Here is a 72,089-nt window from a genome sequence, read left to right as displayed (position 1 = left end):
TTGCTTCGGCAGTCAAACCCATTGTGTGAGCCTCACTTGATTGGTTATAGTGTGTGCTATGTGAATATTTGTTTGAAATACATGGGTTGTTCTATTTGTATGCTTGTATGCTTGCTTCTTTCCTGGATAGGATTAGCTTGCAGTTGCGCAAGTAGGTAGAAACCTGAACATAGGGTAATGATGCATGACAACACTAGGCTCGAGTACAGCTCCCTGGTAGTGTGTCTTCCCGTGGTTTCTGGCTAGATTTTCTTTCCCTTGAGGGGGAACTACATCGCCCTGATCCTCGTTCCAGACGAGGTATGTAGGCAGGAGGTCGTGCGAGACCTCTCCGGGCACTTTTTTTTCTTTTTTGTGTGCGTTTGCCCTCTTGTGTGTGTTTTGGTGCGGATGCTGACGTAAGTCCAGAGATTGGCATTCAGGCTCCACGTTTACCGTTCCCTGTGTGTGTGTGATGTTTAGCAACCTCTTCTTTTCTTAAAACGTGGATCCCGTCGAGTACGACGGACGTGAGGGGTGCTAATACCTTCCCCTTGCGTAACCGACTCCCTTACCCTTTCTCTTTGGTCGCGAGACCACGTCTTTTCCAGGTTTCTCTGAGCGTTTCCTTTCCCTATCTTGGGATAAATAACGCGCAGTGGCGGCTCTGTGTTGTGTTTTTATTTCAGCCCGCCAGTTGTTTTTCGCGGATGCGACAAGCGCCTACGGCGTAGTCACTTGCGTCACACATTATTTCGAATGGTTCATTCCAATCCGGAGCCTGCATTATGGGCGTGGAGATCAATGCTTGTTTAAGCGTTTGAAATGCTTCTAAACATTTATTGTCGAAGATGAATTCGGCATCTTTCATTAATAGTCCGGTTAAAGGTTTAGTTATTTTAGAGAAATCTTTAATGAATCGTCGGTAAAAACCGGCATGTCCTAAGAAGCTTCGTACTTCTCTCACAGTTTTCGGAGGTTGAAGGTTTTCGATTACTTCTATTTTGGCTTTGTCTACTTCAATTCCTCTATTTGATATGATGTATCCTAAAACAATTCCTTCTTGTACCATAAAGTGACATTTTTCCCAATTAAGTACTAGGTTTACTTTTACACATCGTTCTAGAACTCTTTCTAGGTTTTCAAGACATTCTTCAAAGCTTTGTCCGCATACGGAAAAATCATCCATAAATACTTCCATGATGTTTTCGAGAAAATCGGCGAATATTGCCATCATGCACCTTTGGAAGGTTGCAGGAGCATTGCACAAGCCGAACGGCATTCGTCGATAAGCGAAGGTATCAAAAGGACATGTGAATGTTGTCTTTTCTTGGTCATCAGGATGAATTGGTATTTGAAAGAAGCCTGAGTACCCGTCTAGATAGAAGAAATGAGAATGTTTTGCTAATCGTTCTAACATCTGGTCAATGAATGGTAAAGGGAAATGATCTTTTCGGGTTGCTTTGTTTAGTTTCCTATAGTCAATGCAAATTCTCCATCCCGATTCGATTCGTTTGGTTATAGTTTCTCCTTTTTCATTTTCAATAATTGTTATACCTCCTTTCTTTGGTACTACGTGTACAGGACTAACCCATTTGCTATCAGATATAGGATATATGATACCCGCCTCTAATAACTTTGTTACTTCCTTTTTCACTACCTCACTCAGGATCGGGTTTAGTCTCCTCTGATGTTCCCTAGAGGTTTTACAGTCTTCTTCTAGCATGATGCGGTGCATACAAATAAAAGGACTTATTCCTTTAAGATCGGTGATGTTGTATCCTAGTGCGGTTGGATATTTTCTTAAGATATGTAGGAGTTTTTCGGTTTCGAGTTTTCCTAGCTCTGCATTAACTGTTACCGGTCGTTCAAGTTCTAAGTCTAGGAATTCATATCTCAGATTTTTGGGAAGTGTTTTCAGGTCGAGGTTTGGTTTCTTAAGGCATTGCGTAGGATCCGATGTCATTGCTAAACATTGGTTAAGTCTGTCTTCTACACGATAGTCAGACAATTTGTCATTTTCTAACTCTGTTTCTTTTATGCGTTCATCGATGATATCCATGAAGTAACATGTGTCATCTATTGCAGGTGCTTTCAAAAATTGGGAAAGAATGAACTCAATTTTCTCTTCTCCTACTTCGAAAGTGAGTCGTCCTCATTTTACGTCTATGATCGCACCGGCGGTTGCTAAGAATGGTCTTCCCAATATAATGGGTGTAACTTCATCTTCTCTTATGTCCATAATTATAAAATCGGTTGGAATGTAGAATTGACCTATGCGCACGGGAACGTTTTCAAGAATTCCTACAGGATATCTAACGGAACGATCTGCTAATTGCACAAACATTTTAGTTGGTCTTAATTCTCCCATTTCCAGTTTCTTGCATATGGATAAAGGCATAACACTGATACCGGCTCCTAAATCGCATAGAGCTTTGTCTATGACAAATTTTCCTATGTGACAGGGTATAGAGAAACTACCAGGATCTTTAAGTTTAGGAGGCATATTCTGGATTATAGCGCTGCATTCAGCAGTGAGTGTAACGGTTTCGCTCTCTTAAAGTTTCCTTTTATTAGAAAGAATTTCTTTTAAGAACTTAGCATATGAGGGCATCTGCGTAATAGCTTCTGTAAAAGGAATTGTGACGTTTAATTGTTTCAGTAAGTCAACAAATTTTTTAAATTGGCCTGCATCTTTGGTTTTAATAAGCCTTTAAGGGTAAGGGATAAGTGGTTTATAAGGTGGTGGAGGTACATAAGGTTCTTTCTTTTCTACGGTTTCCTTATTACTCTCTTCCTTTTCCTTAGGTTTATTTTCTTCCTCAGTTGACTTTTTAGAGTTTTGGTTTTCAATTCTTGGATCAGACGGTCCTTCTACCTCTGTTCCACTTCTCAATATGATTGCATGAGCGTGGCTTTTTGGATTAGGTTGGGGTTGTCCAGGAAATGTACCAGTTGGGGCAGTAGTAGGCGCTTGTTGTTGAGCTACTTGTGATATTTGTATTTCCAGCATTTTGTTATGGGTAGCCAGGGCATCTACTTTACTTGCTAGTTGTTTAATTTGTTCGCTAGTGTGTACATTCTGGTTTAAGAAATCTTTATTGGTTTGCTGTTGAGAAGCTATGAAGTTCTCCATCATGATTTCCAAGTTGGATTTTCTAGGAACATTATTGTTAGGTGTAGATGGGGTCGGCTTTTGATATCCAGGAGGTATAGCTGGGGCTTGACTGGGAGCTTGTCCTGGTGCGTATAAAGCATTATTGCTCTTATATGAAAAATTAGGATGGTTCTTCCAGTTTGAGTTATAGGTATGCGAGTAGGGATTTCCTTGAGCATAATTCACTTGCTCTGCTTGGATTCCTGTTAGGAGTTGACAATCTGCAGGAGTGTGACCTTGGATTCCACATACTTCGCAATTTTGAGCTGCGACAACCACGGTGGCTGGAGGTGATACATTTAAACTTTCAATTTTCTGGGCCAGAGCATCCACTTTTGCATTAACATGATCAAGGCTACTTATCTCGTACATGCCACTTTTCGTTTGAGGTTTTTCTACCATTGTTCGGTCGCTTCCCCACTGATAATGGTTTTGGGCCATGCTCTCGATAAGTTGATAAGCATCGGCATAAGGTTTATCCATAAGTGCACCACCTGCGGCGGCGTCTATTGTTAACCTTGTGTTGTATAAGAGACCATTATAGAAGGTATGAATTACTAACCAGTCCTCTAAACCATGGTGTGGACAAAGTCTCATCATGTCTTTGTATCTTTCCCATGCTTCGAAAAGAGACTCGTTATCTTTCTGTTTAAATCCATTTATCTGGGCTCTCAACATAGCTGTTTTGCTTGGAGGAAAATATCGGGCAAGAAAGACTTTCTTCAACTCATTCCATGTGGTGACTGAGTTGGAAGGAAGAGACTGAAGCCATCTTCTAGCTTTATCTCTTAACGAGAAGGGAAAAGACGAAGTCGAATCGCCTCTGAAGTGACACCATTAGCTTTAACAGTATCAGCGTATTGGACAAATACGGATAAATGAAGGTTTGGATCCTCGGTAGGATTTCCAGAGAATTGATTATGTTGCACTGCTTGTAACAGCGAAGGTTTAAGTTCAAAGTTGTTTGCTTCGATTGCGGGTGGAGCAATACTCGAATGCGGCTCATCTTGCGATGGAGCGGCGTAATCTCGAAGAGCACGAGCTGGTTCTGCCATCTCGGGTATCGGCGAAGGAAGAAGATTTTTGAGGTCGGGCACTTCGATAGGAGGGAGATTGTTTGCAGCACGATATTCCTGAATTCGTCGTAAGACTCGGAGATATAGTTCAATGTCGTTGATTCGTAAGTAAAACGGCTCGCCTTGTGAGCGAGTGTGTGGCATACAAATCAACGAAAAAAAGAAATAAAAATTGCCTTAGTCTCTACAGCGTAACAGAAGGGTTACGATATCGACTAAATAAAAGTCCCCGGCAACGGCGCCAAAAACTTGATCGCGACTTTATAAGTCTATTGGGGTACTAACTGCAAGTGCACAGTTCTATCGCGTAGTTTTAAAAGATATCGATCCCACAGGGACTTATGAATCGATATACCGTTTTTCTAAGGTTACTTCATAAAGCTAAGGCGGATGATACTTTGATGATTAGGGGGAAAAGTAAAACTAAAATTGGATCTAATTTAAATATCAATTAAGCGGATATCGATATGTAGTTCGTCGTAATTAGGGAATCAAATCTTCGTTGGTTTCTTAGTTTTAAAATAAATCTTTTCAGTAGACACTATTGATTAAAAGTCTTATCTCAAACTCTCGCTCTGTTGAATAGACTATGACTTTATATTAACGTAGCTGTCACTTATTAGTTAAGTCCAAAATCACTTTTTGAAAACAACAGAATCTATAGAAACTCTTTTCATTAAAATAATAACCGTTTAAACACCCTCGTCTCAAACTCTCGCTCTATTGACTTAGATTATATAATTAAACTTAAATGCTTAACTCTCGTCCTCACATTTAACCTTTAAAAATACTTTTTGAAAAAAATTAGAATTTAATTAACTCTAAAAATTGCTTTCGCCCTGATTTAGAATTAATGTCCAATTTACACTGTCCAGTTAAAAACTCAAACCGTCGTTCTATTGATTTTAACTTCTTTATGTCTTTTACTCTCGTACAAAAACCTTGGTATTAACTCTGTAAATTGAGACCATAAAAAGAGTGACTTTATTTTTAAATACAATTATACCAACTTAGTTTTGATTCCTTCATTCTGCTTACTTTACATACCGATATCTAAATTAATTAGCCGAACATGCTAAACAGGTCTGAACAATTATCATGCTTAAATAAAGCCATATCAGGCAAACAATATAAATAAACAGCAATGCAGAGCATATATAAATTAAAACAATAAATTAAAGAACCTGAATAATTAATAGGAATCTCGAACACTCCACCACAGACTGGTTGGATTTGTTCTTGCAATCTTCAATCGGACAGGAAAATAAAAGCAAAGGAATAAAATACTATGATCTAACGTAAGGTTAGATCCAGTAAAAGATACACAATAATTTCCGGTGTAGAAACTATTGTGTGAAAAATTAATTAAGTGCTCTGAAAGTTGACTGGAAAAGAAAAGGAAATAAAAATTGCTAATAATAGAAAGTTGTAGAAAATTAGTGCTATAAATGCTTGCACGGCAGAAAGGGAAGCGAGACCGAGCGAGACTTTTAGGGTTGGATCTTTGGTCCTATTTATATTAGTCCCCTTTTGTAACCGTTTCCAAAAGTGCCTTCCGTAAGTAACTTGCACGCTTCAACGAGTCAAGCGGAGGAATAGGCTTCAACGTGCCTCTGTTACGCGTTAAAAGCCAAAAATATAGGAGTGGGGTGTGACGTTCGTCACACCATGTGTTACGCTCGTAACACAAAGTAGCAGGGCGTGACGCTCGTCACACCTTGTGTGGCGGTCGTCACGGCTTCAGCGCTCCTGGCTTGTAATTGTGGGTTGGACTTTAGTGGAATTTGCTTTCATCCTCTTTTTCACCCCCCTTTTCTTCCTTTTTCACTTATGCTTCAAATAAGTTACCTGAGACAAATAGAAGGGAAAATACCAAGTAATATCGAATAAAATGAAATAAATCGAAACAAATAATAATATAATTTAATTAAATCGGGTCCAAAAATGTGATATTATTTCATGTTATCAAGTGTCACGGTCATATTTTGTAAAAAATGCTTATTAAGCATGAAAACTTCCCCCTTTCTTAACTCTTTAGGAACAACTTAAAATTGTTACTTTAGTATCTCACTTTTTGTTACACTTTTTTCGATTTATTTTCATTTTTTAATGTTAAACTAATGATTAGACTTTGTATGAAAAAAACTTGACAGATAGTTCCTAGGAAAAATAGGATTTATACCTGGTTGCAGTTGTTTGTATGGTATGATTTGTTCAAATACAATGTTCATTTAATATAATACATGTCGTGTTTACAGGGATTTGGAGTTAGTGTTGCTTATTATGGTCGAAAGCATGTTGTGGAGTTATGACATTTAACTTCTCCATGCAGGTTATCGTTTATCTCGATTGCACCCTTTCTTCTTAAATTGAGTGTGCAAAATAAGTGTGTTAATTTACTTCTTTTGGCACCACATAAATTTATGGGTTTTGTTTTCTACTTGGAATTTGCAAGCCATGCTCTTAATGAATAAATTTTATCATGAAAAGTTGGTTGCCCTGATAGATCATTAGATTGATATCTTACGAGTTGTCTTTTGTGTGATAAGAATACAATGTTACTAAGTTTCAAAATGTTGATTAATTTGCTAAAGTCACATATTGACTTCCATATGTCACTGCCATAAATAATGTCATACCAACCATCAACAACTAGTGATGTTGTGGTTGACTTGATGAGAAAATACTCCATTGCAAGTCCCACATTGTTTTAATTGCAATTAGTTTTAGTGTTTATATAAGTTCATCTAACATATACTTGACAATTGAGTATTAGGTTATTGGCCCAATGAGATGGGTTTAGGCCCAAAATTTTAACTTCACAATTTTGATTATTTAATATTTAATTTTTTGATAAAAATAATTAATTAATTAATGAAAATGAAAATGATTAATTATTAATTATTAATTAATTCTCTAAAAAAAGTAATAAATTATTGAAAATATTTTTTTTCCTAATAATCAATGACATGTATGCAAAACTAGAGGGGGACCAACAAAATCACAAGTGATGTAAAGTTGAGGGACCAAAAAGCTGATTTTTGAAACGGGGGATTAAAAGTTAAAAGATAACAAATTAGGGGGACCAAAAGATAATAATATACCTGATACTGATGTTGAAGAGATCCAAATCCAGAGAAACACCATGACCAGCAAAGGGAAAACAAAGTGCATCAAAGAAAAGGAAAACAAATTAAGCATCTTAATACGAATAACAACGACGCCAATATGAGGGATACCTCTTCTAAATCCAGCCATCAAAGTAACATGGGAAACAACAATCACGCCTTCAATGCAAGAGATATTAGGTTCAATAGGGAGCATAAACTTGACCAAAACACCAATCAGGAGAGAGAGAGAGAGAGAGAGAGAGAGGAGAGATAGGACCTAGGGAAGATAATACTCTAATTATTAGACAAACCATTAACCACAACAAAACAAAATCGGAAGATGAGATACGACAAACTAATACTCGATTACCTCCAAAAATTGGATGACTGAAAGGAAACTCCGATGCATGCCACAAAGATGAAGGTTATTGAGAGTGACTATTCGTAACTCAAATGGAAGAACCATCATGCAAAGCTCCTTGAGGATTTGAGGTAATCACAATCCTTTCGCAGCTGAAGCTTCGGCCTTAAAAACAGTTATGGAAGTAACGATCAAGCTAAATCTCAAGCATATGGAGTTTGAAACTAATAACAATATTCTTATGAAGATGATGAAAGATGAACATATTACCCCTTGGAACCAAATCAGAATGACGGTGAATGAGATGAAGAAGTTGAAGTGATATTTTGATGACATTAACTTCAGACACGCAAGAAGAGAAACAAACATAACAACTCATACGTTGGCTAGAGTTTCAATCCCTAAAAGAAAAAAAAATACAAACCCAGGTTATCTGGATTGTAACTATGGGCCTAGAGCCCAAATGTAATCCTCAATTTTTTTAATGAGTCCATTCTTTTAAAAAGAACAATAATCATTAGACAAAGATTACATTAAATATTAAAAATATAATATTGATTTTTTTTAAATAACCAAGTTTTTCAATTAAAATTCTAAAATAACCATTATTTGAAAATATTTACCAAAATAACCACTTTTCCAAAAATATTTAACATAGGCGCCAGATGGATTAGCGCCTCCAATGAAAATATTATTCATTGGCGCCACATGCACTGACGCATGCATGGCCATGGCGCCACTAGGAGTGATGCGTGCATGTGTAGGCGCCACATGCGATGGCATAGTCCACTCTATGTATGCACCAATGCATGTGGATACTACTCCACCACTCATAAATACACAACATCACCCTCCCATAATTTTTCACACATCTTCTTACTATCTCATTCCATTTCCCTTCATTCTCCTTCCATTTTTCTTTAAAAAATGTCTTCATATTCATATATGTGTCCTTATACTCACAAGAGAAATGTCAATTTAATTTTTTCAGTAGTGCAACCTCCGATGAAGATCCGACTTTGGAATGTAGATACGTTCGAACATCTGAACAGGACCTTCAATCATTGGTTAGATGGAGAAATTGCAGATGGTGAAAGGATCAGAAGAATTCAATGGCTTGATACGATGTTCAACCAAGATGGAGAAGTTCGTTTTGGGGTCAATGTTAAAACTGACAGAGACGTTCACATGATGATGTATACTTCTCACAAAATTGTTTTGATGGTTGTAATCACATAGTTATGTTGTTTATGTGTTGTATTTGTTTGTGATGCTATTTTATTTGTTGTAGTTTCTTGTGTTGTTTTTTAGTTATTGTATTTGTTCTACTTATCATATGAAATGAATATTTTTAATATAAGGCAAAAGAGTTACAATTAAAATTATGTTGTTGTGCTTGGTCCAACATTGGGACAGTTTGTACGATTATGACTGGGTTAGCGACATGAACTACATAATATAACCATTTTGTTCGTCGTATCCATTTTGGTTTGAATACGAGTGCTGTTTAGGCAACCCTTTTTATTTCTTCGCATTATTTCATTGTGCCAGATTGTAACACTGAACTCCATTTGGAACGTCTGATCTCAAACAGCGCCTCTAGCCTAAAATAGGTTGCTTGCACTAAAGCGATTATCAGTAGGTTTTAGATGCCTTTGAAGACAGAGTTTATTGATTCCAGAGGATTCGTTGTCATGTGGCCCCATTATTGACATTTGTTGTATGCCCTAGTCCACTTCTCCAATGAAATATTGTCGATCCACCTTACTGCATATGCATTTGATAATTTGATGTCTTCGTGGTAGTGTTTGAAAGAAGGTTATGTTAATGCATACCATGTATTGACAACCTTCTTCCGCAATGTTTTGTCTTTGATCTTGTAAGACCCCAATTTTGTCCCTAAGATCCCTCATGGCCCATAACATCTCATATCATGGCCTCAAGGATCATTGCATACCCTAGCTTCCCTCCTAGTGGGTGGGATACCTTGTGAGTGTGGTTCTTGATCACCAAGCATGTATTGCATTTCTATAAGCATTGCTTTTCATATGTCCACTAACCAAAAGTACAAAAATATTGTCATCTAACCTTGTTGCTTGCAGATGAAGCAATTATCAGTCATACAGTCAAATTAGACATTGAGCAATAGATGGTGACCATTCTTGAAGAATTTGGACACCATGATCATTCATCAAGAGTTCATATAACTTGTGATGTCATTTGGAACCAAGATCCCATGTGAAAGAGGCTTGGAATTCATCAGAACTTGGCCCAGTCAAGAAAAGTCAACTGTGGTCAACTGTGCATTTAATCAGGGATTGGAAGGTGTGAGATGGTTAGAAAGACCTCATTCATGTCCATACAAGTCCCATTTGACATTTCAAAGACCAAGGTTGAAGGATTTGAAGTCAGACAGAAAGTTTCCAAAAATGGCAGGTGACCTGTAATTTCAGCTGCCCAAAATGGAAAGTTTTTCCCCTCAAAATAACTTCATGATACAAGCTTCAAATCAAATTTTGTCCAACATGAAAGTTGAAGATCTTGTTCTCACCATTCCAAAAAGTCCAAGAACTTGAAAATCCCATGTATGGTTGTCAAGTTATGGTCCAGTGAATTTCAAAAAAGACCCGTAATCAGGAGGGCATAACTTCCACATGGATTGTCCAAATTGCAAGTTCTTTATATGCACGAACTCCATTTAACCTGTACTTTCATGGTGCATAATTGGATTTCTTCAAAAGTGGTCAATGCAAAAGGTCAAATTTCAACTGGACTGTTAAATGAACCAGGGGCAAAATCGTCCAACTTGTGAAATAATTGGAATTTTTGAGTGGGGATTTTTGCAACACCTCACAAATGGCATTTGAAACTTGTGGGAATATTCATAACATGCTAAGGCTTCATGGTTTGGAAATTAGCTTTTGAAATGAACTTGAAAAAATGGACAAATTACCACCACATAGTGAAATTGAGAAGTATGAAGAATTTGGACATGAGACTAATTCCATCAGCTTCCAAATGAGTTTTGTGACTTGTTCAAAAGGATAAATTACTGCTGCAATGCTTCTAAGCATCCAAGGGCATAAAGGCCAAACCATGCATAAACTCATTTTTTACTAATCACCATTTTTTGCTAATTATGATTAAAGTTGGATTAGGAGCATCATATATAAACATAATGGTAACAGAAACTGGGGGACTAATCACAATTCACAAATCCAACAGAAAAATCTCAAGAAATTCTTCCATTTTCTCTCACTTTTTACACATAGCATATTGACATTTTCCAATCTTTCACCAACAATCCTTCAAGATTCGTGCTAGTTCTTGGTGAATTCATCATCTGTAGTTGTTTTTGAAGTTCTGTTTTCAGGTATTGGATCAAGAAGCGCGCACGATTCCAACTGTCCAAGCTTGCTCCATTAATGGTGAATCGCGATTTGGTGCGGTAGAAGCAACCTCCATCGAACCTGAGCATCGTATCCAATTTCTTGCAGCTCCTAGTCCATCTGTTTTTGGTCGAGAGGCGCAAAGAGCACGCGAATTATCACTGCCATAGCAAGGTACTCAAAATTCGAGTCTCATGATTCCTTCGATTATCCTATGCGTGTTGTAGTTTGTTAGATGTAGTTTATCATGCTAGGCTCGGTTTGTGAAACGGTGAACTGTAGGTTGAGAAATCTGAACCCAAAGCTTTGAATGAGAAACTTTATTCGATCGATCCGTGAGCTGTGTTAGGAGTTAGGTGGAATTAGTTACATAGTTGAGATGTACACGGTGAGGCGATTCCAACGGATATTAGTTTGTGCAATTTGGTGATGAAATGATTGAACTCGAGTTTGGACATGGAGGAGATTACCGCGCGAAGAAGGAGACGATTTCTAGAATTTTTCTTCGTTGATCCATGCGCTGGCCTGGCTGTTTCGAAATCCTGTTTCCCGCGCGCCTGGACGAATCAGGCGGCGCCAACACATTAAAACAAAGTGACACCGTTTTGGCTTGGCTAGAAGAATTACCGTTTTGCCATTTCGTCCAATTAATTAATTAAATCTATATTAAACCTAAATAAATATTCAATAATTATTTCAAAACTTCAAAAAAATCATAGATTAATCAATATTCATCCAAATAATTTGGGACTTTTTTTGATGATCTCCATTTTTAATCTACTTTTTTTTAGGCATAGAAATTTAAGTTGTGCCTGGTAGAAAATTTAATTGACATAGGGATGTTCATCATGTGTGTGAATTTTATGTGTTTTACCATTTCTATCACCAAATAATCATACATGCTCCAAATGAATTGAAATTTTATATGATGATTCTTGATACACTCCTGGAGATTTTGACATATGATTTATGATTTTTGGACCTCTGGTTTGCTAGATGTGATTAATTCTTTTTGAGTGTGACAATATGTGTCACACTTTGATATGCTGAGTTTATGAATTATTTTTCCATGCTTCCATTAGGCCTATGGTTCTGATTTTTTGCATGAGATACCTTTGACATGTTAACTTTCAACATGAATTTTTGTGGATTTTAATAATCCATTTTCTAATTGATTAGGATTTTTGTCTACTGCTTAGCATTTTTAGGGCTTTGCTTGTGTAATATTTTTATATATGTTGCCAAATGCTCATCCCTAACCCTATGAATACGAAACTTGGTGGAGTGGTTTCTAACATGTGTAGCTTTCATTTGGCTTTGGTCCTACTCATTTCCCATTTAATATCACTGTTTACCATTTGATTGAAGTTGGTGTACATTTTGTGACTTGATTTGGTTGTGTTTTTGCATGCCTTAACATGTTGATTTAATTCCCATAGTTCCACTAGTCCAAATGGCATAAAAATTGACATGTAGCTTGTTGAATGTCCTCTGTTTAGGATATAATTTTTGTGGAATTTTCTATGCTGTTTTGATATTTTTTTGGATGTAATCATTCTGGTTGTCCATATGTGATTCAACATTGCTTACTTTGCCTTAATTTGTGCATAAATTGAAATTAGTGCATAGTTTGGATATGAGACCAATTGGGATCCCTTTGTAATTGAAATATCTTGGTTTTAAGCATGATTTACTTGCTGTTTTAGGATTTTTCCATCCTTTGGACCCTAGGCTTGGCCTAGTGGTCTTGTTACTTATGTTTGAGCTTGACTTTGACTTTTCAGGTTAAAAAGCTAATGCCTTAAGGAGGTTGATGCATAATTGAGTTGAAATCATTTGACCAATTGTTTATTTTGCAGGGATTGGTTCACTTGACCTTTGTGCTATGCACATGTTACACATTATTGTTTGATTGTTGATTGATTCTTATTGTTGTTGTTTTGTTTATGTTGGGATGTTGATCATTTTTGACTGATTCCAGGTACCCTTAGTTGCTCAGTTCTCTTAAGAACTTGCATTGCTTTGCTTATAAGCAATTGGCATTGAGGTATAGAACCTTCTTCTTCATGTAGTCTGGAGATCTGGCCTGTTATTTGGCCGGGAAAACTGTCTGAAGTCCTCCTTAAGAGGCATTGTTTGTGTTTGTTTATGTTTGTCCCAAGCAGGAAAAGTCCTCATTTGAGGCAATTGGTGGATATAAGAGATATGTAGCCTATCTCCCACTATTCTGTGAGTCTTCTCCTTGCTCCCATTACATGGTTGTAGCATTGAGATCCAAACCCAAGATCTATCGAGTCTAATCGGGGAAAGAGTTCCATCTTTCTGAACTCCCCCACATTCTTATATTTACATGCTCTCTCGGACTTGAGATAGAAGCAATGAGGCACACCCCTCATATCCTCTCATCTGCTTCACCTTAGCCCCTCAATGGCAAGGTTAAGAGCGACACTTACCTCTTACAGTGGACTTTCATAGTCAAACCCTTTTGCTTGAGCCTCATTGAATGGTTATAGAGTGTGCTACTTGAATTTATGTGATTGATTACTTGATTCATTTATACATGGTTACTTGGTTTGCCATTGTGCATTTACTGTCATTGAATTGCCATGGTGCATTTATCATCTTTGTTTGCCATTAGTGCATGATCATTTCTTTTGTCATTGTGACATTGATATTTTCCCATTGAGGACAATTGTAAGTCCATATTGATTGGCTTTTGTTCCTATGACATGGAAGAGATAGAGTGTAAGACCTCACTGGTCACTCATATCTTCTTTGCTCTTTGTTTGAGCATTGTTGTTGTATGTGAGGATTCATTGTAAGTCCCTGTGATGTGGCATTTGTATTCCTAGGATCATACTGTGGAGGTTAACATAAGTCCAGATAGATTGGCAGTTGACTTCCCTGTTTTGGTTTTTTTGTTTTATTCTGATGGAGATTAGTGTAAGTCCATAGAGTGGCTTCTGATATCCTTACTTGTTTTTAGGAGACGGGTATAAGACCATTGAGTGGCATCCAGTATTCGCTTTTATTTACTTTCATCTGTTACCACATTTGTTGCTCATTTGTAGCCCATTCCTAAGGACCCACTTGGATCATCTCCTATATGATTTCAAGAGGTGGACCCTCCTAAGAAGTTTTACATTCATTCTTCCATCATCCATTCATCCCATTGTGTCCTACCTTTTCACACATGTTTAAAAACTTGAAATAAGTGTTGTGCAAACATTCTCACTCTTTCCAAATTAGAAACTTGGACCTTAAGTCCATGATTTTCCAAACTCCATTTTTGTAAATACTTCATTTTGAATTGACTTTAATCATACTTTGACCACACTTTGTAAATAATCCAAACCAAATAACTTCACCCATTCAAATGATTTTGTGGCTTTGTCCATGTTTGTTAAGTTTTCATACATTAGCTATAGGTTTGATTTACCCTAGTTGGTTGATATTAATCTCACCTATTTGTCCTTAGTTGATTGAATTGTAAGTCTTCCTTGCTTATTATAGGGTTAACCCCTCTCTAGCAAGTTGAAGTTTTTCTCAAATGGTGGACTTGTTGTTTCTTAAGGTTGAGTTTTCTCCCGTGGGTAACGTAAGACCTTTGAGCTTGTGTTTTAAAATTGAATCCACTAACTTTTGGAAGTTTTTAGCCGAACTACGGCGTTTTGATCCTTACCTTTGATGGAAGGTACGTAGGCAACGGGTTCATCCGTTCGAACATAAAAATAATTAACATGTATATTCTTTTCTCATCATTCCACTCATGTTTGCACAATATGTCAAAAACAAATATTTTTTCTTATACAACAAGTGTGAAAAAGGTTCCCTAGGAGTACCTAGGACGTGATGGGTGCCTAACACCTTCCCATTGCGTAATTTACCCCTTACCCCGATCTCTGATCTTTTCATTAGTTTTCTACGTGTAAAACTTCTTAGGTTTTTGTTCGCTTTTTAACCAGTCCTTAGGATAAATAAAAGTGTGGTGGCGACTCTATGTTTATTGTATACTTTGCTTATGGTTTAATCAATAAATCATATAGCGACGAATACACCGCTACAGAAAAGTGGCGACTCTGCTGGGGATAAATTCCTTGGTGGTATTGCCTACTTTTCACCTTTGTGTGATATATTATTATGTGTTATTTGACATATTTTTGTACAATTTGGGATAACTGTATTGATTGTAATGTTTGAATTGCTTGATATACAATTGCTGTTTGCTTTGGTGATCTCTGTGAGATGAGTTCTATACCCGAACTCGAGTGCACTCTAGGATAGGAGAATGGCATAGTCTTGTTGACTGGTGTGGAGTAGTCCTTAGCCAGTTGACTTGCGAGTCCATTCACTTGGTGGAGGTCATGTTGGATTAATAATGTCACACAAGTTATTTGTGGTTAGGCATTATTCTTTCAATCATGTGCCTTAGAAGCCAAGGACCTTAGTTTACCAAACCCATCTTGGCCTATTTTTAGGACGTAGTGCGGAGGTCGTTCAGATGTAAGTTCTGATGCGATTGTCACGCGATACTACACTCATAAGAGTTTCTCTTGAGAATATTTTTGGAATACGAGTATTCGTTCCTCCGATAATATTCGAAAGATGGAACGATGATTATGGGAACCTCTGATAGAACATGTCTGGCAGGTTTAAACCCTAGTACACTCCCTTTGGGTGGTTCTTAACCGAGACTCCATGCTCGTGACTCTCAACAAACCCGTGATTCGTGGTTGAGTCGTTCAAACATCGTTAATATCAATGGATCCCGGATCAGGTGTAAAACCTAAAATCCACCAAAGCGGCTGGTTGATATTAAGGATGTTTGAGCTGGTTCATGTACCGTTAATATCAATGGAACTTGGGTGTCGATAAGGTGAAAACCTAAATCCACCAAAATGGATGATTGATATTAGGGATACAATGAGCTTTCCCACGACCTTTGTTTGGTGTGCCTTGCTTGATCCTTGAGTGTGATTGTTGCATTCATGCATTCACGCATTCATCTGCACTTCATGTCATCAGAAAAAGAAAATTTTCAAGGAACTCAAAGGAGTTTATTTGCAAAAAATTTCAAAACATGAAAAAACCGGGAAAATTTTTTCACCTGATATATCTGATGAGATATTCTCATATATGATCAAAATGCTTAATATTTCAAAGTTTGCAAGTAAAACCCTCGAGTTCCTTTGAAATAAAAAACAAGCATATGCACAAACACTTCATGCATCATTTGCATAAGCGGGCGTTTTGTTCCGGTCTCCCGTCCTGTGGTCTGACCCTGCGATCTTCATTTATTTTGGAGACGCACTTCCCGGTACTACACCAGAGCCGATTCTGCCAGATTTATGGACCGTCCTGAGCAAGAGAATTGTGAACTCAGAGGAGATATTTGCCAGACTAAGTGTTGTTGATGGATTTATTCCTGGTTAACCAATCCCGGGCTGGCATTGGCTACTGTTCTGGGGCATATAATGAGCAAGGTTTGTTCAAGAGTGGAGGATTCATCCATGATGATTAGCCTGAAGAGGAAGCTGCTGCTATCTTGGAAGAGGATGCAGAAGATCTGAACAATTTCGTCATTCCTGGTGGTGTCTGCCACAATTGGGTCGCTGTGGATGTTCCTACAGTTATCCATAGATCAGAGTAATAATTGTTCACTTTGTTTAAAACCCTTCTCCCATGCCAAAAGGAGAAGTGATGACATTATTGGCTCATATATACAATGATGTTTTCATTCAATTAATGCATTGTTAAACATTTGTTTTCCCATTTGTTTTCACTTTTTGCTTTTTTGCATGAAATCAGTGATCACAAAGAACCTATGAAAAACAAGAAAACAACTTTTCATCTGCATAAATGATTTGCTTGTTTAAAATACAAAAGCTTTTCATTATCCAAAATCATTATGCAGGGATTTCTAAACCCATTGAACATAATGATCCAACGCCATCTCCCAAATTTGAATTCCTTGTATTCGAGGCAGAGGAAGATGATGTTGAAGGGGATTCCTGATGAGAGTACCCGACTTCTTGAGCACAAAAGAAGCTCATTCAGCTGTATCATGAGAATCAGCAAAACAGTCAAACTGGGGCATTACAAATGTAATGTAAAAAAAAAAAAAAAAAAAAAAAAAAAAAGAGGAGAAGAGGGTGAAAAATCAAAATGCAATGAAAAATCAGGAAAATTTTTTCAAATAGAAAAAATAGAAGAATTATACCCTCAAGTCCCTAGTTGACTGATGCTGAATAGGTTCAGAGTCGTTATGACCAGTTGAATCTGATCGAAGAGAGATTAACTGCCATGTGTCATGGTCAGCTATATCAGCAGAGAATGAAGAAAGCATTCGATAAGAAGGTCAAGCCTCGTGTGTTTCGAGAAGGTGACCTTGTGCTCAAGAAAGTTTTGTCTTTCGTGCCCGATTCCAGGGGCAAGTGGACTCCAAACTACGAGGGTCCATATGTTGTTAAGAGAGCCTTTTCAGGCGGAGCTTTGATGCTTACAACAATGGATGGGGAGGATTTCACTCGCCCTGTGAATTCAGATGCAGTTAAGAAATACTTTGCCTAAAAAAAAAGTATATGCAAATGAAAAAACAGAATAACTCGCTAAGTTGAAAACCCGAAAGGGCGGCTTAGGCAAAAATGAGCATCTCGGTGGAGAACCTGAAAGGGTAATCCAGGCAAAAGTTAGAGACTTGATAAAAAAGCATATTTGCATCCCGCTAGATTGAGTACCTCACCCTGGGGCAATCTAGGCAAAAAGTAGGGATCAGGCAAGTAACTGCATCCTGACAAGACTTTCTGTTTCACCAGCCGTCTTTTCGTCAGAGGATTCTCGATTCATCGTCAACTGAAGCTTCGAATACATCGAGATTCAAATTGGTAGAGAAAGGATCATTATGTTCAATGTAGCCCTCTTCCAATATATATCACTGATTTCAAATTTGTACAGATCTATGGAGTCTTGCCCTTTGCAGGCTACCATTCCATCAAATAAATTTGAGCTTTTATCCGATTATTTGCACTCTTATTTGTTTCAATTCAACAAATGTTTTGCATGTTTTAATTGATAAAAATATCATTGTTTTAAAAAACAGAATTTTTCAAAGATTATTGTTTTAAACAAAGTGAACATTCACTATGATAAAAGGATACTCAAAGAATTTCTCAGTGCTCTCCCAAGGGTGGCATGGCTTCCAACAGGTAAGACATTTGTTCGTACTCCTGGGTTGGTTTGTATCCTTCTTCTCCAGATTTGGTTGTTGGGGTTGTTCCCCAAGCAGAGATTTGGTTGTTGGGGTTGTTCCCTAAGCAGAGCTTCTGTGGATTTTGACTCCCCGAAGCGGAGTGGTGTATTGAAGACTCAGTCTGTTCTCCAGCAGTAGTCTCTCCCCGGCTTGATTGCTCAGCTGTTCAGAAAATTTGTGGTTAGTGGGTTGATATCCCCGTATCCCGTGTTTCTCCCCAAGTGAGTTGCCAGCATAATTGCAAGCCGAGTTGTTGGCGGGGTTGTCCCCCAAGCAGAGTGTTGTTGAAGACTCAGTGTTCTCCAGCCGCAGTTTTCCCTCAGCATGGATGATTTCCTTGTGGAAGATTCGGCGGTTGATGGTTTGTCACCTTGGTGCCTCGTCACTTTCTCCAGTGGGTCGCTATCCCGAGACTTTATTTGTCTCCCAGTCACGAGTAGAGCAGTTATTGATATCCCCATCGAAGTCGCGAGCAGAGTTGTTGTCACTCCTCCCCAGCGCAGTCGCGAGCGGAGTGTTTACTTTCGCTCCATCATAATGGTTGATCTCCTCAGCAGAGCAGGATTTATTTTCCTACTCCGTGGTTGATTGGGTTGATATCCCTGTATTTTCATCCAACTTTCTCCAGCATTTGTCTGCAGAGCGGTTGTTGTGGCAGTATTGCCTGTTGAACCTCCTTCAATCCCCGGTATGGTCGGTTGATAGCTCCGTCATCCAGAGATTATATTGATTTCCTGATTACTCTTCGATCCTCAGTAGAGCGGATTTTGTTGCAGAATCTGCCGATGTGATCCATCAGATGTGTGTTCGCCCCGAGTAGAGTGGTTTGTTGCAGAATCTACTTATTTGGTGCTTTCCTTCCTCAGTGGGTTGTTCCCCAAGAGAGTAATTGATGATATCCCCAGTAGAGTTGCTTGTGCAACCAAACTCTATCCGGGTGACCTTTCCTCCCTCAGTGGGTTGTTCCCCAATGGAGTTATGTTGGATCCGTTTCCATAGCAGTGTTTGCTAGGATCCCCTGCAGGACTTTGAGATTCTCTTGTGCCCCAACAGATTTGTCTTTGTGGCTCTTTGCCTGTTGTGACTTTCTGTGCCCTAGTTGGGGTGATCGCTGATCCATCACTCAGAGATTTGGTATTCTCCAGATATCTCTGATTCTTTTGCTTCTGCTTCCCAGCAGTACCCGCAGATCTTTGCTTTATGGCATGTAGATCTCCAGCAGAATTGGCTTTCCATTTGGTTTTCCCCTGGAAGTGTAATACCGGACGTTTGATTCCTGGACCTGTTGTGTTAGATATGTCTGTTTTGTCAGCATTCATCAAACATAAATCACGCATATTCATGCATACTCATAAAACATTCAGATATTCATGTTGCATTTTTGCCATATATCCTTTGTTTGTTGTTCCCTGCTAGGGTGATATAGATCGTTATAGATCTTCCTAAGCAGATGGCGGGTGTTAAATCTCTCCATATAGAGTCAGCCCGTAAGCAGAAAGTGTCTGTCTTTCCTTCTGCGGTTCCCCACTAAGATATACCCTCGTGGATGACGGTTTCTTCCGTTTCCTCCCAACACATATATTGGGATGGAGGTTCCTATTTGAGTTATATCCTCATTAGGACGCGTCTTGATTCAGTCCGTCTTTTCGGATCTTTCCCGAATTAACATTTGTCGTCTGTTCATTGTGCTTCCCTGTGGTGATTTTTATCCCCAGCGGAGTTTCGGGCCTCTACCCTTATACCGGTAGTTGTAAGTCCTATTGTTCCTTTCCTCTTGGCGGAACTTGTGGTTATATACCTTTCATTCCTCCGCAGGAGTCGATTTCGGGCCTCTACCCTTATACCGGTAGTTGTAAGTCCTATTGTTCCTTTCCTCTTGGCGGAATTTGTGGTTATATACCTTTCATTCCTCCGCAAGAGTCGATTTTGGCCTCTACCCCTTATACCGGTAGTTGTAAGTCCTATTCTCCTGGCTTTCTTGGCAGAACTCGTGGTTATATACCTTTTGGTCCCCAGCCAGAGTTGTTGGTTTTCTACCTGGTAATCGGTAGTCGTAAGTCCTAATTTTCTTACTCTCCAGCAGAGTTTGCGGTCTGTTATACACCTCATTTTTGGTTTCTCGTGCGGATTCATGATTTATTCTATCCCCACGCAGAGTTTTTGGTTTTCTACCCCGTATTCGGTAGATGTAAACCCTAATTTGTGGTTATTCCCACCATGGTATGGCTTCTACCCCGTATTCGGTAGTTGTGAGTCCTATCTCTTTTCCCCTAGCAGTGGTAACCTTTGTGGTTCGGTCTGGCTGATGGTGGATCTTCTGTTGTTGTGGCTTTATCCCTAACAGAGTTCTGTTCCCGGTGGTGATTTGTATCCCCAGTGGAGTTTGTGGTCTTCTACCCCGTATTCGGTAGTTGTAAATCCTTTGTCGCTGTGATTTGTCTTTCCAGCGGAGTTGTATCTTATGATACATGTGGATAATTGCCGGTTGCTAGCAATTTTATCCTCAGCTGAGTCTCTGGTTCTTACCCAGTAGTCGGTATTGTTAAACCTCTTGTTCTCTCAGCCCGATTTTGGTCTTCTGCCCCGTATTCGGTAGATGTAAACCCTAATCCCCTTTGTGGTTATCTTCATTCAATATTCGATGTTGATATTCCTCCCTGCTTCGGGTTAGTTGCTCTTGAGTAAGCACTTGTATTCCCAGCAGTCTTCTGGATCATTGCTGGATGCTTGCAATGTTATCCTTCTGAAGTCGCTAGTGGGTCGTTTCACCGTTTGCTAGTGATTTGTTCCCCGGATTATTGATTGATTCTCAATACATCCCCAGCCAGTCCCTGCGGATAATTGCCGGATGCTTGCAATTTACCCCCCAGCGGATCGTCTTTCATTTACCCGTTTGCTTGGCAATGATTGTTGCTTCCCTTGATTGGTCATCTTTATATACCTAAGGTTGGTATCCCGATGCCTTTCTTTTCGGTCGATTTATCCTTTATTAACCCAGTAACCGGTTGTGGATAATCTTCCATGCGAGTGTATTATTCACGTTCTGACGGTAATGAATAATATATCTCATGCACTCTTCAGTTGAAGCCTTTGTGTTTCCCTAGTCGAGTAAGATTCGTTGTTTCCCTTTGCGGAGTCGAATATTTCTTTGTTTTGGATAATTGCCGGATGCTTGCAATTTATCCTTTGAGTCGTCTTTCGTTTACCCGGATGCTTGGTATCGATTATCTCTCTTTTTGGTTAGTCACCTATTATATACTTCGGTATCTCTGGTGTCTTGTCCTTTCGAGTATATTATTCACGGTCTGCCGGTAATGAATAATATGTCTCATGCGCTCTTTAGTTGGAATCCTTTGTTGACTTTCCCAACTGAGCAAGATTCGTATTCTTTGTAGGATCGAATATCCATCCTTTAACCAGTTTGTGTTTCGGATGTGTGTTTTGGCATATATACCAATCCACGTTTTCGGTAGATCACCTATTATATGCTTCGGTATCTCTGGTGTTTCTTACCATGCGAGTTTATTATCTACGTTCTGACGGTAATAGATAAAATGTCTCATGCGAGTATTCCTATCCACGGTCTGCCGGTAATGGATATTACATCTCATGTACTCTTTGGGTTTGTGTCCCCATTTGAGTAAGATTCGTTTTCCCTTAGTGGATTCGAACGTCCATCCTTTAAGTCGATTTGCTTTTTCAAGCCCTCCTTTCGGATGATGAGTGTTTTGGCATATATACCAATTCACGTTTTCGGTAGATCACCTATTATATACTTCGGTGTCCCTGGCGTTCCTTCCTTTCTACTCCCTATTATGACCTTGGTCCCCTGTGGAGTCAGATTTCCCTGAGTTTATATACCTTTTTCAGGTCTTTCTCAGACGATTGGTTGATTGATATCTCTCACCCTTATACCGGTCTTAGATATTCATTCCTCCCGATTTGTTACCCTTATACCGGTAACATCTCATCCTTTGGGTTTCCCTGGAAAGTCTTTTCTAGATTTCCCCAGCGGAGGTGTGTTTCTATTTTTGTGTTGCTGTATTGGTGTTCTTCCCAGTACATGCATTTCGAGAGTCAGCTTGAGTCTTTCCAACGAGGGTGTTTTCCTTTGGAATCGCTTCTTTCCCCGGTTTGAGTCCTTTACTTCCCCGGTGAGGTCTCCAGTCTGATTTCTGTTATCCTAATCAGAGTCGTGTTTTGTTCACGCTATGTCAGTTTTGTTTCCCAACTCGAAGTCGTGTCCTGCTCACGCGTTCTTTTCCTTTATTATCCCCACAAGAGTCCTGTTAGAGTCTCTGTATCTGGTGAGTATATTACTCCGATGGATCGTCTTTTCTTCTGTGTGAATCATATTCCCCACAGGATTTGCTTTTGCATGCATACATCTGCATCATGAGGTCTCTTAGGGACCAAAATTCGTCTCATTACTATTATTTAAGCCCATTCTACCGCGTCGAGATGAAGATTTCTAAACTTCACTTCTCCGGCTAGAATGACCTTAAATAGGGGCATCTGTAAGACCCCAATTTTGTCCCTAAGATCCCTCATGGCCCATAACATCTCATATCATGGCCTCAAGGATCATTGCATACCCTAACTTCCCTCCTAGTGGGTGGGATACCTTGTGAGTGTGGTTCTTGATCACCAAGCATGTATTGCATTTGTATAAGCATTGCTTTTCATATGTCCACTAACCAAAAGTACAAAAATATTGTCATCTAACCTTGTTGCTTGCAGATGAAGCAATTATCAGTCATACAGTCAAATTAGACATTGAGCAATAGATGGTGACCATTCTTGAAGAATTTGGACACCATGATCATTCATCAAGAGTTCATATAACTTGTGATGTCATTTGGAACCAAGATCCCATGTGAAAGAGGCTTGGAATTCATCAGAACTTGGCCCAGTCAAGAAAAGTCAACTGTGGTCAACTGTGCATTTAATCAGGGATTGGAAGGTGTGAGATGGTTAGAAAGACCTCATTCATGTCCATACAAGTCCCATTTGACATTTCAAAGACCAAGGTTGAAGGATTTGAAGTCAGACAGAAAGTTTCCAAAAATGGCAGGTGACCTGTAATTTCAGCTGCCCAAAATGGAAAGTTTTTCCCCTCAAAATAACTTCATGATACAAGCTTCAAATCAAATTTTGTCCAACATGAAAGTTGAAGATCTTGTTCTCACTATTCCAAAAAGTCCAAGAACTTGAAAATCCCATGTATGGTTGTCAAGTTATGGTCCAGTGAATTTCAAAAAAGACCCGTAATCAGGAGGGCATAACTTCCACATGGATTGTCCAAATTGCAAGTTCTTTATATGCACGAACTCCATTTAACCTGTACTTTCATGGTGCATAATTGGATTTCTTCAAAAGTGGTCAATGCAAAAGGTCAAATTTCAACTGGACTGTTAAATGAACCAGGGGCAAAATCGTCCAACTTGTGAAATAATTGGAATTTTTGAGTGGGGATTTTTGCAACACCTCACAAATGGCATTTGAAACTTGTGGGAATATTCATAACATGCTAAGGCTTCATGGTTTGGAAATTAGCTTTTGAAATGAACTTGAAAAAATGGACAAATTACCACCACATAGTGAAATTGAGAAGTATGAAGAATTTGGACATGAGACTAATTCCATCAGCTTCCAAATGAGTTTTGTGACTTGTTCAAAAGGATAAATTACTGCTGCAATGCTTCTAAGCATCCAAGGGCATAAAGGCCAAACCATGCATAAACTCATTTTTTACTAATCACCATTTTTTGCTAATTATGATTAAAGTTGGATTAGGAGCATCATATATAAACATAATGGTAACAGAAACTGGGGGACTAATCACAATTCACAAATCCAACAGAAAAATCTCAAGAAATTCTTCCATTTTCTCTCACTTTTTACACATAGCATATTGACATTTTCCAATCTTTCACCAACAATCCTTCAAGATTCGTGCTAGTTCTTGGTGAATTCATCATCTGTAGTTGTTTTTGAAGTTCTGTTTTCAGGTATTGGATCAAGAAGCGCGCACGATTCCAACTGTCCAAGCTTGCTCCATTAATGGTGAATCGCGATTTGGTGCGGTAGAAGCAACCTCCATCGAACCTGAGCATCGTATCCAATTTCTTGCAGCTCCTAGTCCATCTGTTTTTGGTCGAGAGGCGCAAAGAGCACGCGAATTATCACTGCCATAGCAAGGTACTCAAAATTCGAGTCTCATGATTCCTTCGATTATCCTATGCGTGTTGTAGTTTGTTAAATGTAGTTTATCATGCTAGGCTCGGTTTGTGAAACGGTGAACTATAGGTTGAGAAATCTGAACCCGAAGCTTTGAATGAGAAACTTTATTCGATCGATCCGTGAGCTGTGTTAGGAGTTAGGTGGAATTAGTTACATAGTTGAGATGTACACGGTGAGGCGATTCCAACGGATATTAGTTTGTGCAATTTGGTGATGAAATGATTGAACTCGAGTTTGGACATGGAGGAGATTACCGCGCGAAGAAGGAGACGATTTCTGGAATTTTTCTTCGTTGATCCATGCGCTGGCCTGGCTGTTTCGAAATCCTGTTTCCCGCGCGCCTGGACGAATCAGGCGGCGCCAACACATTAAAACAAAGTGACACCGTTTTGGCTTGGCTAGAAGAATTACCGTTTTGCCATTTCGTCCAATTAATTAATTAAATCTATATTAAACCTAAATAAATATTCAATAATTATTTCAAAACTTCAAAAAAATCATAGATTAATCAATATTCATCCAAATAATTTGGGACTTTTTTTGATGATCTCCATTTTTAATCTACTTTTTTTTAGGCATAGAAATTTAAGTTGTGCCTGGTAGAAAATTTAATTGACATAGGGATGTTCATCATGTGTGTGAATTTTATGTGTTTTACCATTTCTATCACCAAATAATCATACATGCTCCAAATGAATTGAAATTTTATATGATGATTCTTGATACACTCCTGGAGATTTTGACATATGATTTATGATTTTTGGACCTCTGGTTTGCTAGATGTGATTAATTCTTTTTGAGTGTGACAATATGTGTCACACTTTGATATGCTGAGTTTATGAATTATTTTTCCATGCTTCCATTAGGCCTATGGTTCTGATTTTTTGCATGAGATACCTTTGACATGTTAACTTTCAACATGAATTTTTGTGGATTTTAATAATCCATTTTCTAATTGATTAGGATTTTTGTCTACTGCTTAGCATTTTTAGGGCTTTGCTTGTGTAATATTTTTATATATGTTGCCAAATGCTCATCCCTAACCCTATGAATACGAAACTTGGTGGAGTGGTTTCTAACATGTGTAGCTTTCATTTGGCTTTGGTCCTACTCATTTCCCATTTAATATCACTGTTTACCATTTGATTGAAGTTGGTGTACATTTTGTGACTTGATTTGGTTGTGTTTTTGCATGCCTTAACATGTTGATTTAATTCCCATAGTTCCACTAGTCCAAATGGCATAAAAATTGACATGTAGCTTGTTGAATGTCCTCTGTTTAGGATATAATTTTTGTGGAATTTTCTATGCTGTTTTGATATTTTTTTTGGATGTAATCATTCTGGTTGTCCATATGTGATTCAACATTGCTTACTTTGCCTTAATTTGTGCATAAATTGAAATTAGTGCATAGTTTGGATATGAGACCAATTGGGATCCCTTTGTAATTGAAATATCTTGGTTTTAAGCATGATTTACTTGCTGTTTTAGGATTTTTCCATCCTTTGGACCCTAGGCTTGGCCTAGTGGTCTTGTTACTTATGTTTGAGCTTGACTTTGACTTTTCAGGTTAAAAAGCTAATGCCTTAAGGAGGTTGATGCATAATTGAGTTGAAATCATTTGACCAATTGTTTATTTTGCAGGGATTGGTTCACTTGACCTTTGTGCTATGCACATGTTGCACATTATTGTTTGATTGTTGATTGATTCTTATTGTTGTTGTTTTGTTTATGTTGGGATGCTGATCATTTTTGACTGATTCCAGGTACCCTTAGTTGCTCAGTTCTCTTAAGAACTTGCATTGCTTTGCTTATAAGCAATTGGCATTGAGGTATAGAACCTTCTTCTTCATGTAGTCTGGAGATCCGGCCTGTTATTTGGCCGGGAAAACTGTCTGAAGTCCTCCTTAAGAGGCATTGTTTGTGTTTGTTTATGTTTGTCCCAAGCAGGAAAAGTCCTCATTTGAGGCAATTGGTGGATATAAGAGATATGTAGCCTATCTCCCACTATTCTGTGAGTCTTCTCCTTGCTCCCATTACATGGTTGTAGCATTGAGATCCAAACCCAAGATCTATCGAGTCTAATCGGGGAAAGAGTTCCATCTTTCTGAACTCCCCCACATTCTTATATTTACATGCTCTCTCGGACTTGAGATAGAAGCAATGAGGCACACCCCTCATATCCTCTCATCTGCTTCACCTTAGCCCCTCAATGGCAAGGTTAAGAGCGACACTTACCTCTTACAGTGGACTTTCATAGTCAAACCCTTTTGCTTGAGCCTCATTGAATGGTTATAGAGTGTGCTACTTGAATTTATGTGATTGATTACTTGATTCATTTATACATGGTTACTTGGTTTGCCATTGTGCATTTACTGTCATTGAATTGCCATGGTGCATTTATCATCTTTGTTTGCCATTAGTGCATGATCATTTCTTTTGTCATTGTGACATTGATATTTTCCCATTGAGGACAATTGTAAGTCCATATTGATTGGCTTTTGTTCCTATGACATGGAAGAGATAGAGTGTAAGACCTCACTGGTCACTCATATCTTCTTTGCTCTTTGTTTGAGCATTGTTGTTGTATGTGAGGATTCATTGTAAGTCCCTGTGATGTGGCATTTGTATTCCTAGGATCATACTGTGGAGGTTAACATAAGTCCAGATAGATTGGCAGTTGACTTCCCTGTTTTGGTTTTTTTGTTTTATTCTGATGGAGATTAGTGTAAGTCCATAGAGTGGCTTCTGATATCCTTACTTGTTTTTAGGAGACGGGTATAAGACCATTGAGTGGCATCCAGTATCCGCTTTTATTTACTTTCATCTGTTACCACATTTGTTGCTCATTTGTAGCCCATTCCTAAGGACCCACTTGGATCATCTCCTATATGATTTCAAGAGGTGGACCCTCCTAAGAAGTTTTACATTCATTCTTCCATCATCCATTCATCCCATTGTGTCCTACCTTTTCACACATGTTTAAAAACTTGAAATAAGTGTTGTGCAAACATTCTCACTCTTTCCAAATTAGAAACTTGGACCTTAAGTCCATGATTTTCCAAACTCCATTTTTGTAAATACTTCATTTTGAATTGACTTTAATCATACTTTGACCACACTTTGTAAATAATCCAAACCAAATAACTTCACCCATTCAAATGATTTTGTGGCTTTGTCCATGTTTGTTAAGTTTTCATACATTAGCTATAGGTTTGATTTACCCTAGTTGGTTGATATTAATCTCACCTATTTGTCCTTAGTTGATTGAATTGTAAGTCTTCCTTGCTTATTATAGGGTTAACCCCTCTCTAGCAAGTTGAAGCTTTTCTCACATGATGGACTTGTTGTTTCTTAAGGTTGAGTTTTCTCCCGTGGGTAACGTAAGACCTTTGAGCTTGTGTTTTAAAATTGAATCCACTAACTTTTGGAAGTTTTTAGCCGAACTACGGCGTTTTGATCCTTACCTTTGATGGAATGTACGTAGGCAACGGGTTCATCCGTTCGAACATAAAAATAATTAACATGTATATTCTTTTCTCATCATTCCACTCATGTTTGCACAATATGTCAAAAACAAATATTTTTTCTTATACAACAAGTGTGAAAAAGGTTCCCTAGGAGTACCTAGGACGTGATGGGTGCCTAACACCTTCCCATTGCGTAATTTACCCCTTACCCCGATCTCTGATCTTTTCATTAGTTTTCTACGTGTAAAACTTCTTAGGTTTTTGTTCGCTTTTTAACCCGTCCTTAGGATAAATAAAAGTGCGGTGGCGACTCTATGTTTATTGTATACTTTGCTTATGGTTTAATCAATAAATCATATAGCGACGAATACACCGCTACAGATCTCCCGCATAAAATTTTGAGCGATATGTCTAATGCAGTAGACATGCGTCGAAGGAGGATCATGTCAGCCATTATGAATGTTTTTATAGGCACTCACAATTGATGCGTGTCTGTCTGAGATCAAACATAAGTTAGGCTGATGAGCAACGTGCTAAGATTTTTTAGAAAAAAACTCCATTCCCCAGTAGTTTCCCTTTCACTAGTGCAAAGGTATTGGAAAAATGTTGATATTGTCATCTTGTGCCACTGCCATCAGTAGCATTCCTTTATATTTCCCTTACAATCATGTGTCGCATTACGCGAAAAACCGGCGGGAAAACAAGAACAACAGAGCCGCCACCGTGCGTTATTTATCCCAAAAGAGGGAAAGGAAACGCTCAGAGTAAACCTGGAAAAGACATGGTCTCGCGACCAAAGAGAATGGGATCGGGAGTCGGTTATGCGAAGGGAAGGTATTAGCACCCCTACGCATCCGTCGTACTCGACGGGATCCACGCACAATAGGAAGGAAAAAAGGTTGCTAAGAATACTGCTCTCACACACACACTGGCTGAAAGAGACACAAGAAAACAAACGAGACTGAAACTGACTCGGCAGGATATCGCATCCTGGGCCTACTTAGTCTATCAGGCATAGACATCAGAGTCGAAGTAGTTCGGACCGGGGAAACGACACATGCTCGCTAGGATATCGCATCCTATGCATACGTATCTCCTTGGACGAAGGAGAATCAGAGCATTCGTAGCTCGGCTGACACGCACACAAACAGACACGGGCAAAGGCAAACGTGGAGCCTGAACGCCAATCACTGGACTTACATCAGCATCCGAACCAAAACACACCCAGGAAACCAACTGCCAATCGCTGGACTTACGTCGGACTCCAACCAGAAAAGGAGAAACAACTCACACAAACAAAACAAAAGGGCGCCCGGAGAGATCAGCTCATCTCCTGCCTACGTACCTCATCTGGTATGAGGATCAGGGCGACGTAGTTCCCCTACGGAGGGACACAGGACTAGCCTAACCAGATAACAGAGGGAGACACAACACTAGGGAGACTACGACTCGAGCCTAGATGTTGTCATGCAAAATCATCCCTAAGTTAAGGTTTCTAGCTAACTTGCACAGGAAGCAAGCCTATCTTAAACATGACTTGCATAGGAAGCAAGCCACACCTAACCTAACTTGCACAGGAAGCAAGCTAAAGCAAACCTGTCTTGCACAAGAAGCAAGTCTAAACTACCTAACTTGCACAGGAAGCAACTCAAACAAACACACAAGCACAAGTAGCACACACTATATGCAAACAATGGGCTCAATCAAGGTTAGGTTTTAGTCGAGGGGTCATATCAACCTCAACAAACAAACCACTGGAACTGGGTAGTGTTAGCTCTTAACCCTGCCATTGAGGGGCTAAGGTGAAGCTGATTAAAGGTGAGTGAAGATGAGACTTCACAGCTCTTATCCCTGGCCTGGGAGAGCTTAAGACAAGAATGTGTGGGTTCAGAAAGGGGGAACCCTTCTACACATTTGAAACTGACTCAACTGTACAATTGTACAAGATCTTGGGTTTGTATCTGCAATGCACCAACACAGTGGTGTGAGCAAAGCAGATGACACACAGAATAGCAGGGGATAGGTTGCATATCCCTTGGGTTCTGCCAATTGCCTCTTCACTTAGGAGGTCTTTGACTCTATACAAGGACAAATTGTAAACAATCACAAACATTGCCTCTTAAGGAGGACTTCAGACAGTTGCCTGACCAAGTAACAGGCCAGGTCTTCCAGACTACATGAAGATAAGAAAATATACCTCAATGCAAATTGCTCTTAAGCAAAGCAAAGCAAAGTTCACAAGGAACTATAAGCAACTAAAGGTACCTGAAACCAGTCAGACAACATCAATATACAAGTCAAAGTTAAAGCAAAATGAGATAAGGATCAACAGTCCACAGTCAGTTAAATGTGCAATGTACAAGGCTCAAGCATATGAGCCAAGCAAGCTACAAAACAAACAAGTTAGTCATGATAATCAAATCAAACTCATTCAACTTGTATAAGTTTCTTTGGGCAATTGCTTCTTATCCTGAAAAAATGAACTCAAACATGAGCAACAGGACCACTAGGACAAGCCTAGGGTCAAAAGGGGATGATAAAGTCAAAACAGCAAGTGACAAGTGTCCAAAATCAAATTCAAACAATCAAGAAACAAACTCAATTGGTTTCACAATCATATCATTCATCATCATGATTTCATAAGCAAAATAGGTCAAGGCATGGCATATGGAAGCTCATAGAAGTCAACAGCAAGACTCAACTCAAAACTAATCATAAACAATTCCAAAAATCATCAAATAAATCATGATCAAACATAATCCATATCATGGTAAGCACACAAAATTTCAGCTCAATTGGATCATGGGAAGTAGGGAAATGAAAATCAGAAAGGCAGGGCAAGTTCAAACATGCTCAAAGAAGTCAACCAAACATGCATCAACTTCAATAAATCATAAATCAGTGATAGCAAATGAGAAATGAATGGGACTAAAACCATGATAAACCTTAAGATGTCTACTAATCACATGTCAAATTTCATGTCCATCCAATAATGTATGAGAATTTCACAAAACAAATGGCATCATGTGTCACAAAAGTCAACATTTTGGTCAAACAGGGGAGAAAATTCCAAACAATTAGGAAATACCATCAAAAATTCCATAAAAAATCACATGTAAGCTAGACATCCCTAAGTATGTTCATGCAAAAAGTCAGACCAAATTGAGTTCAATAGGCTAGGTAAATAAAATCATGAAATTGGACATCAATGGTGTGACACAAATTGTCACACCCTAATTCAAAAAATCATAACTCACAAACCAGCAATGATAAATTCACAAACTATATACCAAAATCACCATGAATGTGTCTAGTTTAAGCACAAAAAATTTGGAAGTCATTGGATAAAGCATCATCATTTCACAATCGATTTGGCAAAGTGTACAAAAAATGAGCACATGTCTCAAGCCCTAGCACAATTAAAAATCCATTCATCCAAAAATTCTGGAAAAAATATGATAAATAACTAGAGATCATGATGAACAATTTGCAAAAAGTCTCATTAATTTTGGATTAACAATGAAAGCTCTATGATTTTTGGAAGTTTGTGGAACAAAATGAAATAATAATTGAAGAAATAATGGATTAAATAATTAAATGAAACCGGCAATGGCATTTTTGAAAATATGGTGAACTAATAGTGGAACGCTGCGTTTGGGAAAGAAAAAGGAAATGTTCTGATTGGCCAAGGCAATGGAATAGTATAAAACACATGCAGCACGTGAAACAAATTCTGGGCAACAATGAAATTAGGGTTTGTGTTACTACGGTGCATCATCATCTTCCTCAAGAAATCGTGGAAAAATTATTTGCCCAGAAATGTAAATTAAATACATCATTCGAATCATCTAAGAACCCTCATCAACATTCTACCATCCAAATTCATGAAATCGAGTTAATCAACAAGAAATCATGCAAAACAATAATGACCACCAAACTTAAAAATCAGATTTCTCATTCATCACTCAACCATTTTCAGTAATTCAAAGTTCATTGCAACCATGGTAAAGAGACCTATCTAAAGCATAGCATGGTTTGGAAAAATGAGAGATTCGAAAATTTACCAAGATTGGAGCACAGTGAAGGTTCAAGTGTTGTTTGGTTGTTTTGGCTCGAAACAGATGTGCAACAAGGTTCCAAAAGATGAATGGAGGAAGGCTTTAAGCTCAGCCATGTTGATTCCAGCTCAAAACATGATCTGCCATGGATGACCTCTTCAATGGAACAGTTGTGCAAATGCTTTACAGTTGGGAAACCAGCCTTGAAATGAGCTCAGATTGGTTGGAATATCATGAAGCAAAACAATCCAGCTCGGGCTCCTTGCAGTTTTTTGCAGAAAATTCAAAAGGAAGGAAATGGAGTGTTTGAGAGAAATGAGTTTTCTGTTTTTGGAATGAGGCTGCTAGGGCTTTTTCAGAGTGGAATTGATGTATTTGTATGCTGTTTAGTGTTGGTTAAGTGTGGTTAGTGGGATGTTAAACATAATTTGCAAAAATGACATGTTTTGCAAATTTGCTAAAAACCAACTAAGTTTGTGTGGGGTGTAAGAGGCTGCACGAAATTGGGCCTTGAACATGTTCCAAATGAGTTTTCTGAACATTCTCAATTGGCAAAAGTTGTTGGAATTGTTTAATTTTGAAAGTCAATTTTTTACTTCACTTGAAAATAATTCATGCTAGTTCAAAAATGCCATTTTGATTGGTGATGTTTTGGTGAATGGTGATGACATATTTGGAAAGAGGGGATCAAATGTGACTTGTTGCAAAAAACCCCACCCAATTTGGCCAAATGGTTTGAGAGATATGGCCTTTTGAAGTTCAAAAATTTCTGAAAATGATTTGATCATAACTTGCCAACCATACATGGGAATTGAGTGTTCTTGGACTTTTTGGAAATGGGAGAACAAAATCTTCAACTTTCATGTTGGGCAAAAATTAATTTGAAGCTTGTATCATGATGTAAGTTTGAGGATCAAGACTTTCCATTTTTGGCAAATTCCAATTACAGGTCAACTTTCTATTTTTGGAAATTTCTTGTCTGGCTTCAAATTCTTCCATGATGGTGTTTGACATGTTATATGAGGCCTATATGGACATGAATAAACCCTCTCAAACCAATCTCCACCATCCAATCACTGATCAAATGCACAGTTGACCAACAGTTGACTTTTTAGGGTTTCTGGTGAACTGGGCCATGACTGATGACTTCTGAGCATTCAAACCTTGACCAAATCACTTCAAAAGGACCCCTAGGTCATGTGAACATGTTGGACCAACCCTAGGGCCTTGGCTCAATGAAAATTGCACTTGCTTGCTTGGTTGACTGGCCTCCTGATCAGTTTGACCTAATCTGACTGATAATCTTGCACTTGGGGCAAAGGACAATGCAATGTTATGCAGTGGACCATGTTAATGCTATGACCTAATATGAGAATGTATGTACAATGATAGGTGCAAATTTGAGGTGCTACAGCTGCCCCTATTCAATCAGCTGGGAACCCGAACGGATGATAGCGACGGCTGTCAGACTTTCAGGGTACGCAGGGATTGAATACCAAAGAACCGTAGAAATTTGCACTCTGCTGGATATGATACAAGAAGAAACACGCCATTTACCGATGACGACTGCACGACAATTTCAGAAAAGCGAAACCATTTACCGATGGTCAGAAACTGGAAACTTGATATTTACCGATATCAACTTCAGCGAGACCATTTACCGATGGCTGCTGGGAAACAACTTCAGAAAAGCGAAACCATTTACCGATGGTTAAAAGACTGGAAACTTGATATTTACCGATATCAACTTCAGCGAGACCATTTACCGATGGCTGCTGGGAAACAACTTCAGAAAAGCGAAACCATTTACCGATGGTTAAAAACTGGAAACTTGATATTTACCGATATCAACTTCAGCGAGACCATTTACCGATGGTTGCTGGGAAACAACTTCAGAAAAGCGAAACCATTTACCGATGGTTAAAAACTGGAAACTTGATATTTACCGATATCAACTTCAGCGAGACCATTTACCGATGGCTGCTGGGAAACAACTTTGAGAAAAGCGAAACCATTTACCGATGGTTAAAAACTGGAAACTTGATATTTACCGATATCAACTTCAGCGAGACCATTTACCGATGGTTGCTGGGAAACAACTTCAGAAAAGCGAAACCATTTACCGATGGTTAAAAACTGGAAACTTGATATTTACCGATATCAACTTCAGCGAGACCATTTACCGATGGTTGCTGGGAAACAACTTTGAGAAAAGAGAAACCATTTACCGATGGTTAAAAACTGGAAACTTGATATTTACCGATATCAACTTCAGCGAGACCATTTACCGATGGTTGCTGGGAAACAACTTCAGAAAAGCGAAACCATTTACCGATGGTTAAAAACTGGAAACTTGATATTTACCGATATCAACTTCAGCGAGACCATTTACCGATGGCTGCTGGGAAACAACTTGAGAAAAGCGAAACCATTTACCGATGGTTAAAAACTGGAAACTTGATATTTACCGATATCAACTTCAGCGAGACCATTTACCGATGGTTGCTGGGAAACAACTTCAGAAAAACGAAACCATTTACCGATGGTTAAAAACTGGAAACTTGATATTTACCGATATCAACTTCAACAAGACCATTTACCGATGGCTGCTGCAACTGGGGATCCGATATTTACCGATATCGAAGAAACGGGGCCATTTACCGATGGCATCTCTGCTTGGAGAGGAACAAAAATATATCTGTAACGGAATCAGACAAGACGTTTACCGACAACTTCTGGGGATCTTGATTTTATTAATAAGAAAGTGGCGCATGACCAGACATTTACCGATGACTGGGGTGAGACTTGATGTTTACCGACATCGAAAGATGATGTTTACCGACATCAAAAAATGACCAGACGTTTACCGATGACTGGGGAAAAATTTACTGGGAATAGAAAAACAAATATTCGCAACCGGAAACCAGATAGGACATTTACCGATGACTCTACTGGGGATTTCTAACTGGGGAATTATCAGACATTTACCGATGACTGAAGAAAAGACTCGATGTTTACCGACATCGAAAAATGATGTTTACTGACATCAAATAAAGACGACCAGACATTTACTGATGACTGGAGTGAGACTCGATGTTTACCGACACCGAAACAATGGTGTTTGCCGACACCAAACAAATGATGACCAGACATTTACTGATGACTGGAGTGAGACTCGATGTTTACCGACACCGAAACAATGGTGTTTGCCGACACCAAAAATGACCAGACATTTACCGATGACCGGGGTGGGACTCGATGTTTACCGACACCGAAAGATGATGTTTACAGACACCAAAAAGATCGACCAGACATTTACTGATGAATGGGAAGACTCGACGTTTACAGACATCGAAAGATGATGTTTACAGACACCAAAAAGATCGACCAGACATTTACTGATGAATGGGAAGACTCGACGTTTACAGACATCGAAAGATGATGTTTACAGACACCAAAAAGATCGACCAGACATTTACTGATGAATGGGAAAAAGAGAAATACAACCAGACGTCAACGGACGAATGGGAAAAACTCGACGTTTATCGACACCAACGGAGAGGAGGACTACTGCTGGGGAGAGGGAACACAACCAAATCATCAACGGATGATTGGGAAAAACTCGACGTTTATCGACACCAACGGAGAGGAGGATTAACTGGGGACGACCCTGTGGGGAAAGATATCAACTATACGCCGACAGACGTATAGGAAAAACTCGACGTTTATCGACACCAACGGAGAGGAGGATTAACTACTTCACTAGGGAAGAAGGACGACGTTACGAACATCGAAAGATGATGTTTACCGACACCAAAGAAGACCAGACACTTACGCATGACTGGGAAATCACCGAAAGATGGTGTTTACCGATACCAAAGCAATAACACACGCGGGTATTAACAGAATACTGACATTTACATGTGTCAAGGCAAGGCTACACACTTGCAGGGGATCTCACCGGGGATCAAGGTCACGACAGCGAGCAGACAGGAGGGAATACCAAGAATACCGGGTTGTAGGTATGAAACGGGTGACCGACCAAAGCGTGAATTGGTTTGTTTTCCAAAACACTCAACATCCTGAAGAGGGCTAGAAAAGCAGTCTTGTTAAAGGATGGACATCCGATTCCATAGGGAATACGAACCTTACTCCTGGAGAAAACCATCAAAAGACTGACCAACGAGTGCATGAGATATATTATCTATAGCCGTCAAAAACGTAGATAATACACTCGCAAGGAAGATTATCCATAACCGGGTTGCAGGTTGTTAAATGGATAAACGACCGACAAGAAAGGCATCAGGGTACCAGGACTAGGTATGCAAAAGATGACCAATCAAAAAGGGATAAAGTTGCTAACTCAGAGCAAATACCCAAAGGCAGGGGAAGACCCAATGGGGACAATACTGCTTGATCAAGGCAAGTATCCAGAGGGGAAAAGAATATCAATACCGCAAAGAGGGGATTACATCTACCGGTTTGTAGGTAGAAAACCACAGAAAAGTAACCAGTCATCAATAGGATGAGCACAAAGGGTTAACTCTGCTAGGGAAGGAAAAGTGGGATTTTACAACTACCCGTTAGTAGGTAGAAAACCACAAAGATAGGACTTACAACTACCGGTTTGTAGGTAGAAGCCACAAAGATAGGACTTACAACTACCGGTTTGTAGGTAGAAGCCACAAATTCCGCTGAGGATGAGATGAATGAGTGCCGGTTAGTGAGCGACTATTCATTTATGCCCCAGGGAAGCACGGGAGACAGCCAACAGGAAGCCAATTTAGGATCGATCCAAAAAGGCAGACTGAAACAGGACTCATCCTAATGAGGAAAGAACTCAATAGGGAAAACCCATCCCGTGTAGGGAGGGAACGGAAACAACCGTCATCCACGAGGATGTATCTCAGTGGGGAAATGGCAGGAAAGGATAGACACTTTCTGCTTAAGGGGTTGGCTCTACATGGAGAGATCAGACACACCCACATCTGCTAGGGGAAAATCTACTGGAGAGATTCTTATCACCAAACAGCAAGAGGCAACAATCAACAGATACACGACAACAGCTGCAACATGAGTATCCAAATGCTATGATTATGCATGTATGCATTCTACCTAAAATGTATAATGAATGCTGACAAACAGACATGTAAACACAGGTCCAGGGATCAACCACCCGGTACTACTCTTCTTCCATAGGGAAGGCCAAAAACACCAGAGAGCAACGCTATCTGCTGGAAACCGGGATATCAGGGAACAACACCATTCTGCGGGGAGAGGAGAAGACTGCTCTGCTGGAGAGACGAACACTAACGTCTTCAGTAAACACTCTGCTTGGGGAACTGCCCCACAAAAGTATTTCAATAGAAACCTTGCTGGGAATGCCCCACGGTAGGGCTCAAACAAACCTATACTGGAGATGCCCCACGATAGGGCCAACAGGGACTTGGAGGAAGAATGTTGTACTGCCGGGTAACTTCAACCAACACTGCACTGAGCAACCTTGCTGAGGAGAAACCAAAAGAGGTTCGACAGGAGAAAGATAAAGTTATGCTCGAGATAAGAACAAATGTCTTACCTGTTGGTAATCATACCACCCTCGGGAGAGCACTGCGGATCTCCTAAGTATCCTTCCATCATCGTGAATGTTCACTTTGTTTAAGAACAATTTTTTTTGAAAAATTTGTTTATTTTGAAAACAATGATACTTTATCATTAAAAACATGCAAAACATTTGTTGAGTTGAAACAAATAGGAGTGCAAATAATTGGATAAAAGCTCAAATTGATGTGATGGAATGATAGTCTGCAAAGGGCAAGACTCCATAGATCTGTACAAGTTTGAAATCGGTGATATATATTGGAGAGGGCTACATTGAACATAATGACCTTTCCTCTACCATTCTGAATTTTCGATGTATTCAAAGCTTCAGCCGACGACGAATCGAGAATTCCTGACGGATGACAGATGTACAACACAGTCTTGTCAGGATGCAGTTACTTGCCAAATCCCTAATTTTTGCCTAGATTGCCCCAATGTGAGGTGATCAATCCAGCGGGATGCAAATTCTTTTTTTCAATGTCTCTAACTTTTGCCTGGATCGCCCTTTCGGGTTTTCAATCCACCGAGACGCTCCTTTTTTGCCTAAGTCGCCCTTTGGGGTGTTCGACTTAGCGAGCTGTTTTGCTTTTTTTTTTTAGGCGAAGTATTTCTTGACTGCATCGGGATTCACAGGACGAGTGAACTTCCATCCATTGTTGTAAGTGTCAAAACATTGCCTGAAGAGGCTCTCTTGACAACACATGGACTTTCATAGCTTGGGGTTCACTTGCCCCTGGAATCGGGCACGAAAGACAAGACTTTCTTGAGCACAAGGTCCCTCGGAACACACGAGGCTTGACCTTCTTGTCGAATGCTTTCATCACTCTCTGCTGATATAACTGACCATGACACATGGCAGTTGATCTCTTCTTTTCGATTCAGCATCAGTCAACTTGGGACTTTGAGGGTGCTATTTCTCTTTTGTTTTTTCCTTCTTTTCTTTCTTTTGATTTCTTTTGATTTCTTTTGATTTTGCACCCTCTCTTTCCTTGTTTTTTTTTTGATTGATTTTTTTTGATGCCCCAGTTGGCTGTTCTGCTGATTCTCGGGATGCAGCTGAGTGATCTTCTTTTCTTGCTCAAGAAGTCGGGAAATCTCGTCAGGAATCCCTTCAAGCATCATCTTCTTCCGCTTCGAGTACAGGGAATTCAAAATTGGGAGATGACGTCCGATCATTATGTTCAATGGGTTTGAGAAACAACCTGCATAAAGATTTGATATGAAAAGCTTTTTGAAAAACAAACAAGACAATCATTATGCAGATGAAAAGATTGCTTTTATTCTTGTTTTTAGGGTTTTTTTGTGATCACCAATTTCATGCAAAAAGCGAAAAGGGAAAACAAATGGAAAAACAAATGTTTAACATGAATTTATTTGAATGAAAATATCATTGCACAAAATGCTGCCAACAATGTCATCACTTCTCCTTTTGGCATGGGAGAAGGGTTTTTAAACAAAGTGATTATTACTCTGACTTATGAACAACTGTAGGAACGCCCACAGTGACCCAATTGTGATAGATCCCATCGGGGATGACAACTGTCAGTATCTTTTGCATCAGCAGCTTCTGTTTTCTGAACAACCCTTCTGAAGAAAAGTCGGCGCCAGCCCAGGACTTGTTATCTTCAAGCTTGATTAACATGGGGACCCAAGTCTTCAAAATTCAGAATACCTGACCTCACGAGGTCTTGAATCTTCATCTTCAACTGAAAGCAACTATCCACGTCATGACCAGGAGCACCCGAATGATACACACAATGCTGCTCAGGCCTATACCACCACCGAGGGTTGACGGGTATAGCCGGCGGGTCTCTGGGAGTAATCAAGTTCCGCTCTATCAACGAGGGATACAGCTCTGCATAAGGCATAGGAATTGGGTCGAAAATGATCCTCTTCCTCTCATTACTTGTACTGGCTTGATTACCATTGTGAGGCTGGTAAGCCTGCTGTTGAGGACGATGTTGCTGATGTTGATATTGCTGAAAAGGGGATGATAAAGTCAAAACAGCAAGTGGCAAGTGTCCAAAATCAAATTCAAACAATCAAGAAACAAACTCAATTGGTTTCACAATCATATCATTCATCATCATGATTTCATAAGCAAAATAGGTCAAGGCATGGCATATGGAAGCTCATAGAAGTCAACAGCAAGACTCAACTCAAAACTAATCATAAACAATTCCAAAAATCATCAAATAAATCATGATCAAACATAATCCATATCATGGTAAGCACACAAAATTTCAGCTCAATTGGATCATGGGAAGTAGGGAAATGAAAATCAGAAAGGCAGGGCAAGTTCAAACATGCTCAAAGAAGTCAACCAAACATGCATCAACTTCAATAAATCATAAATCAGTGATAGCAAATGAGAAATGAATGGGACTAAAACCATGATAAACCTTAAGATGTCTACTAATCACATGTCAAATTTCATGTCCATCCAATAATGTATGAGAATTTCACAAAACAAATGGCATCATGTGTCACAAAAGTCAACATTTTGGTCAAACAGGGGAGAAAATTCCAAACAATTAGGAAATACCATCAAAAATTCCATAAAAAATCACATGTAAGCTAGACATCCCTAAGTATGTTCATGCAAAAAGTCAGACCAAATTGAGTTCAATAGGCTAGGTAAATAAAATCATGAAATTGGACATCAATGGTGTGACACAAATTGTCACACCCTAATTCAAAAAATCATAACTCACAAACCAGCAATGATAAATTCACAAACTATATACCAAAATCACCATGAATGTGTCTAGTTTAAGCACAAAAAATTTGGAAGTCATTGGATAAAGCATCATCATTTCACAATCGATTTGGCAAAGTGTACAAAAAATGAGCACATGTCTCAAGCCCTAGCACAATTAAAAATCCATTCATCCAAAAATTCTGGAAAAAATATGATAAATAACTAGAGATCATGATGAACAATTTGCAAAAAGTCTCATTAATTTTGGATTAACAATGAAAGCTCTATGATTTTTGGAAGTTTGTGGAACAAAATGAAATAATAATTGAAGAAATAATGGATTAAATAATTAAATGAAACCGGCAATGGCATTTTTGAAAATATGGTGAACTAATAGTGGAACGCTGCGTTTGGGAAAGAAAAAGGAAATGTTCTGATTGGCCAAGGCAATGGAATAGTATAAAACACATGCAGCACGTGAAACAAATTCTGGGCAACAATGAAATTAGGGTTTGTGTTACTACGGTGCATCATCATCTTCCTCAAGAAATCGTGGAAAAATTATTTGCCCAGAAATGTAAATTAAATACATCATTCGAATCATCTAAGAACCCTCATCAACATTCTACCATCCAAATTCATGAAATCGAGTTAATCAACAAGAAATCATGCAAAACAATAATGACCACCAAACTTAAAAATCAGATTTCTCATTCATCACTCAACCATTTTCAGTAATTCAAAGTTCATTGCAACCATGGTAAAGAGACCTATCTAAAGCATAGCATGGTTTGGAAAAATGAGAGATTCGAAAATTTACCAAGATTGGAGCACAGTGAAGGTTCAAGTGTTGTTTGGTTGTTTTGGCTCGAAACAGATGTGCAACAAGGTTCCAAAAGATGAATGGAGGAAGGCTTTAAGCTCAGCCATGTTGATTCCAGCTCAAAACATGATCTGCCATGGATGACCTCTTCAATGGAACAGTTGTGCAAATGCTTTACAGTTGGGAAACCAGCCTTGAAATGAGCTCAGATTGGTTGGAATATCATGAAGCAAAACAATCCAGCTCGGGCTCCTTGCAGTTTTTTGCAGAAAATTCAAAAGGAAGGAAATGGAGTGTTTGAGAGAAATGAGTTTTCTGTTTTTGGAATGAGGCTGCTAGGGCTTTTTCAGAGTGGAATTGATGTATTTGTATGCTGTTTAGTGTTGGTTAAGTGTGGTTAGTGGGATGTTAAACATAATTTGCAAAAATGACATGTTTTGCAAATTTGCTAAAAACCAACTAAGTTTGTGTGGGGTGTAAGAGGCTGCACGAAATTGGGCCTTGAACATGTTCCAAATGAGTTTTCTGAACATTCTCAATTGGCAAAAGTTGTTGGAATTGTTTAATTTTGAAAGTCAATTTTTTACTTCACTTGAAAATAATTCATGCTAGTTCAAAAATGCCATTTTGATTGGTGATGTTTTGGTGAATGGTGATGACATATTTGGAAAGAGGGGATCAAATGTGACTTGTTGCAAAAAACCCCACCCAATTTGGCCAAATGGTTTGAGAGATATGGCCTTTTGAAGTTCAAAAATTTCTGAAAATGATTTGATCATAACTTGCCAACCATACATGGGAATTGAGTGTTCTTGGACTTTTTGGAAATGGGAGAACAAAATCTTCAACTTTCATGTTGGGCAAAAATTAATTTGAAGCTTGTATCATGATGTAAGTTTGAGGATCAAGACTTTCCATTTTTGGCAAATTCCAATTACAGGTCAACTTTCTATTTTTGGAAATTTCTTGTCTGGCTTCAAATTCTTCCATGATGGTGTTTGACATGTTATATGAGGCCTATATGGACATGAATAAACCCTCTCAAACCAATCTCCACCATCCAATCACTGATCAAATGCACAGTTGACCAACAGTTGACTTTTTAGGGTTTCTGGTGAACTGGGCCATGACTGATGACTTCTGAGCATTCAAACCTTGACCAAATCACTTCAAAAGGACCCCTAGGTCATGTGAACATGTTGGACCAACCCTAGGGCCTTGGCTCAATGAAAATTGCACTTGCTTGCTTGGTTGACTGGCCTCCTGATCAGTTTGACCTAATCTGACTGATAATCTTGCACTTGGGGCAAATGACAATGCAATGTTATGCAGTGGACCATGTTAATGCTATGACCTAATATGAGAATGTATGTACAATGATAGGTGCAAATTTGAGGTGCTACATCATGTACCATCAATTTGTATAATAGGTTTACAGAAATCAAAACATTTGATGCATGGTTGATACGCCCAGAAGACTCGGTGGAATATGCCATTACGACTAATATAAGTCCCGTCTAGGATATACGTCGACAACGTTTCCAAATTGACAATAGTCCATGGAGCATAATGCTTAAGTGCCACCAAGTATTTTGGAAGTTCTTTGTATAACTCCTCCCAATTGACAAACACTTTTTCAACTGCCTTAGTCTTATATATCCATGCCTTCCTGTATGATGGAGTGTAATTATATTGTGTAACAATGTGCGAGATTATTGTACTCACCTTTAACGACGAATTGTCGCTAATGACAGACAAAATTTCATCGCATATTAACTGAGAGTTGAGTTTGCGATGGCCCTGCATTGGGACAATTGTGACGGATCAACGAACTGAGACAATTGATTTTATTGTGTTAAAATATATAACTCAATATCATTGAACCCTGATTGTTCATGACTGAGAAACATATGATGAACATCGTTATCATCTCAAATATTTAACTGTTTTGTCTCATCTATATAGTTCATTTTATAAAAATGCCAAAAATAATACTTGTGTAAAATATAAATATGCACCACATGCAATGGCGCATATACTTATATAATAAAGTATGCGTCAATTGCATTGGCTTTACCTGCATGCATGTCAATGGTATTGACGCTTATGTTCAATGACAACTTAGATGCGTCAGTCCAACTGGCGCATCCTTTAGAGGCATGTATGGAATATGGTTATATTGGTAAATAATTTGAAATAGTTGTTATTTTGAAAATTAAATTAAAATTTTTTATTATATAAAAAAAATCTCATAAATTAGTATATATATTTATTTTGGTGAATATTAAGTATATATCATTTGCCTTAGGTGGAAACATATGAGGAGCACATCGAAGTAGCCACATACATCAACCTCGATTTATAAAAACATTAAAACAACAATAAAAAAACAGTGGCTAGTTTTTGTTTTGTTGTTTCACTTGAAGCTTTTTCTTTTGCAACAATGGTGTTTTCTGCTATGTTTTCTCCTACTCTCAACCTTTCCATTTCTTCAACTACCAACTGTTGTAGCAGGAGAAGAGAAGCAAGCAGAGGGTTGAATAGTATGAGAGTGAGAGCTAGGTCCACAGAGAAAGGTGAATCCAAAGAGAAAGACGAAGATGATAAATCTTCGTTCAATCCTTTTGGATTTGTTACTGATAATGCATCAAGCCGTAGTGCCATTCAATTGCCTCAAAGTCCCGCTGAAGATGGCAACGTTGGACAAATGATTGATGTAATTTACTTTTTAGTTTTTCATCTTTCTTATATTTCAATGCTTTTAACCATTGTTTTCTTATGATGATGACTTGCATGTTTAGTTCCACTTCTGTAGTGGGAACAATTGATTTAAGAAATGTAGAATTCATTTTGACATGTTTAGATGCTATCAGGTAGAATTGATTTAGTTTATAGTTTTAGTATATGTTTGGTTTCACGATTGAAACACTTAGAATTGATTCTGGATGTAGATAATTCTACACGTTCAGAATCAATTCTAAACGCTCCAACCTAGTAACCAAACATACACTTAGCCTCTTGAAGTTATAATTTATTGGTGAAATGCACGCTTTGTCTGATTTTGGACAGTGATATTGATGATGTTGTTTGTTTAGTTGGAATGTAGTAATAGTTTTGTGTTTTTTGTATTCCTAGAAAATACAAGACAAGGGCAAGGAATTCGGGTCATATGTGAAATCCGGGAAGTTGAGATGGTTTGTGAGGGAAACTGGTATAATTCTTTGTTGTAAAAGTACTTTTCATCTTTATTTTTTCCTTTATCAAATGTTCAGAAAACATGTTTCTGTTTTTTCTTCTTCTCCGTTTTTGCAGGATCAGTAAAAAGCAGACGAGGAACAATTGTTTTCCTTCACGGTGCCCCGACACAATCTTTTAGCTACCGAGTCGTTATGTCTCAGGTTATTCCTAATAACGTTGTTCCATTCTATTCTATTCTATTCTATTCTATTCTATTCGCGTTCATAATCCAAACATAGACTTAAACTTATGTCACGATTCGCCAATAATGGTATGCTGTTATACAGTTGTCAGATGCAGGGTTCCATTGCTTTGCACCTGACTGGATAGGATTTGGTTTCAGTGATAAACCACAACCAGGATATGGTTTTAATTACACAGGTGTTATTATGAATCATTTTATATCATGATTAATTTTTCATGCATAAACCGAACCTTATACATATATTGTTCTTTCTTAATTTGTATAGAAAAGGAGTTCCATGATGCATTGGATAAACTTCTTGAAGCGTTGAAGGTCGAATCTCCGTTTTTTCTAGTTGTTCAGGTATCTAAAGAATGACGAATACAATCTGTGATTATAGCATTTCCCATGTTGAATGTTCAGTAGGTTGAAGCATTGTAGTGCATTTAAACTTATCTACTGATATAAACACTTGCGAGGCCGTTTTGGAGAGCGTATGAAAATAGCTTATAACATGTCTATAATTTGTGTCTAACATCATATATATGATGACAATTCCTCTTAAGGGATTTCTTGTAGGTTCATATGGACTAACATGGGCCTTAAAGAACTCAAGCAAGATATCAAAGCTAGCAATACTAAACACTCCATTAACAGTTTCATCTCCTATTCCTGGATTATTTCAACAGCTAAGGTTTGGTGCTCTTATATCTATTGCGATATGTTAATTGTTTGGTTTTGATTCTTATATTATATTAACTCCTTTGAATCGTTTTGTTTTGTTTCTAGATTTCCTCTATATGGTGAATTTCAATGCCAGAATGCTATTATTGCCGAACGGTTTATTGAAGCAGGTAGCCCGTATGTATCCAAAACTGCATTTCATTATTGGCTGGTAATTTTATTAATTGATAATTTCCCTCTCAAATGTGATTTTAGTAAAAAAGCAGATATTTGATTGTTGTTACGCAAAATTGATTTTATAGTTTATCTTCAATTTGACTAAAGGGCGGTCTGTTTGGATCGACTTATTTGAGTTATTTACTGCCACCAGAGTTGGTGATATTGTTTGAGAGAGCTTATGGAAACATTTTACGATTTTTCCATAAGCTGTTTTCAACTTATTTCCATAAGTATGTTAGTAATATGTGACGGGCTTTCACTTATTGATGCATTATTCTGCAGTTATGTTTTGAAAAATGAAAAGGCTGACGTTTACCGGCTACCTTATTTGGCAAGCAGTGGACCTGGATTTGGTTAGTCACATCATTTTGATACCTTAAATTGCTGTCAAAATATAATAGAAGTGTTGAAAAAGCTACACGCTTCAAAAGAATAAAGATACGAAAATCACAAACAACGAACACAATATTTGTTAAGAAAGTTCGGCCAATTGTGTCTAAATCTTCAACAGCAGAGCGACTACAGTTCATTTCTATTATTTCTAGCTTACAGTTTATGGTATACAACTTATATTTAAATACTGTGGTCTAGATTATAACATTAGTCTTGAATCGTACCGTTCAAACGAGATTTTGTGTAATGAAACTGAGAAAAACTAAATTTTGCTGACTTAGAGTTAGCAATAATGGAGTTTCTGATGTTGAATTTCAGCTCTACTTGAAGCTGCAAGAAAAGCTAATTTCAAAGGTACTTTCAGTGAAATAGCTGAAGGATTTGCAACTAACAGGTAAATTTATTGAATTTTAGCCCTCAAAAAACTAAACAACTCAACCTTATTCTACTCATTTTGGAACCATTTAATTCAACTCAAGCATCAAACTATATATCCTTATTTTCGATAAACCAGGTTCAACCTTAGAATTTAGATTAGGGGTGGCAAGGTTCAACCTTAGAATTTAGATTAGGGGTGGCAAGCGGGCATGCCCGCCCTATTTAGGTCCGCCCCACAAAAGCTCGAAAAAAATGGGGTAGACATAGTTAAGGATGTGTGTCTAAAATCTTGTTCCGCTCCACGAAAAAAATGAGGGCAGGACGGGCATGCAGGCCTTGCACCCCTTATAGAAACAACTTATAGCACGTCGATAAATTGTTTTAAACTTATTTTCGTAAGTTTTTCCAAATATTTTATGAAAACAGTTTGACTTTATACGATATAACCACTAAGTTGTTTATCAAAACAAGACGGTAGAATAACATAACGCGTGTTTTTTTGTTGTTGTAGATGGGATAAACCTGTGATGCTTGCTTGGGGATTATCAGACAAGTACTTGCCACAATCTATAGCAGAGGAGTTTCAGAAAGGAAATCCTCAAAACATCAAGCTTAAATTGATAGAAGGAGCTGGTCATATGCCACAAGAGGATTGGTAAGAGTAACTTCATCATAATTCTATTGCATTGTAGAAAATTTTATTCAATCTCTTGCAAATTTAACCTTTGTATTTTTCGACAGGCCTGAGAAAGTTGTTGATGCTTTCAGAATGTTCTTTTGACTTCAATAACAAAAACAACTGATTCTTAAGCCATACATGATGTATCTTTTTCTAAAAGAATTGAGGAAATGTATAGAAGTGTTCTTGAAGTGATAAAATGAGGAGTAATGATCTTGCAAATTATATATTTTCAGTCCACTACATAAGAAAACTAATTTATATGCTTATTATCCAAATGTTTTGATGATCTATCAGCATTCCATTGATTAGTTATGTAAGCATAATTTAAACAAAAAGGAAAATTTATACTCTATTACTTTAATATATTAATATGAATAAAGGAGAAACACTTTATTAACTTGTGAAAGTTCCATACAGAGTGCTTATATATAGAAGGTAGTCTCCATAGTAATCAAGCATAGGTGTGCATGTAGCATAGAGAACACTCCTGTAACTTCTAACTACTTAAAAGCTTGAGACAAGTTACTTATATGTATAACAATCATAACTAACTTGAATAAGCTATATAACTAACTTGCATAGTCCTAAGTTAAGACAAGTTTGTCTTTTTTCTTTTTTTTAACAAACAAGCCCCTTTATTGCATTTGCATCTGATTGGGTTTAGGGCCGGTATACATTACAATTAGGGAGTTTCTTTTCCCATCTCTATAAGTTCTCCTAAATCTTTGGCGAAAAGTTAAACATGCTCTTTGTTTTTGGAGATCTATTTCCGAACGCACTGCTACCACATAAAATAAGCGCAAATGATTGGACTTTTCTCACTTTGTCAAAATTTAATTTGGAGATGCATCTTCGTATGTGTTTTAGGGTTTGTCCGCAGATGCATATCCAGATTAACCATTATTTTCAAATTCAAGTGTTTTTTCGGAGATGCATCTTCGTATGTGTTTTAAAGTTTGTCCGCATATGCATATCCAGATTAACCATTATTTTCAAATTCAAGTGTTTTTTCGGAGATGCATCTCTGAATGCATTTAATTTATATATAACGCGCGCGGACAGACTTTCTTCTTCTTCTTCATTTTCTGAAACTTTTACAAACCTCCATTGGAGCTCTTAAGCAACTTTCTTCCGGTTAATTTTTCAAGGAACAACAATGCCTCTACTTCAATAGTACCAATTTCAAATCACTCCATACTACATTCAACATTTTTTATCCTCGACAATATTTTTTTGAGTAAGTTTCTCATTTAATTTTTTTTTAAAAAAACTTTGATTAATGTATTAGGTAAAATAGTTAGTTTTAAATGCATTAGTTAGTAGTCACATTCGAAACAGACAAGACAACTGTTAGAGACATGCACTATGATTTAGTTGCATTTCGGATTGTTAGGGCAAAATTGATTTTTCTACCATTGTTGCAAACACAAGCTTTTTCGGATATGCATCTCTGAATTGTATTCTTGCTGGTTTTCGGAGATGCATATCCGAAAATGTCCTGGATGCAAACTGATGTCTTTTTCCTGTATCTTTTAAGAAAAATGGCTATAAACAACGACGACAGAATGAGATTCGACCGTGAAACCCAACACACGTCAATTCGACGTCAGAGCTAAACTTTAGAATGAGCAGGTTAAAGTTAGGCGGAGAACCATTGTCACAGGGTCCTCATCCTAGGGGCACGTCTCCTCTGCTCACGTTGATCAGGAGGAAGCTCTTGCTGTACATGTTGGTGTCCCTCCACTTGCAAATCCTTATCCATAAGGGTCCTCTGACACCTCCTTACTGATATAATATAAAGATCATGTTATTGTGCATATCTGGGCATGAAAGGTATATTTGTTAACACTTGTTATTTTTATGTTTTAAACAAATTCCCTACGATTGATATTTTTTTTAATAGAATAACAATTGTTTGAAGTTTGTTAACCACAACAGAAAGATTTTAAAGTTTTATCCTCCTAAGGATGATTGTTTCCAAAGTGTCATTTGATACTCTAGTTATGTCGACTTGTATTCTTCCGGGTACAAGACCATTAGTCAGGGCACGCGAGGGGCTTTTGCTGAGAGATGACATAAGGAAACATCATTTTTCCACTTTTCCATTGACGAGATTACGATTACACTAGATGACGTTGCTTTCCTTCTACATCTTCACATAAGGAGGAACTTACTTGATTATTCCGGGACAAAACGTGATGAGGCCCAAGAGATGATGGTCATTTATTTGAGAGTTGAACAAATGGATGCCCTGATACAGTGTGGGAGCACCAGAGGTGCTCATGCAAATTTTTGATACTTTCAAAAGCTATATAAAGACAACTTAGAGTTGGCCAATGATGTCGACAACGATGATCTATAGGTTACCTAGCACCAAGAGTGAGCTTTGAGGTGTTACCTTCTATTCTTGGTTGACACGTCCATGTTTGTGGACAAAAATGCAACATACGTCGATGTGGCATACCTTAAGTGCTCCATAGACTTTCGGTCATTCAGGAGCGGAACTTGGGGGTTGCTTGTTTGGTATACTTGTACTCCAAGTTGAACGAAGGTTCTCTTTGAACGACAAAGCAAATGCAGACTCCTGCATCATACTAGTGATAATTTCCATAGCCACTAATAATTTTAAAATCATTTTTTTACTTGTTACTAATATTTGTTTCTTATTCATCTACAGGGATGGATCTATCCCACTTTCACCGTATACACGGATTTGATCGTGTGCTAGAGTATACTGATGATTGGATATGTGGAGATCATTCCGAGATCCCCTTTCGAGTGTGCTCCTAACAACATTATTCGTAGACATCCTGATTACATACTGGCAGATTATAAGAGTCATCTGGTACCAGAGGAGTTTCGGAGTATGTCAGTCACAAGTCAGTGGTCTTATGTGGACAATCACATGACTTGCTTTTATAGTGTGTCACACCCTGTCCTGAAACCAGATGCTCCTGGACGTTTCCCTAGGCCTGCTCATAAAGAGATTCTGGAGAATGAGTAGGTCATGGATGACCAATCCATTAATGTGTTACCGATTTGTCAAAATATTATGTGAATTACGTATGAGAGCATAGAGTTTGGGTTATTTGGGAGAGGTGGTGATGATGCGGTTGCCCTAGCACATTTCGTTCTTACTGAGGCACAAAATGCTTTGGCTTACCGGCGGTAGAGAAATAGTCAGGGGGTTAGAATTAGACATACACAATAGGTTATGCTTTTATTTGTATATTGGGATATTTTAGTATTACTTGCCATACTTTGAGAATAATATTTATAATATTATGTGCTATTTTTTTAATGGCTTAATTGCAACTTTGGTCCTCCTATTTTCCTTTTTTTGTTGAGTTTTAATTTGCTCATTTTAAAAACTAGAATTTTAGTTCCTTTTTAAAGTTTTCTTTTGGATTTTAGCCTCTCTTTCAATTTGGGTATAATTTTTTATGATATGGTATATGTATTGATGACTTGACAGATCCACGATGTCCACATTTTTTTCCATGTCATATTAATTAATGACATGTCACAAAATTGTAATTAATAATTAATAATATTAATTAAAAAAAATTAGAAATTAAAATATAGATTTTGAACTGGACACAAGCTCACGTATTATATTAATATATTTAAGTTACTATTTTGTTTAAGCTTTATAAACACTTTTATAACTTATACAAAAATCAACGTGAGACTTCTAAATGGCATTTCATACTATAACAATATCCCATTCTTCTTCATTGCAACAATTTCTCCTCCTTCTTAAACTTCTGTACATTGCAACAACTTGTGCTTCTTCTCCATACCGCAAATTTATTATTATTCTTCATTTTCTTTTGTATGAACTATTAGGTTGTGTTATTTGAAGGTTGAATGCTTGGCTTTAAATCTGTTTCAGCTGAACATATTAATATCGTTGATCCTCATATTAGGATTAGTAAAGTATCTTTTTGTTTCTTATTCTTCTGCTAATACTTTGATAGTTGTTATCGCCCTACTTGACGTTAGGGGATCTTCTATCATATAAAGATTTATGCAGAAATTTCTCGAGCAGAACCTATAAGTAGCTCCCCAAGTCAAAGCTTAATCCTTCCATTACATGTGTATTACCAAATTGATTTTGACAATATCTGACAATTTTTTTCTCTTCAATATACTGTTGGCAGTGATAATAATATGAAGGCCAAATTTCTAAAGCCAACACTAAAAATATTTTTTCCATCTATTCCAAAAAGCTTCATCAAAATATTCTATTTAGTCCCATTTGAACAAACTCATATAACAAATCAATTGATTTCTTTGAAATTATAAAATCATTCTTTAAGTAGTAAATCATGTGACTCCACCCTTGAGATTCACACATATTTTCATAGAGCCCAATGACTTTATAATTATTTTAACACATGACTTCAATATCAAAATTGTTACCATAAAGTCATTGATTATAGTAAAATGTGTATTTTGTGCAATTCCCAGCAACATGACATTGAATGAGTTTAAGTAAGTTATCAAACAAAAAATATTCCCAGAATCCAATTTCAACATGAATATCTTCAATTTGTGGGTCTCCAAAACCAACGAAGCACATACAAAATGGACTCTTAACAATGATAATCCACAACAACTATCCATATAGTGAGAATGGAGTACGTATTGGAGACTGCCATGATGTGAAGCGCAAGCTAAAGATAACATCAATGAAGGACATAAGGTTTGTAGGTTTGTCTTGGGAAGAAGGAGAAGTTGTTGCGATGAAGAAAAAGAAGATAATGTTGTAGTATGAAATGTCATTTAGAAGTCCCACGTTGATTTTTGTATAAGTTATAAAGCTGAAACAAACAATAGTAGTAACTTAAATATATTAATATATTACGTGGGTTTTTGTCTAGTTCATAATCTATATTTTAATTTCTAAAATAATAATAATTAATATTATTAATTATTAATTGCAATTTTGTGACTTGTCATTAATTAATATGGTGTGGAAATAAATATGGATACTATGGATCTGTCAAATCATCAATACATATACCATGTCATAAAAAATTATACCCAAATTGAAAGGAGGACTAAAATCCAAAAGAAAACTTTAAAAAAAGGACTAAAATTCCGGTTTTTAAAATGAGGGGACTAAAACTAAAAAAAAAGAAAATAAGAGGACTAAAGTTGCAATTAAGACTTTTTAAATTAATGTATTATCTTCTACTATGATGTTCGTGTTTATTAATGTTTGAATCAAATTATCGCACTGTTAGTCGAAAATTAAAATGATGTTAGATTAAAAAAAATACAAATTTAGGACAACGTTTCTGCCAAAGATGCATCCAAGTAAGTTTTCAGAGATGCATATCTGAATTCGCCCTAGAAATATTCGTAGATGCATCTCCTAACCAATATTTGGCAAAGATGGGGTGACTACTTGATTTATGAAAGATGAGGTGATTTCAGGTACGTCTAAAGATGCATATCTGAAAATACCTGAGAAAATTTTAGGATTTTAAGAGGTGTGAATCACACCATAAGGGTGGGAAAAGAAATTCCCATGAGATTATTATCCATTATGGCTTTTTTGGCCAAGTAACGGGCAAGCCCATTTTTTCGTTTCTACTAACATTCCTTATGGCCCATTTGCTAAAATGCATAAGGTTTTGGATAATCTTTTCACCATAAACCCTAGGTTAGTTATATCCTTCATTTGAAGCGGAACTGAGATCCTTTTCTCATCTTCCTCACTCATGGTTCTCTTTCTCCAACCCATGTCCTTTCGCTCATCCAAGGTCATTTGAACAATAGATTTACAGTCCAATCTAATTTTAATATCATCCGCCTTAATCTTTTTCGCTAGTTAGATAGTGTAACACCTTAGTCCCCGACTCGATATTTAATAAGATAGTTTAAATAAAATTTCACAATTAGAGTGTCACGCATGCTTCACCATAGCATAAAAACATCAACACGACATAATCATGTAAAAATAAGTAGCGAAAAATCATTAAATTTGACACACAAGTCTCCACATCAAAAGAATAATAAAACTCTAACATAAGTAAGGCATAAAACAAATAAAGAATGAACAAATCATCCTCGATGCTACATATCATAGTGATTCCTCTAAGACCCAATGATAACAGTTAAAGAGGCATTGGCGCCATCCTCTACTCAAGCGGCTACTTTTGTACCAGATTGTATGTACTCTAGAGGAGTACAAACACCACAACAATGAGAAGGGGTGAGAATACATCTTACAAATGTTAATGGTGAAAATTAATAATAGGATGGTAAAGGAAACAACAACAAGTATAATATTCTCACAAAACACAATCACATTCCAATTTATAATACAATGCTAATTCACCAACTCCTCCATCAATATGCATGTGGTACCAAGTTTTTGGAGTTAGAGATTTGTTACTGATTGCCCATGTTTCTAGTTCCTCTATGAACTGTGTCCCTTTCTAGAGATGAGATCGTCATGGTTCCTATCTGAACTTAACCTCACTAGACCTAAGTCTTACCTATCTCCAAAATATATGCATGCATGATCATGTATAGCAAACAAACATGCAACTCAAACAATCATCAAAATCATCTCAAAAATCATCATAAAAAATCACCTAAAAGATCATCTCAAAAATAATCATAAAAAATCACCTCAGAAATCATCATCAAAATATGCTTTCACTCTTGAATCAGAAGGTTGTCAATAATCATGCCTCACTGTAATCCCACCGGATTAATAATATCAAAAATATAATTCATTTTAATAATTATATCACATCTCAAATTGAGCAAAGGTAGGTTATTGCTCAACAACTCTAAGATTAACAAAATTCTCAAAAACAACTCAATAAGTTATGATATTATTTATAACACAACAAAGTTCTGAAAGAACTCAAAAACGGCTTAACAACAACTCTTAAGATATGTTTCTCATTAAATCAAATGAATCCTAATATGTCTTGACATTGCTCCTTCATGTACAAGTCAAAGTAGGATCTTCTTCAATCACAGGGAAACACACAATATATTACAAAAACCAAATCTTTAGAGAATCTGTAGAAAGCACAATTAAAGATACTAAATTTCACAACAAACGCAATCTGGATTATGCATAATATTGAAGCAACATGTCAGAACATCTTGTTCAACATCTTGCAAATATTTATTTTTAAAAAAAAACACTCAATCACCAAAAGACAAATCTAACACTCATCATTCGATTCTCCAGCTTTCAAGGCCTTGTTCTTAACCTTCTTGCTTTTAGACTTCAAAGGAATAAATTTTGATTTTCTTTGGGATTTCTATTTAATGAAATCTATCTCATAACTCCGAAGGAATCTTATAATATCTTGCATTCCAATATTTTGCTTCTTAATCAGAAGTTACTTTTTATTTTTTTTATTTTTTATCGACTCCTAAAATTTTCTTTAATATGACCTCCATCTCTATAATTTTTATTGACCTACACCTCGATTGTCCAAAATTAGGAACCACTTAATTTTTTTTCCTTATCATTTGATATCATATTAAGATAATGAATGGTAGTAAGGTGTCTCTAAATGAGAACTTCAATTTGAAATTTGTATATTGGTAGTTAAAAAACCTTTAATTATAACTCTATATAGATTCACCAAAAACCTTTAATTATAACTCTATATAGATTCACCTTTTTTTTATATACATGTTGATTCTTTAAAACTAGCAATTGATTCAATTTAGGTATAAATTTCACATTATAAAATGCTTAGGCATGCAAGGAAGAAATAGCCAAATTCACATTTTTGGTTGAAAATGAATCCATTCTATTAGTTGTCCACTAAATTCTCCTTCTTCTCTCCTTTAAGAGACATAAAGAGATGCATTGAATCAACAATTAAAAAGTATTATACTACATGCTCCAACACTCCAACATAGGATTTTTCAATCCATAATCAATAATGGGATGGCCAGCTTGGATTTGCCTAGGATGGACCTGGTCACTTGTATATGTATGGTCCATCTATATATGATATCGTCACTATAGGTTCTGGCTATATATAGAATGGGATATATAATATAGTTTTCCGGCTACATGACGGTGTTTACATAGTCTTACACTCTACCACTACCAACATCTTTGGAACATATAACAACAAAAGTTCGTAGAAAGAATCTAGTCTAGTCAATATTACAAGTATTACGTACTAGTATTTTGGTAAAATATGATTAGGGTATCTCTCTCTCTCACTTTTTTTTTTGGTTATAATAAAACTATTAATGGTGATTTTTTTTATCTCTCTGTCACACTTTTTTAGGTTATAACGAAACTATGCTTTTCTATAAAATGGTAAACACGGGAAAGGGTTGAATTAAATAATAATTTATATTTCTTTCTTATATAACAAACATATCTAAAATAAGATATACAGGATTGTGTAGAGTTTTTTTAACCAATTATTGGACACAACATAAAAGACCTAACCAATAAGCCTGGAACATGTAAGACTTAGAGAGCATCTATCTTCTAATATATTTTTTATTGTTAGATCTAGGACCCGTTTGTTTTGAGTTTTTTTTAAAATAATTTTTATAATATATATTTTAATGTAAAAAAATTTTATCAAGAAATTTTTCATAAAAGCTTCAAATGAAAATTTTGTTTGAATAGTTATTTTTAAAATGTGATTTTAGTTATTTTATCATTTTATCGAAACTTTTTTTGGATATCAAAATTTCAAAAAAAACTTAATTTTGAAGTTATTTCAAATAGTTTTTTCTAAAAATCATTTTTGAGATACAATTTTTTTTTAAATTTGTGATTTTGACTATGTTTTGATCTTCAATAATGTATATTTATGTTATACAATGAACAATTCAATCTTTTAATTTATAAAAAATAAATTTAAAAAAACTTGTAATATTTTCAAAAACATTTTTGTAAAATCCATTTTCAAAAATACAAAGAAAAAATCCATTTTTTTAAAACTAAAACAAACTGGCCCCTAATCAAACGATGATAAGCACAATACACTAAGTGGAAGCGATATTAACCGCTCACCATATATAAGATTCGCACGCGCTAGTTTTAAATATCTTTTTTCTTTTTCACTCTAAATTATTTTTTGAATATTTGATTGATTTGGACGTTTAAGTGCTAATTTACATGTCCATTATGCTCCACTGTACTGAGATCATTCATTTTCTATTACTGGTTGCATCACAAATCAGAAAGGATGATTTAAGTAAGTCTAATTAGATAAAAAGTTTTAAGTAAAATATTAAAAAAAATACAAATTAAAATGCGACGTTGAATTAAAAAATTGTTTCTCTTTTCTTCAAGCAATTAAATTGAAGAATAAATTATCTCTTTAAAAAGAGATCAAATTGTTGAACATGTGACTCCATATATATATATATATATATATATATATATATATATATATATATATATATATATATATATATATATATATATTATATATATATATATATATATATATATATATATATATATATATATATATATATATATATATATATATATATATGAAGAGTTGAATTGTGGAGGTTATTTTCTAAATCAGAGTTTGAAAATATTTTTAAAAAAATGTTCGAAAATGCAACGAAAAGTAAGAATAAAGAAAATAAGCTGAAAGTAAAAAGTTAAGGGAAAAGAGATACCACCAGAAATTTATAAAGGTCTGGTCTTAAATAAGTGACTTAATCCTCTCCCCAATAACTGATATTAAGATAATTGAATAATTCTTGATAACTTTTAGAAGGTTAAGCCCACAAATTCCTCTATACAAGGAAAGTGAAGTTTAAGGTTAACTTTCAGCCAAACAACAAACAATGGAATGAAGCAGTTAGTCTTCATGTGAAATAATGAACGAAGCTTCGAGCTGTTAGTCTCTAAGTCAAAATAAGATTTTGTATGGACTTATCTCGAATCGATTTGGAGTTTTGAGTTGACTATCATCCGAACCAAACTGAGGTTTTATACGGGATGACCACGAACTGAACCGAGATTTTATATTGTGCTGATATTGAATCGGTTGAGCTATCGTACATGGTTGAGCTCAAGAACCTACATGAATATTTTTCATTGGTTATTGTTCAGGAACCCAAAAGAAGAGTTTAATCCCTAAAAGAAATTTTATACAAGTTTAACTCCAAACCTAAGCAATTACTTCCTAAGAAAGAATATTTTACTCAAGAGGAAAAATAACTCTTGGTAAATTTACAATAATTCCCTTTTCCGTAACAATTTCCTTACTAAACTCACGAATATTTCTCAAACCATTGTGACTAATATATATATATATATATATATATATATATATATATATATATATATATATATATATATATATATATATATATATATATATATATATATATATATATATATATATATATATATATATATATATATATATATATATATATATATATATATATATATATATATATATATATATATATATATATATATATATATATATATATATATATATATATATTATATATATATATATATATATATATATATATATATGGGTGTGTGTGGTGTGTGTGTGTGAGAGAGAGAGAGAGAGAGATTGTGAGAGAGGGAGGGGGGAGGTGAAATATCTCACATTTTATGGATGTTGAGAAAAGAAAGGGAATGCCTTATTTATAGGCCAAGAGATGGTTCGAATTAGGAAATAATTCATTGGCAAAATAAATGACCTAATCAATTAGGAGCATGCAATAATATATTATCGTTGTCCAAATTGGAAGGTTTTGATATATGTTTCTTACCATTCATTAAGACACTATCATAATCGATTATGGATTTGATTCACCATTATCTAGTCAATTAGGCATTTGTTCTAATCGATTAGACAGTTCAAAAACTTATCCTAATCAATCAGACAGATTCCATTTCATCTGGGTAAGTTCCAGAAATATCTTTGGTGATTTTATTTGAAAAAAATAGGCTTCAAAAATGAATTTTAGTGTGTGTTTGATTTAGCCATATTACTTACAAAAAATGTTATTGTGTTTTTAGAAAAACACTGATTATTCAACAAGATGCGATTAGGCGAGCTTTCACTCTTCATTTCTTTCATACTCTGAAACTTCAAGTCTGTTTCTCGAATATACCAATCATATAAACACTTCACTTGGATATTCTTGAGGCTTGAGATATCTTCAAGTCATATGCCTAATCAAAGAGTAAAGATCTCATTGGTGATCATAGAGCCCTAATTTTTTTATCTTGATTTGGAAGAATAACTTTATTAACCATTTTGTGCATCTTTGGCGACTAGCTTTAGAATTTGCTTGTCTTTTTTTGTTATTGTCATTTTAATAGTTGTTACATATTCCAGTATTGCCATCATCAAAACTATGATGTTATCAGGATCAAACATATATTTCTTATCTATGAGCTTTGGTCACTTCCTAATTAAACCTGCAAGCACATAGTTCTATATTCTACCCCTTTTGATGATGACAATGCATCTCTCAAGAATGTGGTAGAATAAAAATAGGTAGATGAAAATTTGGAGTGTTTAAACTCTCTCTCACATGTGAGTATATAGTATACTCTACTCCCCTCGAAAGTATACTTCTTCCCTTTTGTCGTAATCAAAAGTCAGGTAAAGATACATGACGATTTATTTTTAATATGCAAGCACATTGTTCACATAGTTAAGTATTTAAAAAGGGAAAACACTTTATTACTTAAAAGATACCAGAATTCAAATTACAGGAAAGCAGGAAATTGCAGGAATTGAAACAATGCATGAAGGACTAATTTTAAATACACTTAAATACTGAAACACTTGAGTGAGATTAATTTTCACAATTCTCATCATCACCAATGAACATCACTAGAGGTAGATGTCTTAAGTATTGGGCAATGTGAAAGTCCAGGAAGTTGATCTTATCATTTGTCCTATTTAGTCTCTTGATTATTTCCTTGTGTAGGTCTCCAGCAGAGGCCATTTCAGGGATATCATAGTCGAAATCGTCTAGATTCATAGGTTGTTTTAGATTTTTCTAATACGATCCTCTTTTCTTTCCTTTGGAGGGTTTTTGAATTATTTTTTCCTTTAATAATCTCATACCTCATCATTGCTAGTGCAACTTCTCCTATTTTTGCTACATCTTCCTTGTAATCTTCTTTTTCAAAATTGAAACGGGTGTGTTCTAGGATCTTTGTGACCAGGTCGCCATATGGTAAGCATACCTCTTTTCTTTTGCTTGCCAACATGTGTTGTATCACTTTACTTGCTCAATTTGTTTCAATTTTATTTGCAATCACCCACACAGTTGCAACATCAGATCTAGTTAGGTGACTGAAGTTGATTTTCCTTGGAAAGATTATGTGATTGACCATATAATGAATCAGATGAATTTCAGGGCATACAAATACAATATCAAATAGGGAGAGTACCAAAGACTTTGGATTTGATTAGAGATAAAGACACAACAATCCTATAGTTGAAGTTGTCTCCTTGTTCGTCTGGATTGAAGATAGCTCAGTCACGAGGAAGATTAAGAATATTTGCAAAGTCCTCTAAAGGTAACAAAATATTATTCTTTCTTACTTCATAATAAATTATTCCATTAGTGAAGTAGAGATTTGAACATAATAATTTGAATAAGGATAGGTACATTTTTCTTGGATGGCTGCAAATGAATGTTGTTAACTTTAGATTGTCAAAGACTTTCAAGAATTCACATTCTTGAAAGACTTCAACATACAAAGTATGAATTCCAAAGACGGTCCTGATTGCAAAATCTTGAAAGAACCTTCCTTCTCGTGGTTGTGATGAGAAATGATCAATGCCAGGGGATGAAGGAGAGATAAATCTCAGCCTACTAGGTGTCATGATGGTAATAATGAAATACTAAAGTGGTATCCTCACACACACGAGAAGAAAAGGAGATAAGAAAATATGAGATGCAAGAGAAAGGAAAAGAGTTACCTATTTATAAGAGACCTTCTGGCGGTTTGGGGCGTGCAAAAGTTGCACACAATCAATGAAGATTTTGCCCAGAAAATATGAAAGTCAAGTATTTCCAAAATAGGCCATCTAATATATTATATTATGTCCCTACTCGATTAGATCCTGAAATTTTTGAAAATCTCGCATGTTTGCCTTTATTGCATTGATATGATTTTTCTATTTAAAATTTTGTAAAAGATGTAATCCTCATGCAAGAGTAGAAATGATGATAGACATGGTTCATCTTATATAAGAATCGTAATCTTAAGATTAGTCTTTATTTAAATTCTAATCTTCAAAATAACCATACAAAAATATATTGATTCCATTTTATCTAATAAAGACAAAAATAAATAATTGTTAATCACATTAGTCATCAGTGGAATGATAGTTGTACTACATTGACATGAATCATGCGCTTGCGGCATATATTAGGAGATAATGAATACAAATCACAACTTTTGCGGGAAAATACCAAATATGATATATTTGATATCAACAAATCTATAGAAGCAAAGACATACAAAATAAACAAAAATACAATCAACCAAAACACCATTACAACAAGTTGAAAGGAATAAGAGATCTAAGGTAATCACACACTTAATACTTTTTGTATCTTCTTCCAGCTTGATCCTTTAGATTATTATTTTCCTATTGTTTAGGAAACAATGAATATTTCCCATTAAACACCTTGCAAGAATGTAATCATCCTTGATTTTAGGGTTTATCTCAAACTACCAACAAGGCAAGTCAGTTGCTTCACTATGTGCCTTCTTTTAGGTTTTCATGTAATTTTAATTGACTAATAAAACTTGTTATGTTATTTTCAATTTAAAGGTCTTTAAGACCATAACATCCTTGCTCGCTTAAATTTTAGGAGAAATGTTTGACTCTTCAAGCTCAAACACATCCAAGAAAGGCAACACATCCATTAACCCAACCCTCATCTCCTTACTAAATATTTTTAAGGAACAATTGTGCAAGTAATTTTAGGAAGACGATCTCACTTCAATGAAATCTTAGTCCAGTGGGAAAACTAGGCCTTTTTCGATGAAAATTTCCAGTGAGACGTCTATGCCAAGTTGGATGAAGTGAATGTCCTATGAACATTGTTGTTTAGGTTATGATCATCTGAGGATTTTACTCCTCCTTGAAAAAATAATTCTAATAGCATAGGTATTTCATTGAGTGAAATATCAAGGGACTACCATGGTTACAGAGACAAACATGAGCATGATTCTTACAACCTTGATTGGATGGACAAACTAAGATAAAGTAAATTTGTCTTCATACTAATTTACTTTAAGCCTGAAGACGACAATAAATCAATTATTTTTCAACAAAAAAATCAATGAAGTGTAACCCATCTTCAGGCAAAGCTAGAAGAATTGACCCTTGAGGCCTCATAATTATGCAACAAATTGAGATTAACCAAAAAATGATGGGCCACACACACTACCACTTATTGGGAGTTCCGTCTGATCTAGATCGTATGACCAAGGAAGATTGACTACATGGATGTAAGGACTCCATGAATGTAACAAATTGTAGTATATGTAACAGAGTTTTATCAGGGTTTTGTAAAATCAAAATCAGGTTTCACACGGTCCTATCAAATCCGGACTCAATAACAAAAAGTAAAATAAGAATATTATATAGAGAGGTACGATTGAGTTATTCACTATTGTACCTTCCAATTTTTGTTATGCGCGTTGTCTTGAAACGGCCACATATATTTCAATGTCTTCCTCATCTACCAGGTACAATTCAAGGTTGCAAGTCTCACATTTTTTATGTTGCATAAGTAGATTTTTTTAAGCATTTGTTTTGGTGTTGCAGTTATTCAGATCTTGACTTGGATGAAACAATGTCAATAATAGCAAGATCGAGGAGAGAAATAGACCATCCTCAGATAGATGTAGAAGAAAAATATGGAGATGTCAAAATCAATCAACCTCAAGAGCGGTTGAAAATGGTGATGGACAATATTGGAAGACAAAGATTGCATGGAAAAAAAAGAAGAAAACATATGTTGGTCTGACTTTATTAAAATAATATAGTTTAAATTTGAAATAATTATATGTTTATTCTGAAATATGTTTGCACGTTGGGAGTAACAACGAGACGATTGCTCTATGACCACGAGAGAGAGAGAGAGAGAGAGAGAGAGAGAGAGAGAGAGAGAGATCATCTCCACCTCAAACATTAAGGCATTAAGTATATAAGTCAACTCTCTTATAAATCCAACTTTCTACTCATACATAAGCAATGTGAGACTTAATCACTCACACTTAAACCCAACAATCTCCATGAAGATGTAACTTCTCATTCCTTATAACATGATCCAACACATTGTCCAACTTCTTTTCCTTCACTAAGGAGAAACAGGGACTCCGATACCACTTATTGGGGAGTTTTAGAAAAATATGAGAAACAATGAGCCTAACTCTATTATCACTTGTTTGAGAGTCTGAGAAAGTTGGAAGCAACAATAGGACCAACTCTGATACCACTTGTTGGGGAGTTCGTAGAAGTCATGAGTAAGAATATAACTAATATTCCAAGACCACAAGAGAGGAATCTGACACTTCTCTGCCCAAAATCTTAAGATATTAGATATATGAGTCACATATCTTATATTTTTAATACTCTATCTATTTATAAACAATGTCAGACTTAATCACTCATCCTTAATGTTAGATGCTAGGTTTTAATAGGAAATATGTATTTTACGTAATTGTGTTCAACAAAGTTGATGTAGTTATAGACAACTTAGTCGAAGATAGTAAAGTATGAGTTAACTGTATTCGATAAAATCAGATACATCATATAGTTGTCAAAGTATATAAGCATGTATTCAACAAAGTCGAATATTGCAGTTAGTAAATAATGTGTTTGGTTGGCTATATATACCAGTGACGATGTAAATTAAAATATACAGCAACTTCATAATAAATTTTCACAATATAGTTTCTCTATCTTATTCTCTCTTTTCTTCTTAATTTTTCTTGAAAAAACCTTAATTATTCCTACAATTGGTATGAATGGGCCTGATTGAGATTCAGTCAATCGGTAATGGCAAACGATAACACAACATCAACATAATTTCCTGCAAATCTATCAGTTTTCGAAGGTGAGAACTACGAGAGATGGGTTGTTCAAATGAAAGTCATATTCAAAATTCAATATGTGGTTGAAATCGCGAGTGATGAAGTACCTACGTTGAAAGTGAGTGCAAATGATGTCCACAAGGTTGCACACAAGGAACATAGGAAGAAAGATGAAAATCTCTTTTCTTGATTCATCAATATGTGGATCCTAATGTGTTCGAGAAGATCATTGAAGAAGAGACGTCCAAGGAAGTGTTAGACAAGTTAAAGAGATTATATGATGGAAATAAAAAACGTAAGAGGGTGAAGTCGCAGACACTGAGAAAGCAGATTGAGATAACACAAATGAAAGAAGATGAATCAGTTGCTAAATTCTTATCAAAATTAGTGTTACTCACCAACCAGATGAAGGCGTGTGGTGAATCAATCAATGTTTGGATAAGATTGAGAAGGTGTTGAGATCTTCGACTTTAAACTTAAATTACATCAAAGTGTCTATCGAAAAGTCCAAGAACCTAGAGGAGATGAAGTTGGAAGAACTTCAAGCTTAATTAGAGGCTCATGAAATGAGATTGAAGCAAAGAAACTCAAAAAGGGAGAAAGTGGTGGAGCATGCACTGCAAACAAGATTCATCAAGAAGTCTGGAAAAGAAAAGGCGAAGTATAAAAAGAATCTTGATAATGATTATAGTTCGAGCAAGAATTCAAAGAATAACAATGATTCCACCAAGAAAGACATGATCATCAAGTATGCGAGGAAAACAGTTAACATGAAGGAGGTGCAATGCTACAGTTGTAAAAGATTAAGTCATTATGCTCAAGATTATCGAAGAAAGAAGGAATCAATAGTAAAAGATGATGAAGAAGTATCATATGCACATGCTGGAGAAAGTGACTCAGAAGATGTGCTACTCATCGCCAATATTCAGTCAAAATGATGAACAAGTTAATATGTGGTATCTAGACTTCGGATGCAACAACCACATGATTGGGAACAAAAACTGGTTCATCGAGTTAGAAGAGTCGGTTAAGAAAGTGATCAAGTTTGCATATGGCAGGCATGTCACATCAGGTGGAAAAGGAAATATACATGTGGTTAGAAAGGATGGTCAGAAGGCCAATATCACTGATGTATTTATGTAACTTTGATGACAAGTAATTTGATAAGCATAAGTTAATTACTTGAAAAAGGGAACAACATGAAGATGGAAAAGAATAAGATAAAAGTGTATGATGGCGAAGGAAGGATGATCTTGAAAGCACCACTAGAAAATAATAATACCTTCAACATAGAGATCGACACAATTGATCATCAATGTCTGAATTCGATTATCAATAAAGACAAAGACTGATTATGGCATCACAAGTATGAGCACTTAAAATTCAAAAGTCTAGGTATGCTCAACATGGAGAAGATGGTTTATAGATTACCTCAAGTGAAAGAACCAAGTTAGGTGTGTGAGGAGTGCTGCAAAGCAAAGTAGGCTAGGAAAGCATTCAAACGTGATGTGTGGACCTATTGAAGTAAGATCAAATGAAGGTAATTGTTATTTCTTAACTTTCATAGATGAATTAACCAGATATATGTTGATTTATCTAATGGTGGAGGCGAATACACCTCTATGGAATTTGCAAGATTTTGCAATAAGGAAGGTATAGAGCATGAGGTCATTGCAACATATACACCTCAACATAATGGTATGGATGAGAGAATAAATAGAAATATAATGAACATGACCAGAAGTATGTTGAAAGCTAAAGAAATGCCAACGATGTTTTGGGGGTGAAGCAACTTCGAAATTAATATACATTCTAAATATATGTTTAACCAAGAAGATAATCGACAAGACACCTTATGAGGCTTAGACGAGATTAAAGACAAATGTTAGTCATCTTAGATTATTTGGATCAATGTATTTCAGGCATGTACCTGAGCAATTGAGGAAGAAGCTAGATGATCGAAGCCAGACCATGATGCTCATATGTTATCATCCAGTTGGTGCATACAAGTTGTATTCACCAAATGATGATAAACTAGTGACCGATAGAGATGTTCTGGTGGACAAAAACAAATGGTGGATTTGGAGTTAATGGTCAGTTTAACATGAGCAAGATACAATCATAATTGTGCTTGAAGAAAACCAAGAAACTGAAGCCACAACCACTCAAAATGAAGAACCACTTGAGCATAATGTTAGAAGATATGCTAGAACGAGATCTGAGTTGATAAAGCTAGTTGGATATGAGAGATTTCAATCTCAAGAAATCGATGCTGATGGTGACTTCATAGGATAAGTGATAATGATGATTGAATCATAACCAATTGATTTGAATCAATCCATGAATGATTCAAATTGGTTGGCAGTCATGCAAGAATAACTCAGGGCGATTGAGAAGAACAAGACTTGCGAGCTTGTTAAAAAGTCAATCAAGAAGTAAATTGATGTGAAGTAGGTCTACAAGTTGAAACTAAGCCAAGATGGTGAAATTGCTAAGCATATGGCAAGACTAGTGGCAAGATATTTTCTACAAAAACCTAGTATTGACTTCGAGAAGTTTATGCACCTGTTACAAGGCTGGAAACAATCAGGGTTGTTGTGTCGACTATAACATACGAAGGATGGAAGATACATCAATTAGATGTAAAGTCAACATTTTTGAATGGACATTTGGAAGAAGAGGTATATGTCAGTTAACTACCAGGATTCAAAATCAAAGGGCTGAATCAGAAGGTGTACAGGTTGATGATGCTCTATATAGCTTAAAGCAAGCCCCAAGGGCTTCGAATAAGAGAATCGATAACTTTCTGATCAAAGTAGGTTTGAAAAATATGTCTCGGAACATGTAGTGTATGTCAAAAATGCAAGCAGGCTCAATCGAGTGATCTTATGCTTGTACGTGGATGTCTTATTGATTACATGTGCAAATGAAACAGAAATGAAAGGAGTCAAAGCTAAACTGATGCAGGAATTTGGAATGTCTGACCTAGGGAATTTATCATATTTCTTAGGGGTGGAGTTTAAAGACACATGTGAAGGATTATTCTTGCACCAGAAGATTAAAGATGAGCAACCATAATGCAGATGTCACACCATTGGAGACTAGAGAAAAATTAAGAAAGGATACAAATGATGAGTTTGTAAGTGAAACATTGTACAAGTAAATCATTGGATCCTTAAGGTATCTATGCAATACCAGACCCGACATTTGTCAAAGTATTGAGTTGTTGAGCGGATTTATGGAGAAGCCAAAAGAATGTCATCTCACAACAGTAAAGTGAGTGTTGAGATACATAAAGGGAATAATTGACCATGATGTGTTAATGCCAAGACAGAAGAATACAAACACAAATGCAAAGATACATGGCTACACTAGTTTAGATTTAAGTGGAGATCGAAACGAGAAGAAAAGTACTACAAGCTACATATTCATGATTGGGCGTGCTCCAATCTCGTAGAGCTCAAGAAAGCAATGCATTGTGGCATTATCCTATTGTGAAGCTGTGTACATAGTTGCATCTTATGCAGTATGTCAAGCAGTATGGATAGAGATGTTGCTCGAAGAGCTCAAGATTATGGAACCTAAGAAAAAGAATTTGTTTCTAGATAACAAGTCAACTATCAACTTGGAAAATCATCATGTGTGTCATGGTAAACACATATAAAGGAGATATAATTTCCCTAAGGATCAAGTAAATAAGGGAAAACTTGAGCTTGAGTATTGCAAGTTAGAATGACAACTAGCTGATATACTCACCAAACCCTTGAAGAAAGTCAGGTTTGATGAGTTGAAGAGGAGCATTGAGATAACACGCCTCGAAAATATGAATTAAGAGATGTGTCAGAAGCTACTAATTCATGGTTTTAATAAGAAAGTTATACTCGACATAACTGATGTAGCTATAAACAACTTAGTCGAAGATAATAGAGTAAGAGTTAGCTATATTCAACAAAATCGAATACAACAATCAAAGTGTGTAAGCATGTATTCGACATAGTCGGAAACTGCGGTTAATAAATAATGCATTTAGTTGTTTATATATACATGTGACGATGTAAATCAAAATATACAATAATTTCATAATAAAATTTCCCTTTTTCCAATAAAGTCTTGTATCTTATTTTTTCTTTTCCTTTTCATTCTTCTTAAAAGTCCTAATTATTCCAACACCTAAATCAAATTCTTCCAATCGAAATAAAAAGAATTACACTTTTATTCCGACAAAATTAAAAGGAAACAAATTGGTTTCTAGAAAGAAGTATTTAAATAATTTATTCGATAAATTGCTCAATTTTGTCCTTTCTTTGTTAAACATGTATACACTCTAAAACTTACTACTTGTAGTATATTAAAAGGACTTTTTTTTCATTCAAAAGAGACGTATGATTAGTATGGAGAGCTAGTATTCTACATAATTTGTTTATGTCTATCACTTAATGTATATAGTTTTTCATATTTTATTTAAAAATTTGGACGGTAAACATAGAAGTCAAGCGAACATTTAATTACCCAAAGTAATCGCTTTCGAAAAGATTGATAATCACCTTAATTACTCAAACTTGCATCATTATCATACACTAATTTTTTTAACATGCATTTCGAAGTTGAAGTAACTATATAATTCATGTACTAGTATCACTTTATACATGAAACTGAAAAGAAAAATTAGTACAAATTAAAATTAGTTTGTGATAAATTCCACAACACTGGATTGTTAGCTTGACTACTTTTTAGATTATTAAGTTTAAATTTGAAAAAATTATGCTAAAGTATGTATCAATTTGAAGAGTACTGCCATTTTCTTAATTTAATATTTAATTTTGACATTACAATAATTTTAATTAGTTTTTTTAAATAATTTTAATAGTATTGATTAGTATGCATAAAAAGGAAAACCAAACATTATTGTATATAATTAAGTATATCTCCTATTTTACTTTTTAAATTCATTGAATTATTATATATATATATATATATATATATATATATATATATATATATATATATATATATATATATATATATATATATATATATTGTTTATATCAATGTTTTAAAAAACGGATCAAACCGATTGGTTGAATCGGGAATCGGAGATGAATCGATTGGGTTAACCTTTTAAAATTTTAGTGGGTAAAAATCGGAGGAAAATCGAAAAAATCGGATTGAACAATTCAAAACCATTCGAATCAAATAACCGGAGCCGATTTTGTAAAACCGTCCGGTTTAAAAAAATTCATCAAATTGGCCATTTTTTAATTTTTTTTATAAATTTTAATATATTAATATCAAAACTTAAAATATATTCTCAATCACAAAAAAAAAATCCATAATTTTTTACAACCAAACAAACTTTTAAGTTTTATCACTCCATTATAGTTTTTCTTTCAATCACACTTCATCATCATCATCACGCTGTCTCTTTCAAACATAATCACGATATCTAACTCAATATTGATTGTCGTTCAAGTCAATGTTGTTTGTTATTGTCAATTAAGATTTATTTGTGTAATTCAATTCAAAATTATTTTTTTGTTTAATAAAGTATATAATATTATTTATTTTTGGTATTTTATCTTATTTAATTTAGATATTCTTAATTATTTAAACTTTATTTTATTTATTATATTCTATTATTTTAATTTTGATTTAAATTAGTTTAACTTATTTTATTGTAATTTTTTAATTTAGTCAAATTATTCTTAAATGAATGTTGAAAAATAAAATGTAGAACTATGTTTATTATATGTATTATCGATATTGTTGTATTAAATTTATAATGAATTTTTAAAATATTTATTTTATTAAATTATAAACATATGATTATGTGTGACATATTTATTAAGTTTAATTTTATATTATTAATTTATTTAATAAACGGTCCAACCGTAGTTTGAACCGGTTAAACCAATTGAACTTTAAAGTATGTTTCACCGGTTCAATCTCCAATCCGATTTTTAAAACATTAGTATACACTGCATATTTAATATGGAATAATAAACAATTCCATATAGGATTAATATTGGTTTATTTAGTATTTACTTTCATTTTTATATTAAATTTTTATTTCACACATGATTGTATTTGGTGTTTTTAATGGAATTAGTATATTCCTATTTTACTTATTATATCTTGTATTTTTTAAATTCATTGAATAAATAAATGTTGTCTATATTATATTTAGAATGAAAAAATAATTTTTTATATACTATTAGTATGATTTATTTAATATTTATTTTCATTTTTCCCTTGATTATATTTCTTTTTTAAAAGTGGAATTAATACAGTTTTATCTCTTTATAGGAAGTTGCATAATGATACATTTTTAAATTTCACTTAATTTTAATTTTTTTAATGAAATTATTATATTTTTATATTTTTTGTCCAAATTATTATTTCTTGACCAAATTTTTATTCACATTATTATGTTCCTTTATTTGTTGATTAAATTCAAGGTTATGAAAATCGGGTCTGACTGGTCGGTTCAGTCGGTTAGATCGGGAATCAGACATATATTCAGTCTATTAAACCCTTATAAATGGTCTGTCAAAGAATCTAGACAAAAATCCGAAAAGTCAGATGGAAATTGGAAAAAACGATCAAAATCGGGGGGTTTATCCAATCAAATAGGTTGAACCGGATTTTAACTTTTTCAACTTTTTTAAAAAATTATTTAAAAAAATCTAATAAAAGGTGAAAAAAAATATAAATGCGGTACTATTGAATCAGATGAGTCTCACAGTTGAAGGCATCTCTTTAATCCCTTCAAATTTTTGATTTTCATAAATACACTCTCCACTTTACTTTCTAATATTTTAGATGAGAAACTAAATTTTGTTGAATTATAATTCCTTATGTCGAAGCAGATTGTTCGACAGGAGCAAGGAAGTGTCGAACCACCTAGTGTGTTGAGTTGTGTTAGTGTGTCGAAGTATCGAAGCATTTTGCTTCACACATGATTTCGACTTAGGCATATTTTAGTAGTGTTAGCTATTTTGGGCTTTTATAGTTTTTGGCTTTGACTTGAGGTCCAAGTTAACCTAAATCTATAAATAGAGGGAGTAACCCTTATTCTTGTAATAAAGTGAATAGAGTATTCATAACATTGTAATTCACAGTATTTTGTAGTTGCAAAGTGAATAAGAATTTTTCCACAGTTTGTGGACAGAGAGAAACTCTGCAGAATTTTAATTCTTCTCCTCCTTCATCGTTCTTTACTTTCTTTCTTTCTCTATTATTCTTCTCTTTTCATTGTTATTGTGTTGGTGATAACAATCTTGTTCATCAAGATTGATTGAAATTTTCCATAGGCTTTGGTGGATTCCCAACATCTGGTATCAGAGCTCCGGTTGAAGTAATTTGTGAGAAGAAAATCATTATGGCAACAAATCATCCAAACGGGCATTTTCTAGGAAATCTTCCGATTCTTAAGAGCAACAATTATGAAAATTGGTGTAAGCAGATAAAGGTTGTGTTATGTTATCAAGATCTTTGGGATCTTGTGAAGGAAGGAGTAGCAACGTTTGCAGAAGACGCGACAGATCAAGAAAAGGCTGCACATAAAGAATTGAAGAAGAAAGATTATAAAGCTCTATTTATAATCCATCAATATGTTGATGCAGATAACTTTGAAAAGGTTAATGATGTAGAGTCAGCGAAAGAAGCATGGGAAATTCTGGAGAAATCGTTTGGAGGCGCGGAGAAGGTGAAAGAGGTGAGGTTACAAACTCACAAAAGAACGTATGAATTGCTTCAGATGGAAGACAGTGAAAGCATAACTGATTTCTTCACCAAGGTTACGAAACTGGTGAATCAAATAAAGGCATGTGGAGAAGTGTTGACATTAAGATCTGTTGTTGGAAAGATCTTGAGGTCGTTGGCTCCAAAGTTCGACCACGTGGTAGTAGCCATAGAAGAGTCGGAGGATTTGACAAAACTGACAAAGGAAGAGCTTCAAGGGACGCTTGAATCTCATGAACAAAGAATGGCTGAAAGAGTTGCAGGAAAGTCGAAGAGTGATATGGCTTTGCAGGCTTAATCAACAAAAGAAAGAAAAAGGCAAAGGAAGCTGGAATGGCAAAAAAGGCAGAGGAGGCTACAATAATTCGACTGGTCGAAATCAGCAAGAAGGAAATTGGTCGAATAAGAGAAAACCCTGGAACCAAGGCAACGAAAAAGATGGTTTTATAGGTAGAGGAAGAGGTAGTGGTCAAAAGTCAGACAAGAGTCACATTCAGTGTTACAATTGTCAGAAGCATGGTCATTATTCTAGTGACTGTCCAGAAAAGCTAAAGAATCAAGAAACTTATGCAAAGTTGGCGAAACATGAAGAAGAAGAGATGTTGCTGATGGTTACAACAAGAGATGAAGAGATATTCAAGGACCAATGGTACTTGGACTCAGGATGCTCATCACACATATCTGGAAGGAAAGATTGGTTTGTCAACATAAAGCCCTTAACGAAGAATATGGTGAAATTTGCAAATGACAACACTCTAGCAGCTGAAGGTGTTGGTGATGTTCTGATTATAAGGAAAGATGGCAAGAGGTCAGTAGTTTCAAATGTATTATACATACCAGGCATGAAGAGCAATTTGCTCAGCATAAGGCAGTTAGTTGAAAAGAACTACAAGGTGTCGATCGAAGATAAGATGATGAGAGTTCTCGACTCAAATGGAAGATTGATCTTGAAGGCTCCAATGTCTCATAATAGAACCTTCAAAATTGAACTAAATGTGATGAAGCATAAGTGTCTTGCAACAACAGCCAACAGAGATGAATGGATATGACATTATAGACTTGGATATCTCAATTTCAAAGACATCAGAGATTTGAAGAGAAGAAATATGGTTTCAGGATTACCAGAAATCGAAATTCCAAATGAAGTGTGTGAAGAATGTGTGCTTCTTCACAGCACAAGAACAACTTCAATAAGGATGCAGGAAGCAGATCGAAGGCAATTCTTGAAGTCATATACTTTGATGTATGTGATCCTCTCCAGGTGG

General features: G+C 36.1%; 1 protein-coding gene and 1 non-coding gene across 2 annotated transcripts; both read left to right on the top strand.

The window, feature by feature from the left end:
* The first annotated feature begins 3,707 nt into the window (after positions 1 to 3,707).
* LOC127110014 (small nucleolar RNA R71) lies at positions 3,708 to 3,814 on the top strand. The gene has a single exon (XR_007797254.1). It is a non-coding gene; the product is annotated as a small nucleolar RNA R71 (small nucleolar RNA).
* A 39,721-nt stretch (positions 3,815 to 43,535) lies between these two features.
* Positions 43,536 to 47,216, top strand: LOC127105399 (uncharacterized). Its single transcript, XM_051042582.1, has 11 exons — positions 43,536 to 43,933; positions 44,353 to 44,428; positions 44,530 to 44,615; positions 44,742 to 44,835; positions 44,925 to 45,001; positions 45,205 to 45,332; positions 45,428 to 45,499; positions 45,824 to 45,894; positions 46,253 to 46,328; positions 46,824 to 46,967; positions 47,054 to 47,216. Exons 1-11 carry the CDS (start codon positions 43,661 to 43,663, stop codon positions 47,091 to 47,093), a joined length of 1,137 nt encoding a protein of 378 aa, XP_050898539.1. The 5' UTR covers positions 43,536 to 43,660; the 3' UTR covers positions 47,094 to 47,216.
* The last annotated feature ends 24,873 nt before the right edge of the window (positions 47,217 to 72,089 follow it).

The sequence above is a fragment of the Lathyrus oleraceus genome, chromosome 7, assembly GCF_024323335.1.
Source record: "Lathyrus oleraceus cultivar Zhongwan6 chromosome 7, CAAS_Psat_ZW6_1.0, whole genome shotgun sequence".
NCBI lineage: Eukaryota > Viridiplantae > Streptophyta > Magnoliopsida > Fabales > Fabaceae > Lathyrus > Lathyrus oleraceus.
The sequence above is the reverse complement of the archived record's forward strand: the minus strand, read 5'-3'. Positions and strand labels throughout refer to the sequence as shown.

Excerpts from the sequence above, each read along its gene's own strand:
- LOC127105399 (XM_051042582.1), top strand. The coding sequence starts at position 43,661 with ATGGTGTTTTCTGCTATGTTTTCTCCTACTCTCAACCTTTCCATTTCT. Across the intron at positions 44,429-44,529 it reads ATGGTTTGTGAGGGAAACTG|GATCAGTAAAAAGCAGACGA; the intron begins GTATAATTCTTT and ends CCGTTTTTGCAG. Across the intron at positions 45,500-45,823 it reads TTTATTGAAGCAGGTAGCCC|TTATGTTTTGAAAAATGAAA; the intron begins GTATGTATCCAA and ends ATTATTCTGCAG.